Source organism: Lepisma saccharinum, chromosome 15 (genome assembly GCF_977018435.1).
Source record: "Lepisma saccharinum chromosome 15, izLepSacc3.1, whole genome shotgun sequence".
Taxonomy (NCBI): domain Eukaryota; kingdom Metazoa; phylum Arthropoda; class Insecta; order Zygentoma; family Lepismatidae; genus Lepisma; species Lepisma saccharinum.
This window is the reverse complement of record NC_139243.1, coordinates 67,874,850-67,946,938: the sequence shown is the minus strand read 5'-3', so window position 1 is coordinate 67,946,938 and position 72,089 is coordinate 67,874,850. Positions and strand designations below refer to the sequence as shown.

Here is a 72,089-nt window from a genome sequence, read left to right as displayed (position 1 = left end):
ATCTGCGTTCCAGTTCATCCCATAGATGTTCGATAGGGTTGAGGTCAGGGCTCTGAGCAGGCCAATCTAGTCTGGCGACATTTTCTGCATATTACTCCATGGTAGCCCTGGAAACATAAGTCTCATTATCGTCCTGGAACACACATTCTTAGTTTCCATAGAAACGCCACAACATGGGGAGCATGGAGTTGTCGAGAATATCTCAGTAGGATGCAGACATCATTTGGTCATACACCGGTACCAGTGGACCCACGCCATGCCAGCTGAAACAACCCCAGAACATGATGCCGCCACTACCATATTTCACTGTGGGCACTACACAATCTGGTAACAGACGTTCTCCAGGTAATCGCCATACCCACAATCTCCTCTGATCGAAACAGTGTGAAGCGTGATTAATTGCTCCACCATCCTGTTTCTCCTCTTTACACCAGTGTAGTCTGCCGTTTATTGTTTTTTGTTATCTGGGGTTTTTGGGCAGCGGCTCGACCATGATAACTGAGCACATAGGCCTCCTTGCGAAGTGTCTTGGTCGAAACCGTCAAATTGGTCTCACTTTGAAACTCTTCTGCAATCTAATGCATCAGACAGGTCCTGTTTTTCCGAATCTCCCTCTTCAGCACTCTCCTGTCCCAGTCGTCCAATCTCTTGGGTGATTGCATCACTGCGTGATGCATTGCTGCAGTGTCACCTTTCCTTCCACTTCTTCATGACAAAGGCTACAGTCAGCAAATGATCCGAGCAGCCCCCTGATGCCGTATATATACCAGTCTGTACTCTCTTTTCCATGATTAGTTCGTTTCAGAGTTGAAACCGGGGAATCCAATGACTTTCTTCAACATAGTGTAAGATAAATCAATAATATAATATTTACCATTTAGTATAGTTTGCTTTAACATTTATTTATTTATTTATTTAGCAAAAGATTCTTAACAGAACCAATAGTTCCAATTACAAAGAATCATATTAAAAATATTTATAATAAAGATTAAATATACATTTTAAAAATTACAAAAATACAAAACTACAAAACAACAGAATTACAATATTACAAAATACAAAGCAAAAGATAAAAAGATAAAAATGGCAGTAGGTATGTTACACAAAGTAACAGAACAAAATACAAACACAATATAGTACAATCACAACAGAGTACTGCTAAATACTTTCAGATACAAACATATTATGCATCGCACAATAGACGATGAACACTAAGATTAATTATACAATTTGTACAAATATCAAATCCATATAATAGTAAATAAGGTATGACTTTAAATACATAGTATCAATAAAAATAATATAATACAAACACAGCTTCAATCAAATTTACTGTGAATTTAAATGATTAGGCAATGACAATATATGTCTTTTTATTATTGAGCTATATGTTATAAAAGGAAGCACGAAGTCTACTTTAATTCTCTTGTGAACAATGTTCTTATAATTTGTGCATAGTCTGATAACAACTGAAGATTTATGTATATTGTTTCTCGATTTATCAATAAAAAAAGGAAGCAAACACCTAAAATTTATTGGCTTAACATTAAGTTTAAAATATTGCAACACTTCAGGCGAATCTATTAAGTAATTCATAATCTTATAAAGTATAAAATATTGAGCTATTAATCTTCTAGATTTCAAAGGTGGCACCTGAAAATCTAGAAGTGAAATATTATAAGAAATTCTATTTAATACTGCTGAACGATTATACTTTTTAAAATACAAATATCGTAAAAATTTAAACTGAATTCGTTCAATATTATCTGAATGTACTTGATAAAATGGATCCCAAATTTCACTCAAGTATTCAAGCCTTGAACGAATGATTGCATTATATAGGTTCATTAAAACTTGCATATTCTTAAAATCTTTAGTTGACCTAATTATAAATCCAAGACGTTTATATGAATCCAAGCAGATGTAAGAATAATGATGTTTATGGTTTAAATTCTTATCCAATATTAATCCTAAATCATTGATTACATCTACGCGTGTAAGTACACTTCCATTAAAAATATAATTAGGAAGTACAACTTCTGTTTTATTTGTAAACGTTATTGTTGAGCATTTACTAATATTAAAATATAACTTATTCTGAACGCTCCATTGATAACAAGCATCTATATCTTTTTGTAATAAGATAGCATCTTCTGGAAGTATAATGCCTTTAAAAATCTTTTAATCATCTGCATACAATAAGCAGCGTGAAAACTTTATAACAGATGGAAGATCATTTATATATAACACAAAAAGAAGGGGACCAAGATTTGATCCCTCAGGGACACCTGAATATGCTGTATATACTGTCAATGTAGCATAGTTATAAACCACTTTGTATTTTCTGTTTTCCAAATAAGAGATAATTATTTTTAATAAAACATTAGATAAACCAAATGAAGAAAGTTTATTTAATAATAACGTATGATCAATCTTATCAAACGCTTTAATAAAATCAGTGTATATAACGTCTACCTGAATGTTTTCATTAAAAGAATCCGAAATATACTTACTTATCTCCTAATTATATAAATATTTATATGCTTTTAATATATTGCCTCATTTTTTTTCATTTATTCCTTCTCTCACACTACATCAAACATTCCATCTTGAACCTCGAACATAATGATAACAATAAATGCAGAGTATCCTAATTACTCATCTTATCATGAAATTTGTAGACAAATAGTCACAGATAAATCTGACTAAACAGATTCAGCTTCCAAATTCAAATTCATTTCATTGAAATTAATGCTTCCTCACCAATCTATTTATCTTTTCTTTTCCATATTATTCTTGTACCACCCAATTAATAATAAAAATATACAAATTACTATGAAAACCAAACCTGTCCTGGAAACTACAACAAACTTGGTGAAAATTATGTTCTACTATTATTGTATTACTATTGTAATTAAATTATTTTGAAACAAAGTTTACAAAAATAAAATATACAGGGGAAAAGTCTTTCAATGGAAATGACATCTTGGTTTATTTTAAAGGCACCAGGACATAAGCACCTGCCCCTGAAAGTAGGCAGGCTTCCTTTGGTGGTTCCCCCTTTATTTCCTCACCTCTATGTAAATATTAAACCCATAAATCATTTGTAATGCATAGAATTACTCCGTCCGCTAATGTGCCTTCGTGGCATGGTGCCCTTTGCATGGGGAACTTTACCTTTTTTTTTTTACATAAGAATGCATAAAAATGTATTGTTCTTTATCAATTCGATAAATACCTTTTGAGACAATCGACACACATTAAACATTATTGCAAGTGACTCCATATCTGTCTTGCATCTATCCAAAATGAAGACAAATCACATAGTGGTTTGGATCCCACTTTGAACTGTCCAGTCCCAATTAGCCTTACTGTGCATAAAGTGGATTTAAAACACTCAATCAATAGATTAAACATGAAATATCCATCTCAAGCTTATAACTAGCCTTATCAGTAATTAATCAAGGTTCCAATATTTTAGAATACCGGGTACTGAATTTCATGAATCAGACCACTGTTTAGCAATTATTCATCCTCATAGTCATGATTGGTCCAGTGTGAAAGAGCATGTGCAATAAAAAAATTGAGCCCCACGTGACCTTATATGTGTGTGTACACACGAATTTTCCCATAATTGCTCCTCCTACAACTCGTACACACAAAGGTAGTGCAATGTGTCACATTATGGCAATAAGGGTCCTTTATTTCCAGATGTGCATCCAGTAACTTTCTCACCACCTTAAGTATATGATCATTCCAGATATAAAAAATTTCTTAAATCTCACCCATTTTTAGCACATAGGAATACTGTACAATGTAAATTTTCACCATCAATGAGGAAGTAAAAAATATACGTGCAACACTACTCAAGTTATGTGAATGTGTGTACATAGATATATTTAAAAACCCACTGGAACTTGAAGATGACATTTGGGAACAACTATCCATTCTTGCAAACTGATTGTCTAGCTATAAATTCCATATCAAAAGTTGTACTTTATATTTAGATCTGGGCAGTCGAGAGATAAATGAAAGCTGTGAAATAAGATAAATGCAGTCAAGTAATGTATTTTCATTGATTTGCAAGACTTTGGGGAAAAAAGCCGAAAAAAGCTCAGCCAAAAAAGCCGCAGAATAAAACTAGTTTCTTCCAACCACCTCTAACTATTCGCGATTAAAATTACCACCTGAGCACTAGTGTCGCTTCCAATATGGCCACTCTAAGTAGGATGAATCTGTGTTTACATTAGTAGTAGTACGACATAGCAACATGTAGTCATGGCTGGTATGGAAGAAACGTTTAAATTATGTGGTTGTTTTAAATATTATGAATACAATGTGAATTCCAGGAACTTTAACGAAGGTGAAGCTGTGCTGAGAACGAATCATTTAATTATGATAGGCAAAAATAACATGAAAACGCAGATGAAAATAATGTATAAGCACTGGTGCTATGCTGTTTCATCTGCATCTCCGATTGTAACTAGGGCTCTCTGAAATGATTTGAAAATAAAGGAATTCATTCACCTGTATTTGCAAACCTTGGGCACGAGAAAAAAATAAACACACAGTTGCAGTTCTTCGCTCAAAGAGGCAAGCTGGTTTAATAATAACAATAATAAAATTCACAATTTCGTCGAGGCTATCTTCACTGAGAAAGGACTTACTGAATGAAACCGCAACATTAGCATGTCTATTTTCTTTTTCTGGTTACCTTTATGATTTCATTCATTGTTTTCTGCCTAATTGGCAGGTTTTTCACTGCAATCTCCAGCTTTCCCTGTTCTCTGCCTTACGCTTCGTAATAGCATACGACCCAGTTAATTTAATATCATCCATAAGCTGATATCTCTTTCTTCCACGGACTTTTCTTCCTTCAACCATTCCCTCCACGGCATCTCTTAGCAGCAGTTTCTTCTTAGACAGTGTCCGAACCAGTTTCTTTTCCTCTTCTTGATGGTCTCCAGTATAGATCTTTTTTCACCAACTCTTTTCAGTACGGCTTCGTTTCTTACCTTGTCCGTCCATTTTACACGCTCCATTTTTCGCCATGTCCACATTTCAAAAGCTTCGAGTCGTTTCTCTTCATTTCTTCTCAACGTCCAGGTTTCTGCACCATATAGTGCTACACTCCACACAAAACATTTCACTAATCTCTTCCTTAGACCTATGTCCATGGGTCCACAAAAAACATTTTTTCTTCTATTGAAAGCTTCTTTTGCTATTGCGATTCTCATTTTCACTTCTTGGTTGCAGCTCATGTCACTGCTTATAGTGCATCCGAGGTACTTGAAGCTATCCACTTGCTGGATTCTTTCACTGTTTGCTCTCACATTAATATTCCTTGGTTTCCGTCCTATAACCATTGCCTTTGTCTTCTTTACATTAATCTTCATCCCATACTGCTCACAGCTGCTGTTTAACTCTTCTAACATACTATTTATGGTTATTTCATCCTCAGCGAATAATGCCATGTCATCAGCAAATCTTATGCAGTTTATTCTTCTTCCTCCTAATTTGACACCTCCTGTGCCCTGGAAACAAGTTTTCACTATATCTTCTAAATAAATATTAAACAAAGTAGGCGATAGGCTGCATCCTTGTCGTACTCCTCTTCCAATTTCACAGCCTTCTGTCATTTCGTCTCCTGTTCTCACTTTAACTCGTTGATTCATGTATAAGTTGCTTAGAAGTCTTCTCTCTTTCCAATCTACACCAATTTTCTTCAGAATTTCTAAAAGTTTAACCCAATTCACTCTATCAAAGGCTTTCTCCAGGTCTACAAATACTACAAACACCTCCTTTCCTTTCTCTAAATATCTTTCCCCAATGGTCCTCAGTAAACCAATTGCATCCCTTGTACCTCTTCCTATCCTGAAACCAAACTGTTCTTCCTCTAACTCGCCACTGACCTTCGAGTATAGGCGTCTGTTCAGAATTCTTAGAAGAATTTTTGCCGAGTGAGATATCAAGCTGATTGTCCTGTACTCAGAACATTTTCTGGCATTGCTTTTCTTCTGCAGAGGTACCAAAACAGTCTCCGTGAAATCTTGTGGCCAATCCCATTTCCCATAGATTTCATTGCATAAGTGCAGTATTTCTCTTTTTCCATCTCCCAGGCATTTGATAAGTTCAACAGGAATTTCATCAGTGCCCGTTGCTTTCCCATTCCTCATTTCTTTGAGTGCTTGCTCAAATTCTTCATTCAGGATATAGTATCCTTTCTCATCGTCAGGCACGTCGTCTTCATTTTCTACATTCAGACTGTCTGGGCGATTCTCTTTCTGGTAGAGCTCTTCAACGTACTTTCCCCACACATTCGATATTCCTTTTTTGTCTGTGATTTCACATCCTTCCTCGTCTTCTATCATCCACATTGTTTTCCATTTCTTCTTTTGGAAGCCCGAGCAGTTTACTTCACGATACATCAAGTCATACCTTCCTCTTTTTTCCAGTTCTTCAATTTCTTCACATTTTTGTTTCATCCATTGTTCTTTTGCCCTGTCAGTTTCTCTTCTTAGCTGGTTATTCAGTATCTTGTAATTATGTCTTCCCTCTTCTGTATTTACATTCTTCCATTTTCTCCGTTCCTCCATTTTTTCCAGCATACTTTCAGTAATCCATGGTGTCTTTGCAATTTTCCTTTCCCTGTAGCCTATTGTTTCATCCACTGCCTTCTGTAAGCAGCTTTTTATTCCATCCCACATCTCATCCTTATTGTTACAACTAGCTTTAAACTTATTATAGTTTCCTTGGAAATGTTCTGCAAATTTTTGTCTTTCGTCTTCTTCCCTTAGCTTCTCTAAGTGGGGTTTCTTGCTCACCTGGTTTTGGGTTATCTTCTTCAATGTAAGATTGATTTCTCCTATTAGCAAGATGTGGTCTGAATTAATGTCAGCTCCTGGCAATGTCTTCGCATTTTTCAAACAATTTCGAAATCTTTCTTGTACCAGTATGTAATCTATCTGGTATCTTTTATGATTATAGACATTAATTAATTCTCAAACTATTTTCATCCTCGCACTTAATTGCCATGCACCTGTTCCAAATTTCATACGTAATAGATAATACCACCAACAAGGTCTGGGATAAAACATTGTTTTCGAAAAAAATATTCATAGAGAACAATTTAAAATTTTACTTTCATGGTAATACAATCGTCTTTCGGAAAATAAAGTTAACGGACTCTTGCATTCTTAGTAATTTTCTTACCACATTTCAATATTATCAATCCATGCCAATCTTCTGTCAAACAATTCTGTTCTTCCGGATTTATTTACAAATTTCATTTTGTTGATTCCATGGGGTGGAAACACATGTAAACTCTTCACTTGTTCTGATCCACAAAACGATTCGAAGCAAAAAGAACAGCAGACTGTACTCCTTCGAACACATTTCCCATCCTTTGAGATATCAACACAACACAACATCGTATCCTACATAGGGCAGTTCTGGAAAATGCCACCAGATGGTATATCGGATAATTTTAATCGTGAATTGGGAAGGCCAGGAATATTAGTCTTGTTTCTTATTTAACAATAGGTAATTATATTTTTCATGATTCTTATTGATAGACATGTTACTTGTGGAAATCTTGCAGTCGATAAATGATTGGTGCGATTTTTGTTCATTTTATCGCAACTGCTCCAGTGGGGCAACCAAAGGAGGCATTAACCCCCTCCCTCCCCCAAACCTTGGATGGAAACCAATTCTAGGGGGGGGGCAAACATTGAAGAAAATCAAGGCAAGCAGAGTCGAATTAGTTATATATGTACATACTTCTTGCATTTTTCTTCCAGATGGCAAAGAGCACCTACAGGGGGAACACACAGGGGCACCCATAGATTTCAAATTTTATGCATACAAAAATAAGTTCCGTAAAACTTTCTTGCTTTTTTCTAGTCTCAAGTTTATAGCTAGGGGGCGGTAGGAGTATTACCTGGGCACCAAATGATCTAAACGAAAAAAAGGGCCTCAAGTTCCTTTTGTTTTATTGCATTTTTTCATCATGCTACAAATTAATTTTTACATGATTCGATTTATGTCTGTTAACACATACTGCAGAGTTTTACGATTGCTTAACATTTTGTTCAATATATGCTTTCGTGGTTAGGTTAGGCAATTTGGGTTTGGTTCTCTTAGCATTAAAATAAGGCTGCGACTATATTTCACCATGTGGTGAGAATGGCATACAGGGCTATTTCACCATGTGGTGTGAATAGCATACAGGGCTATTTTCACCAGGTGCTGAGGAACAGCATATATGTGTATTTGCACCAGCAAAAGTAATTACCTAAATCATATCATGACATTGCATTTTATCTTATTACATTCATTGACAGTGTTGCTCAACTTACTCCTAAGAAGTTATTTTAAATTAAAAATGGGTGTGTCACCAGGTAGAGAGAATAGCATAAAGTGCTCAAGACCAGATTTTACTTGATCAGGTGTTGGTAAGTATTTACAGAAGCAATTTTAATGCTAATAGCCATAAACCTGACACCAGACACGAATTGCATTTTCGGCCCCTAAGACGAATCAAAGTTCCATTTCATGACTTTACAAATAAAGAATAAACATGAAGGAACACAACGAAAAAAAATTATACAGTGAGTGTCCACAAATAACGAAGATATAACCACCCCCAAAACGACTTATTTCTCGCCATATGCAACCGTTACTGTTCCAGCCACGAATTGCATTTTCGGCCCTTAAGACGTCTATAAATGCATTTTCATATGACTGTAAGATACAAAAAATGCTCGTACTTTAGTATTATATGGACTACCTCCAATCAGTATGCTGTACGTACCTAATCTAACCTTCATATCGAATTAGTTAGGTTACATTCTTATGGTCGTGATTACATATGAAGGTTAGGTTAGATACTTATAGCATACTAATTGGAGGTAATCCGTATAATACTAAAGTATCAAAATGCTCTTGTTGTTCAATTATCACAGAACATACATGCAGTTACCCAAAGAAAAGAAAATCACAAAAATTCACACAAAAAAATTCTGCAAAATGTCAAAATGAGGGTAAAAAGCTTATTGATCTTAACAATAGCAAGTGTAAATAACTTCATTATTATCCCTCTTTTCAGACACCATATCTGATAATTCACTTTTGCTTCCAACTTTTTTAAGTGTGGCAAGGATATTTTCACTATAAGATGGATTGTCAACTCGGATTCTGGCACAAGGTTCTATTTCTATGTTTTTTTCTGTAGTTGGGAAGAAAGCTATCAATCATGGAGTGAACATTTGTGAAGGTAGTAAGTATCTAGTTTCAATTGATGTGTTAAATATTCTGAGTTATAATGTATATATTGATATTGGTAAATAAATAACATGTACCACATTGTTTTACTTCTTGCGATGGAAATAAATACTACCTTAGTATGTCATGATTATGAAGAATTTAAAAAAATCGCCTGTGTAAAGAATTAATGGAGATTATGATTCTAATAAGCTGGTGCAAACATGAGAACTGCATGGTATATATACAGCTCCCACTTCAATTTTTAGTGCAAGGAAATGCATACTTTATCTTTATATTTGTACATATATGATGTAATATGAAGCTCTGTGCCATTATGAATGTAATTAATAATAGCGTAATGTAGACATATTTAATTATGCTATAACTACATAGGACAAGGTGAGTAGAATGTAGAACAGGCTTGGGGACTTCACATGCTCATGGAGACACGTGAGCTTTTCACATGGAGACTGCACCTCAAGGCCAGTAAGTGATCAACAGCAGTGGGAAGTTACTCACGAATACAAGAGATTTCACACTGCTCTCAATAATAACAACCCTGATCTTGTTGTAGAATGTGGCAATATTTCCTTGATCGGTCTATGAAAAATATTGCCAGATGGGCAATTTTTCTTTCATTTATGCTTTTCAGAAAGGCTTAATTGGTAGGTAATATGAAGAACACCCAGAGGATTATTTGTCGTAATATACATTCAGGTCAGTTTATACATTTTTGACTATGGGAGATTTTTTACAGAACAAATACTGTGAAAACATAAAACCATGGGAAACTTTGAAAACACTATTTTGAACTTGAAATATCTCTCAAGCAGAGAAATTCAGATCAACAAGATTTTGAATTGTGTAAGGGTTACGTGAAAATAGATTAAATTATATGCACATTACATATGCCCATTTACACAAACTCATATCATCTACAATTCTATGTGGTTACTGTTCCATTAATTTCTACCACAATACAATCATCCACCTTAGAACTGAGGGATTACTGTGATTAGAACAAAAGTTAAGAGTTCCAGATAACGCTATTGTATGTTACAGTTATTTTAAATTACTATCTCAAAACCCTTCACATAAACATCAGGCCTGCTGTAATTATGGAAGAGCACTCGTGTGTGTGTGTACATGTGGACTGCAGAGAAACAGCAATGTTGGACGGTTGTAAGAGACTAAATGGATGGAAAGGAGGGAGGGAATATGGCAGAAGGCTTTGTTCACAGTGTCTTAGGGTGTTTGCCAAGAACAGCTGAATGCCACCGGGCATGTAGAAGAGGTTTGCACAATTCTGCACTGACCTGGGTCATGTAACAACATTGCACTCAATAGGAAACTTGGCAAGTAGTAGTGGGATCTCATTTCAATGTGCTAAACTTAGCGTGTCCATTGGGAAACGACTAATTATCTTTCCATGCAATAGTGTCCCAACTCACTTGTTCACAGTGCCTTAGTAATGTCTCCACGTACATTGTACAGTTCCCTGACATGTTGAGGCATTGGTGGCATCCTAGGAAAGAAGATCCCATTCCATCTGGGCAGTGTGAAAGAGGCCCTGCAGTGTTTCTGGAAGCTGTGGACTACTACAAATGAGTTTTCATCATCTTACACACATGTTCAATTCAGTTCATATATAGTGATATAGGGGGCCAGTCCATGCGGTGAATATGAGCCATGCCCAGGAAGTTTGGTTCCAGTGCTCCACGATGTGTGCATGTATTATCATCCACCAACACAAATCTGTCACCATACTGGTCACGAAATGGTTGGATGAAGGGCTGAAGGACATCCTCTACATACCCTGGGGGCCGTTAACCTCCCTCCTACAGGTATCAGCAGTCTCCAATGTCAATGCTTGATGTCGGCCAAAAACAGGACTTCGCCACCGTCAAATGCATGACTTCTTGCACATGCTGGTTCTTCCCACCACTTTATTTTCATCATGAAACCCATTGAATTTTGTAACCCCCCAAATGAGAAACGTTCCTGTGCCACTGCAGGTAAGGATTTTAGATAAGGGGATATTTTCCCACATGCAATGTTGTCGTGTATCAGGGCACAGTGCTATCTGTGTTTCATCAGAAAACATAACATGACCCTATTCTTGCAAACCCCATCAGAGATGTTGGAGGGCCCATCTTAGTCTCTCTCTGCCCGATGGCGAGGCACACATCACACAATCCGGTAGAAACTTAATTGTACACTATGCAGCTGATTGTGAACTGTTTGGGTCAAGACATGGATGCCAGATGCATGCACCAGGTCAATTCATAATTCACCGTGAACCATCTGCATGACATTATGTGGATATACTAGTCTTGCCTTGGCATGTTTGGCTCTCTTGGGCGAACACTCCTGTCAGCCATACATGCTGTTGGTCTCCCTGTACTGTTTCCAAGTTTTGGAGACTGCCCTTTGCGTAACCCCAACTCCGCTTGTGTATGACCTCATTGCAGTAATGCCACTATTCTCGTTTGATCGAACTGCAAAATTGACATTGTGAACTGTTGTTTGTCATTCGACGTTGACACTGCTCCATAGACACCTCTCTCTACCCATTGAGTCAATGGCACAGCTTCAAGGATGGGAGAAACTGATGGCAGGCAGTAACATCTGTTGCCTTGAAATGCAACAACATATGGTATCTGTCTGTCTGCTGGACATTCTTAATTATAACACCATTAAGCCTTGTTTCCATGATTATGAAAAAATAAATATGCTGACCAAGGCAGTAATTTATTTTATTAAAAACATAATCTAAACGTAACGTTTCAACCTTCTAGCAAGGTCTTCTTCAGACTCTGTATCAAGTACAAAAGTAACAAGTTACAAAAACAGGGCATTATATATACACACACAAAACATTACTCCCTCCAGACTATTAGAAAGTTGTTCTGGAACCTAAAAGGCTTAGCCTTTAGGTGAAAGTACAGTTGACAAGTGAAAGCCACCTGCTAAAAAGTTCCAGAACAACTTTCTAATAGTCTGGAGGGAGTAATGTTTTGTGTATATATAATGCCCTGTTTTTGTATCTTGTTACTTTTGTACTTGATACAGAGTCTAAAGAAGACCTTGCTAGAAGGTTGAAACATTATGTTTAGTTTATGTTTTAAATAAAATAAATTACTGCTGTGGTCAGCATATTTATTTTTTCATGGACATTCTTGTGTTCTTGTCAACATACGCCACTCCACATACCTTGCCTATTATAACGATATTCAAAACTTTTTGTGAGGAATGTATTTAAAATGCAATATTTTATTGTTTTCTGTTGTCATTACTACACATGCCAATGACCAGACACCTTGCCTGTAATTGACAAACATTATTCTCAACAAACAAGTGCTGATATAGATTGTGTGTATTGAAGCATGTTCTTTTACTCAGAAGCTGTAAGATTTAAACCATCATAAAATGGTTTTGCTGTTATGGTCACAATTTATGGACGATGTATTTATCAATACTGTGCAGCAAACAGGAAATTACAGGATGTTCATAGAATATATTGGATGAATAAGAATATGTCAAATACACTCATTGACAAAAATAATGAAGCACCTAGGAGTGGTGGAAATGAAATGAAACTGCACCTGTTGACAGGTTATGTGACTGTATTGTAATGATTACAAAATCAGGTCAAACGGACAACAGTGTGGGCACTACGAGCATACTGCTGACCCCATGTCAGTAGGATGTTGCACCCCTTCGGGACTTGATACATGTGCCGATTCGATTTGAAATGGATACGTAGAGCCTTTGTATTCTCTCCCGGGGCAAGTCTGCCCACAGCCGATGTAACTGGCCCTCGATATCCTGCAAATTGGCACTGGGTCGGAGTTGACGTTCAAGCTGATCCCTTACATGTTCTATCAGGGACATATCAGTGGAACTTGCTGGCCACAGGAGTACCTCAACATGTTGCAGGCAGTCGATAGATACATGTACTGTGTGCGGACAATTGTTGTCGTGTTGAAAGACTGTATCATAATGCTGTCTCAATGGGGTAACATATGAGGATGTCCGTGACGAAGCGTTGTGCCATCAGAATCCCCAGAACCACTACAAGAGATGATCTGAAGTCATACCCAATGCCCCCCCCCCCACACCAAGATGGCAGGGGTAATGTCGGTGTGTCTCTCCACAATATTGGCAGGATGTGTGCTCTCCCCTCGGTGCTGCCATACTCACACACGGTGGTCATCCATGGTAATCAGAACAGAGATTAATCGTTGAACATGATGCAACACCACTCGTCACTGTTGTCAGCAGTCCATGTCTTCCGATTACGGCAACACTCCAAATGCAGCCATTTGTGTTCTGGTGTTAACGGCAGCCTCAACATAGGACAGGAACTCGTAGTCCGGCTGCTGCCAGTCTACGACAAATGGTGCAGAATGACACAGGGTGTCGTAGAGAGTCCTGTACGTGTGTCTGGATATCAGATGCAGATGTGATCGGATTGCAAAATGCTTGGTGCACAATACTGCGATCTTCCCTTGGTGTGGCCAGTCTTGGTCGACAGGGACCTTCACTATGTCTGTAGGTGCTCTCACGTATCCATTGGTGCCAACATCTGGCCACTGTGACATCTGAATACCCGAGATGCCTCGCAATTGCATGATTCGACCAATCGGCCTCATGCAGACTCCGAATATGGCCCTTTCGAACTCTGTCAAGTGCTGGTAACGTTGTCTGATGTGTCTACGAGGCATCCTCTGTGTTGATCACCTTCTCTCATGGTGTTGATCGACTGTCTGACGCTCCACTCACACACCTTATTAACACTATCATGCGGTGGCACAACTAATGCACTCTAGTGGACGTTCTAGACGTTACAAATCATTGCAACTCAAAAGCAAACACACACACACACTAGGCTTTGAAGAGAGAGAGAGAGAGCATAAGGAAGAGAGTGGGAAGCAAAGAAGATAAAAAAAGAAAGGTATAGAGTTCCTGAAAGAGAAGGGGAAAAGGGGGCAGAAGGGTATAAATGTTGCCTTCCCATTTGGGGTGCTCCTCTTTTTTTTCCTTTTCTTCTTCTCTCCTCTCCAGGACAGGGGTTACAGGCACATGGGGAAAGAAAGAGAAGAGGAGAGAGAGAGAAATAATCATTTACATACATATCGAATGTACACACGTGTACGGACTGACATTCAAATTGGACCTTTCCTTCTGGGTACTTAACTTTTTTTTGTCAATGACTGTATATCAGCATTAGAAACTAATTGACTATTGCCTAGCATGACCATTTCAGGTGGGAGTACCCAAGTCTAAATGAGGGCTAGGCCTTTTTTCGTTTAAATAGTTTACTTATGAGTAGAGTTACAAATGAATCTTTTTTTTTTTATATAAAAACCTAGCTTTTTTTAAAACAAAAACTGAAATTTGGCTTATTACCAATTACAGCTAACCTATTTCACTTGTACTGTCAGTTAAGGGTTTAATAGGTCTGTAATGTCATTGTTGTTGTTAACCAGCTAAATAATTATACATGATGTAGCAGCCAGAAGACACATATTGGGCATTTCTTCTACAGAGTGTTCGAAATGTCATGCAACCGAGACTTTGAACATATGCAACTTTTGTACAAAGAATTAAGGGAGACATGAACCTTGCATTGTGTATTAACTTTGTCAATGTGGATATTTTTAAAACATTGAAAAAGAAAATGATTCTCTGCATGGAGGAAAAGTTACTAAGGTTTAAAAAGGTCTTTCTACGAAGAAAAGAAAAATAAGGATAAAAGACAGATATGGAGGCCCTTGCAAAAATTTTCGATAAGTGTTGATAGTCTCTGTGGGTATTTCTAGAATTGGCAAAATAACAAATATATATATTCCTGGAAAGGGGTAATAATAGAGCACATTTGCAACAAATTTGACCCTATGCACCGGGGGTCGGAAATCAATGGGTTTAGAGTCATTGCAGTTTGTAAACTTTTGTGACATATTCCGACTTGCAACCAAAAAACTACTACACCCTGGACACTTAATCGACATGTTGCTAACAGCTGACAAATGAATGACTACTGGTAAAAAAATTCATGCCCAAAATTCCCATACCCACAAAAATAAACAGTCATTGGAGCACACGTCATGAAGAAATTTGGAAATTATCGTTTAAATCGAAGAGGATTACTCAAAAAAAAATGGTAACACACTTAGGGTAAAAATTACGGGAAAAAAACTTCCGTTTCATAAGCTCTCCAAAACTATACAAATGTTGTCAACTGTAACACTGGTTGGGGAAAAAATCTGAATAAAAAGTAGAGAAGGTGAGTGTAGACCCCCCATCATCTGACAAGAATTCTGTGGACGGACGAATCCAAATTTGACTGCGATGGTATTACGAATTTTCATAATGCTTTTTTTGGTCCCCTAAGGGTCATAACCCAAGAAAATCTAAAGAAAAGGCTCAACAGCGAAAATTCTCACTGAATGGGAATCTTCCACAATCATGTGATCGGGCCATTCTATCTGCCACAAAACCTAAGAACTAAGGGAAGAATTGATGACGCTGCTGGAGGATGTGCCGTCGCCACAAAAAGGGGTACCCACACGATGGCTGCCCAGCCCACTATTTCCGGGGTGTGCGACAGTGGCTGGACAACAATTATCCCATGCGATGGATTTATCGAGGCAGCCTGACCCCCTGGCTGGTGAGGAGTCCACATTTGATGCCATGCCACTTTTACAGTTGGGGTCACATGGAAGAGTTAGTCTACAATACACCAGCGGATTCCCAAGAAGAGTTGACAGAGAGAATTGTGACAGGTGCCCAATATATAAGAGACTGAGTGTCAACAGTAGTAACTGTGTCTGAAGTACGCCGCAGGCTGCATGCTTGCATACGTAACCAGGGAGGCAATTTGAACAGGATTTGTAGTTTTCGTAACAGTTCATTCTGGCAACCTGGAAACATGAGAATGGTAAATAACATTACTATTTCACTCATTTTCGTTCCTGTATTTCTCACAACCGACAACTTCTTTTCACTTTACAAAGAGGTCTACAACGTGCCTTCTCTGCTTTTTATTCAGATTTTTCCCCTCAACCCGTGTGCCAGTTGACAACATTTGAATCTCTTTGGAGAGCTTATGAAACGTGGTAGTTTTTTCCATAATTTTTACCCTAAGTGTGTTACCATTTTTTTTAGTAATCCTCTTCGATTTAAACGATAATTTCCAAATTTCTTCATGACGTGTGCTCCAATGACTGTTTCTTTCTGTGGGCACATTTTTTTTTTACCAGTAGTCACTCATTTGTCAGCTGTTAGCAACATCTCGATTAAGTGCCCAGGGTGTAGTAGTTTTTTCACAATTAGTAGTTTTTTGGTTGCAAGTCGGAATATGTCACGAAAATCTACAAACTGCAATAACTCAAAACCCATTGATTTCCGACTCCCAGTGCATAGGGTCAAATCTGTTGCAAATGTGCTCTAGTATTACCACTTTTCAGGAATAGGTCGAATTACCAATCACCCTGTATCTATATATACTTGCATTCTATGCATTACAGACGATTTATGGGGTTGTTTATGGCATATTCACAAAAAAGTATGATTTTTCGAAATTACGAAGTGTACTGGTAATATTTGTCATGGCAGAGGATAGTGCCAGGTAGCCTGACACCTGGCTATGTTATGCCATCAATGACCAGATGAAAGAAAAGATTTGAAATTTATTATACAAAAACTAACCTACTTATATATATAAATCATTTATATATGAACAAACAATTAGACTTTTTTAATGATATATTAGTTTTGCTAGTTATATGGTAGAGTAGCCACAGGCCGAACTTCACCCACGGATAGAATTAACCTTTCATACCACGAGGACAAAAAACTGAATGCAATTTTTACGAACTTGTTTAAAAAAAATGTTGTTTTCTTAGTTGTTTCTATGTTTTATTTATTTATTATTTATTATTTGAAGTAGGGTTACACTTAAGCTTACAGTATTTTTACACGGATTATTTTACTATAGAAACAGCTTTTTGCCCTACATGGATTAATTTGTTAAGCTATACAATTCTGCTAAATGTTTATAGATGTATAAAATATGGAAAAATATAAGTGTGCCTATATAATTGAAACACACAAGGAATAAAAACACACAAGAAATAGAAATTAAGTAAGTATATGTGAAGGAGGCAATGAGCAAATGGGGCATGGTGTCAGTATTCTTAGATTAACATCTTAATTTGTTGTTTAAATTTGGCCAAATTTATCTCCTTTTTCCAAGCCACAGGCAGTTGATTCCATGCCTTACTTGCCAGCGATGATATGGATTTTGATCCGTATCTTGCCTTGTTACATTTTGGTACTCTGATACTATTGGTGTTATTCGATCGCAGATTGGGATAATGCATGTTACTACATATAATTACCTTGCCGCTTAGTTAGTGGTTGTGTGTGTGAATTGCCTGATGAATTTTGAGTAGGAACGCACATTTTCATCTGGATTCAAGCGTGGGTAGTTGCTGTTCTTCTCTGCTTGATCATGAAGTCGTGTGTGGTGTATTTCGTATACTATAAATTGCCCAATTTTGCATTTTTTGCATTTGTTGGTGTTATTTATGTTAATCCCATAGAGTACAGAGGAACAATATTCAAGTAACGGCCTAATAAATGCTTTGTAGAATGCTAATTTGTGAGCAAGGTGTACATATTTGCAGACATATTGAAATTGTTTGATTATAGGTGCTGCACGTGCACACATAATCTTCACATGTTGTGAAAAGGATAAATTCTTATCTAGGTACACACCAAGATATTTTAGACTCTCTCACTTGGTTTTATATTCGAATTTCCTATTTTAATATTGTCAACTTGCGTGATGTTATTGTTTTTCGTGGATAATATTAATACTTGCGTCTTAGACTTGTTCACTTTCAACATGTTAGCTTGATACCACTCAAGAACTTCGGGCATGCTTTTTTCAATATTTGCAATTACTTTTTCTAATTTGATAGATGCGCAGTACAGGACCAGTCGTCTGCATATGGATACAATTCAAAGCCAAATTTCTTGCTTGCGATATCATTTACAAACATGTTAAGAAGTTTTGGGCCCAGAATAGATAGATTCCTGAGATACACCGAGAGATACATTCAGACCGTACGAAACCGAGTTGCCAACTTTTGTATGGATACTCCTATTGTACACATAGCTTTCAATCCAGTTGCATGCAGTAGCAGAAAAATTGAATTGCTGATATAATTTCTGTATTAATAACTTTGGTTGAACACTGTCGAATGCTTTACTGATATCTAGTGAAATTATGCCGATGTATTGCTTTACTTTACAATCTAATATATGCCGCCAGTTATGTAACAGTTCATACAGGAGTAATTATGTTGAGTGATTTTTCCTAAAACGAATTGTCTGTTAGTAATTAGGTTGTTACAATGTAAGTATTGCTCTAATTGTTTATCTATTACCATTTCAAGAATCCGACTTAATGAGGAAGTTATTGATATAGGCCGATAATTATTTAATTGCGTTGGGGACCCCCCTTTAAATATAGGTGTGACCCTTGCGTGTTTCCAGCTGTTGGGAAAGATTTCGCTTTTTATGGATGAATTAATTATATCGGTGAGAGTTTCTGTAATCCATGGGGCGAGCAGATATAATATGCGATTACTTATTCCATCGAAATGTGGACCCTTTCTGACATTAAGTTTTTGAAGGATTTTCATTACGTCATCATGCGAGACGGGTGTAAAATTGAAGCTGGCTTCTCTAGATTGAATGGAGTTTTCAATTTGTTTGCTAGTTTCATTTTTATTGAGCGTTAAATCATTTGTGAATATATTTGATATTGACTTTCAGACATTAGCAAAGCAGTAATTCAGGATATTCCACACCCTCGGAGCTTCTGTAATTATTTCATTATTCTGTTCAATAGATGTGATGGATTGGTTTTTATTGTCATTTCCCCTTAACAAACTAAAAATCTTAATTTATTGTTGGCTGCATATTTACCAGAATAGACCTGTTGAAGGAGATAATTTCTTTTCGCCTCTTTTCCTGTTTTTGTTACGTAGTTCCTTAAGTTCTTATATTGTTCCCACGTGTAATTCTTATTATTTGAACTGCGTGCGTGCTTAAACATCCGGTTCTTGAGTGATATCAATCTAAGAAAGAAGACCAACAGTGATCCAGGGGCACTTGTTGGCCCTAACGCGAAACATTTTTATTGGCACATAAACATCAAGAGCTTCGGTTATTAATGACTGCAAATATGTTACCTTATCGTTTATATCCAGCATCGTTGATGTTTTGTGAAATGGTAGATATGAACAATGATCAACGAATTGCTGTTCAGGGAAATTTTTAAATGAACGCCTAGTTACTAGTATTCTAGGAGATCTTTGTGGCCTCAGATTAATTGTTGTGCATATCAGAAAATGATCGCTTAAATCATGCATTGCCACAGCGGATTTAATATGAATTTCTCTCTTGTTTGTAAAAATGTGGTCTATGAGACTTTCGCTTTTGTCAGTCACGCGTGTCGGCAGACGAACGAGCTGTTCGTACCCCGCTGATTCCATCGCATCGAAAAATGCATTATCCGCTGCAGTAGGTTTCATGACGTCATGATTTGTATCTCCAACGAGAATCGAAGCATGGCAAGCCGGAAGAGATTGCAAAATAGTTTCTAATTTTTAATTAAAAGTGACTGCAGCCTTGGGATGTCTATACACCCATCTGATAACTAAGGGTTTGTCGTTTTGTTTGAGTTTCAGACACCCACAATCCTTCAATGTCCACATCCGACACAGACATGGCCGTATTTAGAGGGGGGGTTTCTAGGGTTCAACCCCCCCCCCCACCGAAACATCTGACATGTTGGATTAATGGAAGTTCAGAAACCAAAATCTGTAACTCTTTTCAAAAATTTTTTGAAGCATTACAAAAATACAAGGAGACAATGTTGAAATGAGCGAGCTAGAATTTTCATACATTTGGAATTCTGAAAGTTGAGTGAAACAGGATTTATTCTCGGAATCGCAGCCTACCCGCGACCGCTCCATTTTCACTTCTGCTGTCCTCTTTCCAGTGTTGTTCCTGCGTCACAAGGAATATAGACTAAAAATTCCCTTATGATTGTCCCAATATTCCATTTCCAACTTTTAAATTCCTTGTCCGATAAAGTCGAAAATCCCCCTTCATAGGAGTTCAAACCTACGATCTTCAGTTTCGTAGCACATTACATTCACTATTGAGGTTACAATCCATGCACCAGACTAAGTTTTTAAAGAGAATAAATGGTTCCACGCTTTTCAAAATTCCAAAAATTAAGTTTTAAGTTCAAACAACAAAAACTTTATGACTAAAATTTCCATTTAAATTTTAGAGCTTTTTCTTGAAGGTATCTTAAAATGTAATAACAAAGTATAATAATTGGGCATTTCACACCGTATGAAACGTAAAAAAACAAAAAAAAAAAACCTTTATGCTGGATATTCACTCATAATTGTTATTATTATTATTATTATTATTATTTTGGAATAAAATTTTATATTATTATGAAATTTTAATTATTATTGTTATTATTTATATTATTCAAATTTCTGGCGACGCACATGGGAACAATTATGAATGAACCCCCCCCCCCCCCCGAAAATTTTTCCTGCCTACGGCCATGGACACAGAATAAATAAGTTCCGATAACACGTCGGTTTTTACGTAAACAATAATGCCGCCCCCTTGCTTAGAAGAGCCACGATCGAGCCTATACAGTTTGAACCCTTCAATTTCAATGTGCCGATCTGGAATAGAATCATCTAGCCAAGTCTCGGTCACATAGCTGTCCCCATGATAAATTGCACAGTGGTCAGTAAGAAATCTGGTACATTTGAGTTTGGTAGTTGGTCATATTGCATATTGTAGCATCACATGGCACGAAGAATTGGGTTTAAATTCTACTTTTGTCTTTTGCGTTGGAAGGCAGGGAGAGTCACATGAACCCAAGAACCAACCAGGGTGCTCTAATTGCTACGGAATACAAGGGAGCCTCTGGCACATGCTGTAGAGAGCCAAGGTTTTTGAAAATCGCACCTATCATGCATGTGCAGTAAAACATTTCTCACTATATGGCAGAGGTCCTGTATGCCAAGAGCTGTTATTGGAGCATTGTAGGCGGATCGAAAAAATAGCTATTATGAAGCCAGCTCGTTCGTCTGCCGACACGCGTCACCGACACAAGCGAAAGTCTCATAGACCACATTTTTACCAACAAGAAAGAATTGCATGATAAATCCACCGTAGTAATGCATGATTTAAGCGATCATTTTCTGATATACACCTCAATTAACCAAAGGCTACAAAGATCTCCAAGAATACTCGTAACTAAGCGTTCTTTTAAACATTTCCCTGAACAACAGTTCGTTGATCATTGTTCTTATCTACCCTTTCACAAAACAACAATGATGCCGGATATAAACGATAGGGTGACATATTTGCAGTCATTAATAACCGAAGCTCTGGATGTCTATGCGCCAATAAAAACGTTTCGTATTAGGGGCAACAAGCGTCCCTGGATCACTGGCGGTCTTCTTAGATTGATATCACTCAAGAACAGGATGTTGAAGCGCACACTTAGTTCAAAAACTAAATATGCTGACCAAGGCAGTAATTTATTTATTAAAAACATAAACTAAAACGTAACGTTTCAACCTACTAGCAAGGTCTTCATCAGACTCTGTATCAAGTACAAAAAAACTTGAAACGTTACGTTTTAGTTTATGTTTTTAATAAATAAATTACTGCCTTGGTCAGCATATTTAGTTTTTCATAATCATGGAAACAAGGCTTAATGGTGTTATACGTAGTTCAAATAATAATAATTACACGTGGGAACAATATAAGACCTTAATGAACTACGTAACAAAAACAGTAAAAGATGCAAAAATAAATTATATCCTTACACAGATCTATTCTGATAAATATTCAGGCAATAACAAATTCAAGATTTTCAGGTTCTTAACTGGAAATGATAGCAAAAGCCAATCCATCGCATCTATTGAACATAACAATGAAACAACTGCGGAAGATGCGAGGGTGTCGAACATCCTCAATGACCACTTTGCTAACGTCGGCTCGTCAATATCCAACACATTCACTAACGATTTAAGGGCGAAGAAAAATTAAAGTAACAAACAAAATGAAAACGACACTAAATATCAAGAAACCAGCTTCAGTTTTAAGCCCGTCTCAAGTGATGACGTTATGAAAATTCTTCAAAAATGTAACCTCAGAAAAGGTCCAGATTTCAATGAAATAAGTAATCGCATAATATATCTACTTGCCCCGTGGATTGTCGAACCTCTCACAGATATAATTAATTCATCCTTAAAAAGCGGAATCTTTCCTAACACTTGGAAACATGCAAGGGTCACACCTATATTTAAAGGGGGGTGACCGACGCAAGTTAACAATAATCGCCCCATATCAATAACTTCCTCATTAAGCAGGATTCTTGAAAAGATAATAGAAAAGCAATTAGAACAATACTTACATTCTAACAATCTACTGACAGACAGACAGTTTGTTTTTAGAAAAAATCGCTCGACAGAATTACACGTGCATGAACTGTTACATAACTGGCGAAATATATTAGATCGTAAAGGAAAGCAATACATTGGCACTATATCTCCAGACATCAGTAAAGCATTCGACAGTGCACCAAATTTATTAATACAGAAATTACATCAGCAATTTAATTTCTCTGCCCTCGCATGCAACTGGATCGAAAGTTATTTATGGAATAGGAGTATCGATACAAAAGTAGGCAACTCGATTTCAAACAGTTTAAATGTATCTCCCGGTGTACCACATGGATTTATTCTAGGTCCTAAACTGTTTAACATGTTTGTGAATGACATCGTAGACAGGGAATTTGGGTTTGAATTATACTTGTATGCAGATGACTGTCTCCTGTATTGCACGTCAAGCAAATTAGAAAAAGTAATTGCAAATATTGAGAAATATATGCCCGAAGTTCTTGATTGGTATCAATCTAACACGTTGAAAGTGAACGAGTCTAAGACGCAAGTATTAATACTATCCAGTGAAAACAATAACAATACGATTGTCTGCAAATATGTACACCTTGCCCACAAATTAGCATTCTACAAAGCTTTTATTAGGCCGCTTACTTGAATACTGTTCCTCTGTACTTTATGGTATTAATAGAAATAACACCACGAAACTAGAGAAAATGCAAAATTGGGCTATTCGTAGCATAAGAAATACAACACACATGACCTCACGTGCAAGCAGAGAAGAGCTCCAACTACCCACGCTGGCAATTAACTACAGGCAATTAACACGCACCATCACTTATTAAAGGACAAAGTAATGATATCTAGTAACATACATTATCCCAATCTGCGATCCAACAACACCAACAGTATCCGAGTACCAAAATGTAACAAGGCAAGATACGGATCAAAATCCCTGTCATCTCTGGCAAGTAAAGCGTGGAATCAACTGCCTGTAAATTGCAGAAAGGAGAGAAATTTGGCCAAATTTAAACAAGAGATTAGAACATTAATCTATGAATACTGACACGTGCCTCATTGCCCCCTTCATATAACGTAGCTGCAAAAAATGTTTATTTTATTCTATTTCTTTTATTTTTCAATTATATAAATTTATAATATTCCATTTTATGTATACTTATGAACAAATAGCATAACTGTATATTAATTCATGTAGGGCAAAAAGCTGTTTTTGTAGTTCAGAATCAATGTAAAGAAAATTGTAAGCTTAATTGTAACCCTACTTTAATAATAATAATAATAATAATATAGCTCAAACATATATAAATCAGGGAATGCAGGGCATTCTATAATGCTATGTCACTATTAATTGGTTCTATTCCTGGTGAAAACAGCTATGCAATCTACTAATGAAGGTATGTAAAAGCTTTTTTTCCTATGATAGGCATCCATTATTATAGTTCATTTTTGAGACGGAGCTCCTAGGTTTGATACTTTGGTAAAGCATGTCAGTTTACTCATGTATTTTATCAATTCAAGAATAATACTTTTTTCATACAATTGTAGAATCTAAAATAATGTATACAACAAGAATTCTAGTTACATTTGTTTCCCATAGAAGGTACTCCAATTGAAAAGTAATGAACCTCATGAAAGGGTATTAAGTTAGAATTTGTTAGTGGATATTTTGCCATGAGGGTACATAACAGAGCACACATGTTCAGAGCATCATGGACATAGAAATAAAAAGCATCTTCATTTTTAATATTTATTAAATTCAGTAAAGATAGTAATACAAACATTGAGCGCATTATATCTGTAAAAGAACTTAAAATTCACAAAAAGTTCAAAAATTCATTGACGTATAAAATATATTTTTGATTATATCAAAAGCCATTGATGAATATAAACTCGCAGGGCACACCTTTGTTCAAAAGGATCTCTTACTTGTTACTATATATATATATATATATAACACAATCGTTCATTAACACAGTACATGGAATTAAAATTACAATTTTTCAAAAATATATGTGGCATGCAAATCACAGAAAGCTAACATTGGCTATGTTCTAGTTTACCCTAAAAATTGCACTTTATTAATCATGAAATTCTTTTTGTTTCATATATTTATGCAACAATTGATATTTTCTGTGAAATTGCTTGCTACCCTTTACAATATTTTGAACAGTTACAAACTTTTACTTTGACAAAAACATGAAAACATGCAAGTAAACTTTTTGTTATGTCTAGCCTATAATGTCTGCTTAAGGAATCAACTTACAAAACTGTTGAATGAAAACCAACCAGATGTTATTCAAGTGAACAACTTGAAAAATATTCAACATCAGCAGAGCTCTTATTCTCATGTACTGTATATGAGCGTCATCAAGGGCCTCCCAGATGGCGCAGTGGTAGCATTGCCACCTTGTAATCAAGGGGTCCCGGGTTCGATACCTGGTGGATGCCCAAAGTGGTTCAGATTCCACTTTAAACTGTAGGTCCAGTCTCGATTAGCCTTACTGTGCACAAAGTGGACTTAAAACATCAACTCAACTCAAATGAGTGTCATCAAAGTATTATTCAAGCTTATAAACACAAGAACAAAATGCAACATAGCTTTATGATATTAATATTTTAGAAGAAAGAATATTTGACTCACAGGTACTGATTGATAATTTTGTATTGATGCAATATCTAACTAAAGTGCTAATAAATTCAAAATAAAAAGAAACCAAGAAATGAAGTTTTCTCAATGCAACATATCTCACAGAGTTTGAATGTGTAAATACTGTAAATAAATGCATATATAAAAATGAATTAATGATATTTTGTCTAGGTTTGAATAAATGCAGATTAATTGATCTTCTTACATTGCTTGCAAACTGACAAATTGCATACAAACTTGTTTCATTGTTTGGAAATTGCATAAATTACATAAGCCTTTTGAGTTATTTCTAGAGATGGACTAAATCGGAAATTTGATATTGCAATATAGCATCACAGACAATACAATATTTTTCCGTATCGTGATATTGGCGATATATCATCCCCACAATACATAGACAAAATATCGTGATGATATATCACAGGAACGATATACATATCGGCAAAATATCGTGATGATGTTTCGCCAAAATAATATGACAATATATCACCGACAATATATATTGCCAAAATATCGTGATGATATATCATATAGTTGATATCGCCTGGATGATATTCTTTCTTCAATATTGTGATGTATTGTCTTCTGGCATCGCGCAATACTAGTTATTTCCTTGTTTGGACAGTAGCGCATAAAGATATGTGTGTCCATATTGTCTATCACCAATGTGTTGTTATGGGATTGAAACTAAACCATAAATACAGGTGAACATATGCGTTTCAAGTGAGCTGAGCCAATATAAATGCCAATACTCTTAATGTTAATCACTAATACTGATACCTGAAAATTTAATATTTCAAAGCATTCAGAATATTTATAAATGTTAATATATACATTTTCCATGCAATCATACTGAATCGGTCTACAGTTTTACTTTAAAATATTCATAACTTCTCACGAGATGACAACTTAATCATAACACCCTTTATTTTTCATAATGTTTTTGTAAAAAGCAGTTAAAATTAAGCATTTTGCATAATTTCCAGGATATGCTGACTCCATGACATGACACTTTTGTTGTATCTGGAAAAGTAACAGTCGATAACAGTACATCAGTATTGACTCATCCCTATAATATAACAATTGCTTTCAATTTTTAAGTCTCCGCTGAAGCCAACAAAGCTGTTTTTGAAATTCTCCCTTGTTTCAAAAACCATAATGAATTTCCATAGGACTGAAAAATTACATCTGTTTAGAATTCCTTCTACAGCATAGTTTCTCAACCTATGGGGCGTGACCCAAGACTACTAGAAGGAAAGGCTGGGGTCAGACACTCCTCTTTTCGCGATTGGCGTGGGTGTGACGTCATCGGCGGAAGAAACCCAGATGAGCCTTTACCCCATATGGAAAGAAACGTGTAAAGGCTGATTGGTTTTTTTTCTTTTCGCTCCTTTTTTCTTGTATTTCTGTATTGTTGGATTGTTGCCGTTTATAATGCCTTCAGAGTGAGGCGTGAGACATATGATCTGTGACGAAAAAAGGAAACAGCGAGTGATAATATGTAACTGAACCGAACACACATAAGAAGACAGAAGTCTTGTTAGTGAATGCGATATCAGTAGCCTCATTACACATCAGGCTCCATACACTTCAATTAGGTTATAATTATTAGAATAAAAAAATGAATATTGTAATTTATAATAAAGATTCTCACGAGTATATAGAGAGTTCAGTTTTGGTTGGGACGGTGGTACGCAACAACAGAATATCTTAATAGTATCCCTGGTAAGATATTTAAAAGAGTACCCTTGGCACTTTTAGGAAAACAGCAATCAGTATACAAATTTTATACCACATCGCTAATTTTTCCCCCGCCAAAGTTTAATGTTCGACCCTGCTACTTTACAGAAGTCAATTGACCATGTAAGATCAGACCTGCATATCCCTCTTCCCCCAATTTAATATCCAATCCCCCACTAAAATTGCCATACCAATTTTAGGTTCAAAATTCCCTTACTAAAGTTGGGTCCCCAGTTTGATACCTGGTGGAGAAACATAGTGGTTCGGATACCAGTTAGTGGTAGTCCCGATTAGCCTTTCTGTGCATAAAGTGGACTTAAAACAACAATTCAATCAATCAAGTACTTACAAGTACTAAATGTTAGCAAGAATATGATTATAAACTGGATGCAAACCCCTACAAGTAATTCTGCCAGCGTGCATGCTTGTGGGTTGCATGAAGTGTAATATCAATCAAGGTGGGTACCGGACTGAAAAAAGTTGAGAACCACTGTTCTAGAGCATTCACATGAATCTTCATGTACTTTGTTTTTGCTGTTGTGTAAATATTTGCTATAGCGTAATGGACTCATGTACCCACAAAACTACCTAGACAACAGCGATAGCAAACCACATAAAGATTTACCTCAATGCTCTGGAAGGAATTCAAAGGAAATGTAATTATTCTGATTTTGGAAATTCATAGTTGTTTTGCAAAAGAAGAGGGAATTTCAAAAACAGCTTCGCTGGCATCAGCCAAGAAGGCAACAAGAAGAACTTTTACCATTGTCCATATTTCGATTTGATGAGTCTTTTGTGAAAGACGTTAAAATTTTACAGAAATATTACATTATTTCTATTACAATGATGATACTCTTGCATTCGATAACTGGAAGAGAATATTTGCTTCAGGATAACATTTTGAAAAACTTACAGCCGACGATGTAACGACAGGTCTATTACAATAAAAAGTGCAATCTCCTACTTGTTCCCACAGATATTTCAGAGTTCTGAAGCCCCTGCTTCATACACCCATGACTGCAGTTGTGTAAATATGTATTCCATAATGTTATTTCAATGCGCAGTAAATGTAGGGATGGTCAATATGAAATTTTTACCAATACTCGTCAAGTACCAGTATAATATACCATACTGATTTGTTACAACTTTGTACTTTGCAGCATGTGTTTTCTTTTCTCTTTCTTTTTTTATATTCTATTAGGGCTTGTTGTAAGAATGGCCTTCAAGGCCGGAACACCTTTGCTGAATAAAGGCAATTTTATTATTTGTATTTCTTATAAACTAAATTACGTGGCACAACAACAGTCTGATGGGAGGTGCATACTTGAATTTTGCCAGAACTTTTCTCGCTGTTGCAAAATATTCCATTATAAAGTGAAAAATCATTGAATATGGTCCTAAAACTATTGTTTTTTTTTAATATCATTGCTCAAAAAAAACGAACGTGGTAATTTGTATTTGTTGATATATATATGTGTTATACACAGTGAATACATGCTCGGTATCTCAAAACTGTTTACAATAGGTGCCTCCACGATAACTCAACATAGCAGCAAATGTTGACCTGCTACATCACACAGTTTTAGGGCTTTTCCTGGATGCAGAGTTGAGTAGCAAGAAGCATCAGCTGATAACAGTTGAGAATCATCTTGTGATCCATGCTTTTCACACTGCATGCCAAACTTTACTCAAGGCCCAGAAAAGTTAACAAAGATATCTATTTACATTTATTTATATCAATAACTACGGACAATGTTATATAATGTATTTAAAATTATGTAAGCATTGATGGCTTTAGTCAGAAGCCATCTGTTTGTGCAATATACCCTAAAAGCTATTCTGCATGTAGTCCCTGTCCGCCATCTTGCCACTAGCAGAATACTAAGTTGACCACAGGTAGCACATGAAATCCTTACGGACTGAAGTAGCGATTGCTATCTTGCAACACCCAGGTAGTAAGTGCCTCCAGAGACCTTGCTACCTGGGTTTGCTCCAATGTTGAACATTCCTGGAGGCACCTGATGATTTCCGGTGAATATTGAAAAAACCCACGTGAGTAATTTTTATTTACACCTCTTGATATATATTAGTTCATTCAAATGAAAAGGTCCATTTTATTTTTTCTGAAAAAGCGTTTTATACAAGACAGTAATTTCATGTGTTTTGTATACCCACAGGTATATGTGACGTTTTAGTAATGAGGCATCTGCGCATGCGCAAGTGTGTCCAGGTAGAACGTGTCCGTTATCTAATCACCTTCACTTTCTTCCCCCCAGGTGGAACGCTGTGCTGAACAATGGAGCTGCCATTAAGAGACGTGTCCAAGGAAGAACAGCGGGGTGTCATTCGGTTTCTTCATGCCGAAGGAGTACATCCAGCGGACATTCATAGGAGAATGAAAGTTGTGTATGAAAAATGTGTATCGGACAAAACAGTGAGAAAATGGTGTAGGCGTTTTCGTGGTGGACGGAAACACATCGAAGGACGATGCTCAGCCAGGACAGTTGAAAAATCACATTCCTGATTGGACAGTGGATGCTATTGACAACCTTATTCAAGAAGACAGACGAATATCCCTGGCAGCCATTGGCGAACAAGTGAACGTGTCATTGGGTAGTGTGCATGACATTGTGAGGCACAGACTGGGTTACAGGAAAGTGTGCGCACAATGGGTGCCAAAGTGTTTGTCAGAGGAACAAAAAATGTGCAGAATGGGAATGTCATTGGCTCATTTGATGCGATACAGGAATGAAGGTGAGGACTTTATCACCAAAATCATTACTGGAGATGAATCCATCTGCCCGTATTACCAGCCAGAATCAAAGAGGGACAGTATGGAATGGAAGCATACAGGATCACCAAAACCAAAGAAAAGCAAGTCACTACCTAAAGTCGGCAAACTTATGATGACAGTATTTTTCGATGACCAAGGGCCACTGCTAGTGGAGTTCCTTCCGGAGGGACACAGAATTAACTCAAACACGTACTGTGAAACACTGCATCGTCTACGGACATCAATCAAGAATAAGCATCGAGGAAAACTCAGCAAAGGCATCATTTTACTCCAGGACAATGCTCGTCCCCATACAGCCAGACAGACACAGGATATGTTGCAATCATTCCATTGGGAAGTGCTAGACCACCCTGCACACAGTCCCGACTTGAGTCTATGTGATTTTCACATTTTCGGACCTATGAAGAAACACCTCAGAGGACGACGCTTTGCCTCGAGTCCTGAGCTGCAGGAAGCTGTCAGGGAATGGTTTCATTCCCAGCACAAGGACTTCTTCTACCAAGGAATTCATAACCTTGTTTCAAAGTGGAACTAGTGTCTTACCTCACACGGTGAATATGTGTAGCCAACTACTGTAATAAAGTTTCTGCAAGGAAATGGACCTTTTCATTTGAATGCACCTAATATATATATATATGTTATACACAGTTTCCAGGAGTTTCTAGCATCTGTTTGTGACAGTTTCTGTAGTTGAAACAATTTTTAAGAAAGTTATTTTCCATTATTTCTCCCACGACAGACAAATACCGCTGTATGCCTCATGTTTGACAGGAGGTGCATGCTCAATTTCTATGATGGTGCTGCATTTCTCGATTGCTCAAAATATTCCGATATAAAGTGAAAGATCATGGGAAACAGCTATTTATAGGTTGTTTTTTTTTTCTAAATTACTATTACTAAAGGAATCCAACCTAGTAATTTGTATTTGTGATTGTTGATATTTACATGCTATACGCACTGACATAGTGAAAGCATGTGTCGTTTCATGTTGGCTGTCCGAATTATTCCATGAATAATATACACCATAGTGTTTTTAAGGGGGGAGCAAATGTTTTGGAAAAAAAAGTGTGCATTATACATGAGAAATTATGGTATGTCAACACATGTTAACTTGGATGAAAATTCACACGTATGTCATCGGATTCCCATTAATTTAGTTTGAATTCATCCATCAGTTCCCTCACAAAATTTTGTTACTTTTGTGTGCGATTGGTTAACTATTAATTCTTTTGTTCCAGCAAATTTTATATTGATGTTCTTTCAATATTTGTAAACATTTCATATTTGCACACACATCCCTGATTTGAGTGGCACTGTTGAACAGCAGTATTTCTGGATTGTCTCAAAAACCAAGACCGAATACAAAACCAGCAAGTTTTGCAGTCAAGAAAGCCACTGTACCTACTACAGTGACTGCAGTCGTAGTATCCACGGCATCCATGATGGTGAGATGACTCTTGCTTTTTCCGCCATTTCAGAACTGATGGTGAAACACAAAGCATGAAGCCAATGTTGGGAGTTCTTACCCACTGTGGAATATATCATACCATTGTGTTTATTGATCTGTACATAATTCCACAGTCTGTATGGAGACAATCGCACTTCTCCCAGCTTATTGTTAAAATTAAATCCCAATGGTCGCTGCTTATTATACTTGGGAACAATTCTTCCATGACAATCTTGCTTCCCTGTGCAAAGAAAAATGCAATTTATTTAAGTCACCTTCTCAAACAAGATTGCAGAAACAGAAACTTTTATCTTCTGATTTGGCACACACACACACACACACAGGATATGTACAAGGGGGTATCGTAAAGTTTTAATTATCATCTGCAAGTTATTGAACTATGTGAATGAAATTTCACCAGTGTAATTATTGATCCTTGTGTGCATGATGGTGTAAAACTGTTCATAGTATGTTGTTTACTTTTTTGACATATGCCGTAGATGTCAGTACCCTGCAAGATGTATAAGAGTCAGGCTCGCAGCGTGATTAAGTTCCTGCATTTGAAGGGTTTCAGCGCCAGGCGAATTCCTGATGAAATGAAGACTGTCTATGTCTATGGTGATGATTGTTCATAGGACACTGTTGTGAGGTGGAAGAGGAATTTCCAAAGTGGCCACATGTTCCACACAGACAAGCCAGGAAGTGGACGACCATCACTCACGGATGATAAGGCTACAGTGAAGAAAGCAGAGGATCTCTCCCAAAAGACTGACGAGGAACTCTCCACATGATCATGGCTTCAACTGGTCTTAATTATGGCAGTGTGTGGAAAATTATTCACGGCGAACTCCGCATGTCTAAGGTGTCAGAATACTGAACCCCGCAGTCGGTCTCCTTACCAACAATGCACCTGCTCACTCATCTCAAGCTGCTACTGTGGAAGCAAGCCGATACAGCTATGGAATCTTGCCGCATTTTCCCTATTCTACTTTCTAACTCCAAGTGACTTTTACTTGTGCCATGAAATGAAAAATCCACTCTGGGGTCGGCGATCCAACAACATAAATGATGTCATGCAAGAGGTGGAATGCTGGTTTTTGATGCAATCTGTGGACTTCTACAATGATGGCCTGCGGAAGGTCAAGAAACAGGAGAAATGTGTGCATCTGGATGGTGTCTATGTAGAGTAAGGATCACAATATAAAATAAAGTACCTGTTCCATTTAGTTCATGGCAATAATTAAAACTTTACGATACGAGGGTATTATGTAGAAACTTCCAACAACAAATGTAGGCTTGACCAGGACTTGAACCTGGAGATCTGGCATACTGTGACATTGCTATACATACTCAAGGTCTCAAGGTGGCTACAGATTAGGAAAAATGAAATTCCCTGACTTTTCCAGGTTTTCCAGGACAAAATTTAGATTTTTCCCTGACAATTATCAACAAAATTGATGTTTTTGCAAATGGAAATAAGAATGTCATACAGATCCAGGTATATTAAGTATCTACCGTGCGTTCATTTCGATCTTCAGCCGAGAGAGATCAGGAGAAGCATGGCGGGCGACGCTGACGGAGATGCCGACATTTGCGGCCTGTAATACCCGCTTATTTTTATGGACATATGCAGACATTTATATAAATATTATTGCAAAACGAGCACTAACCTGTGTTATAACATGCAAAGTTCTTCTGTAATTCATCCAAGTTCTGCCCTTATATACACAAATAAATACGCTTTAGAAACAATGTTAAGAGCCACAGATAATAAAACATTTTAATCATAGTTTTGACCAGTAACGTCCTGCTTAAGTTTATATCCTTGAAAGAGTTTTGTGTTGATGGGGATCGTTTGGAGGTTTCGAATGTGCAACACTGTATCAAGATTACGCTGCAGACGAAACCGTTAAAAGTCAAAGGTGTTTGTGAGCTTCCTTGCAATCCGAAATCTCCGAGCTCTAGTTTTTTGTTCGTGCGCGACTAGATGAAGACAGAGCTGTGAATATAGTGGCGAGCAGATGTAAACAAAGAGCATGTTAATTTCGTACTGTGCACAAGAGTGTTATTCTTGGTTACTTGCCGTTACTTGTTTGTGTTATTGCAGTGTGTATGTGTGTTGTGTATGTGTGTTGTGTCAGTGAGATGATTGGAATGACAGCCGCAAGGTTCACATTAGAACAAAGAATTTTTATGTATGACACTTACGTGAAAACAGACTCGTGTCGAGACGTGTGTAGGCAATTTGTACAGAAATTCCCAGGCGTTTCACCTCCACATAGAGATACGGTTAGACATCTTGTTCTTAAATTACGAGAAACTGGATCGTTAAATTTTAAAACACCAAAGCAAAGACGAGGGATTCTAACCGAAGCAAAACTCGATGAAATTGGTGCAGCGTTAGAACGTTCTCCAAACAAACCTCTACGCCGTGTTTCACAGGAGATGGGCATGTCAAAATCATCAGCACATACAGCCACTAAGCTACTAAAATTAAAACCGTACTCTTATAACACAGGTTAGTGCTCGTTTTGCAATATTTATATAAATGTCTGCATATGTCCATAAAAATAAGCGGGCATTACAGGCCGCAAATGTTGGCATCTCTGCCAGCGCCGCCCGCCACGCTTCTCCCGATCTCTCTCTCGGCTGAAGATCGAAATGAACGCACGGTATATTTGCTTCCACGAAATTGACTTTATTTCTCTATAATTTGCATTCAAACTGCATAAAAAAAATAGCGAATTTGGAAAATTATTACTATTCACAAACTAGAGAGGAACTATGGGATTTCTTCATATACAGCCAGTTTTTCAATAAAATATTTGATTTTTTTTTTTTAAAGTTACGACTAAATTAGATTAGAGTGAAGTGACTGATGCAAAAACGAATTATGTAATTTTCAATCTCTTTAGCCTTTATCATTATTTGATTTGATTTGATTTTGTTTTATTTTACTTTACGTTTTGTGCCTCTTGGCTAATCTGCGAAGATGGGGATGAGTGATGAAATGATGAAATTGATGAATGGACATTCACAAACAACCAAGCCCGTCCAGGATTCGAACCCGGGACCCTTTGCATCGCAGCGCGATGTGCTAACCACTCGGCCACAGAGTCGGGCTTTATCGTTATTATATGTCGATATTAGCACTGAGTTTTGGAACCCTCTGCTTGCAAGAACCATTCGTGCAGAATCATTTTTCAATGCAGAAACCTACTTCTCTTTTCTATGTAAAGCAAGCAACTTAACCCTTGTGTATATCCAAGTGAAATACTGTGAAACTGCCAACATACAGTTATACCATTATTACTGGCGAAAAGGATGTGTATATATATATTAAAAATTAAATGCAAGTCATTTATGAAAGGGGAATCTACTGCATTGTAAAGGTGCCTGATTTGGCTAATCAAATATTAAAACAAGAACATGCTGATGATAACATGCTTCCGAAAGTTTATGTATGAGGGGCATCCAGAAAAAAGTTCCAATTGTACCTGTACGTGGTGCTAGTGGTCGGAGCGCAACATGCATATGCAGGCAGGAAGAAGTGCCATGTGGCTGTAATCTGGTGCAGTAAAACACAGCCGTTTTATGTGTTTTAGGACAGTTCTAGGTTAAAGATGGCAGCTCTCACACAGTCTCCCACCAACTGCGAGGTATGTGTGGTAATCAGATTTTTGCATGCTCAGAATCCGGCATAGAGCCACCAGCAACCGTGTGAGGTGTACAGACCGAGACCAGACATCATGAGCGATAGTACAGATCAGACGATGAAGGTCAATCCAATGTGTACGACCCCATACAGCTGAGTACATGCAAGTTATTTTACATGATTATGCTGAAAATTAGATTAGGAGTCACTGTAACTAATGCTTTTAATTTCTACTGATATTCTTGTTTTACTTATGCCTAATCGGTAAGGACCTTCATCTTTTGTTATTTTTCTTCCAAATTGGTGTTATTCTTTTTTTAATTTATTTTTACTACTCAGTGTTATTTTTCCCAAAAATTACATTTTCATTTTAGCACATTTTGTGGCAAATATACCTAAAATTATACCTTCATGGTGTTTTTAAACTACTGTTTTAAATTGTAGGTCATGTGGTGCATGCATTTTCATGACAGTTTGATATGTTCAACCGATTTTTGATGAAGTTATTTTTCATTATTTCTCGCTTGACAAATGCCGATGTTACGACTCCCCTGTGGTGGTAGGTGAGCACTCCATCTCCACCAAAATCGCACTACTTAGCTCGGTGATTCAAACACTTCTTGCGCGACAAATACTGATGATGTGGCTTCTGTGTGTACCCCGCCGCTTTGGCCTGTAGTGCAAATTGTTCTGATAGAAGTTGAGAAAATCCTGGGAAATATTTGATTGAATGTGGCTGTCAAAATTATTTCAAGTACCTACAACATGCATTATCGTTTTCTCTTGGATAAAATGTTGGAAAACTTGTGTGTTCTAGATACACAAATATGGCACATTTTGTTTCTTTAAGCCTAAAAAAGACAAAGTTGGATTTAGAGCCATTTTTTGTTGTTTATGTACATTTTTAAAATTTGCGAAAACTGCCAACAATTCACATTTTATGTCAAATTCTCTTTATTTCACTATTTCGAATGGGTGAAAAGTGTGTCCACACATCACTGCACATTCATAAACACTACTTCGCACATTTTTCATTATTATCACATTTGTGAAAAATCAAGGTCCCTACTAATTGGAACTTACTTTCTGAACACCCCTTGTATAAATCAGTAGATGAAAAGTGAAAATTTAGCTGGTCTGACAGAGAGCCGTCAATTACTGAAGAAAGGCATATGCTTTATTATTGAATGATTCCAATAATTATATTAAATATTTTTGTATTTATTATTATAATTTTATTTCACAAGATTGGACATTCCATGATTTTAAACAGACAGGACCGAAGGGGGTGGGGGGTGGCGTAAATTGCAATACGAGTGTTGCAGAAAATTTGAGGTTGGGAGCATCATGTACTTGTCAAATTTATATGACGTTGACCAATGCAGATTTCTGTTTTCCTTTTTCGTGACATTATTCAACATATATATCCCGATTTGTTGTATTCTTCTTGTCATGGAATTATAGTTCCATGTCATTGTAAACTAATGTTAACCTGTGCAAAACCAGTATTACGCCTGGATGATGAAAGAAAACCTTCGTACACTTTTCTACATTGAATAAGATTAAGTGAGCCAGAAGAGTAATAAAATTCGAGAAGCATATTTGCAGTGGTTTAGCAGACTAAGGCTCTATTTCTGTTGGATGTTGCATCTGACAAACGTCGTAAATGACAAAAAATGTCATACTGGAACATCCAAGAAACGTCGGATTCATGACAGCACAATGCGTGTTTTTTTTGTCGGATGTCGCAGAATGACACGTATAGAACTGCTATGTTCGACAAAAATTGCATGCATATAAGGAGCCAAAAAGTTTGTTCAATGAAATGTTGTACCACACAAGACAAACTCGGATGTACAAGGCTCTGTTAATGGATGGAATATTTGTCAGATGTTGCAGTTCGAAGACATCCAATAAAAATTAATTTCATAAGAATGGCATGCATGCACTTTTTGTCGCACGTTGTAGAACATTCTGTCAAAGTTCAACATTAGTCTGACGGCGATATCTGAAAAAAATCGTATGCATCAATGGAGCATATATGTTCATCTGACATGTACCATGACAATCAACAAATTACAAGGTTGCATAGCACCCTTTTTGTTTCCATGTTCCTTCAGAATGTCCGACAAAATGCCATTGTACGACGTCCAACAACTATTGGACAGTGCCACAGTGATAATGCCCATCCCCACCCCCTCCATCTGTTGACTGTTCTGCCTCCTTACTACTTCCATACAGATAACAAAAATAACAATAATTGAATGCATTTTCCACATGATATTTAGAGGCTTATGAAATTTGTCTGCCCCTCCGGAAATTTCTCTCTCTCTCCCTCCCCTCCCCCCATCACTGGTTTCTGTTCTGGTGCTGTGGTTGTGTTGAGCATAAAAGGGACCTAAAAGTTGAGGCCGAGATTTAGCAACAAGATTTCGTTCCCATACAGCGCTACATAATGACATCTTTCAAAGCAAATGCCTCAAAAAGTCAATAGAGGCAAAATTCCCTGACTTTTTTTGACCTCTCAAATTCCCTGACTTTTCCCGGTTTTCCAGGTCTGTCGCCACCCTGTGAACTGCAATTCCACGAAGGTAAGACAGCAGCAGCACAAAAATCTGGCAAAACTAGGTTGGCTCAGTAGCTGAATAAGTAGAGCAATGGGCAATATGTCAGGGACCCAGGTTGAAGTTCTGGTTGAACCTGCATTTTTTTTCCACTGGAATTTCTACCTAGAAAATTTTATATAAATCAAGGTACAAGCAAGACATGCTTTATGCAGGTAATAACTTTAAACTTAATCTGAAACAAAAATGTTATTACTATGAGGTGTCAGCATTCAAAAAGTAACTTGTACAGGGTGATCCAAAAAAAATGTTAATACTATATGGGAAATAGAAAAAGTACTACTTACCGTCTACATTTACTTCTTTTATTAAACAAGACTGCATATATTAGCCTGTCACACACTAAACGTACTGTATAACACCCTAAACACAAATAAAAACATATCATTGCAGATTGCAGCAAAGTTTGCTCCTTTAAGCTAATTTTCTACTTCCCATATAGTGTTATTTTTTTTTATTACCCTGTATTTTCACCTGTCCGACTTCCTGACTGTTTTGTAAGTTTACCATTAAAAGAAATCTATAATATAACCAATGCAATAAAATTAGATGCTTTGTTATTCATAACTTGTACACCAAAGATGTGAAGAGCTAACTTCATTCCTGATCATATATCCAAATTTAACAGTTTTTTGATCTGTTGTTGATATGATTTTTAGTCTAAATTATGTGCTGTTAAATGTACTTTGTAGGTGTAATTTCAATTTTGTTCATTTCCAAAGGCCAGTAATGTTGGATTGGTATGAATTTGTCTGTCTACTGAGAGGTACACCACCACACCGAAAAGAAAGAAAGGAAAAAAAAATAATTTGTAAATATTTCAAAAGGTGTAGGCATGATCTGGTGTTTCTAGGAAAGGGGTAGGCAGCTAAGGGTAATAAAATTATGTACCAAAATCACTTTAATTCAAGGAGTAGAAACTTAAAAAGTGTGTTTTTCTGGAAAAAGAGACACACACAGACAGAAAAATATTGTACAAAATTTGTAATCATTTGTGCGATTATTTTAACTAATAATATCTGTTGCACGTTTGGAAAACTTGAATTCAGTGTTATTTACTCTTTCTTCTATTTTCTTATCTTGAAATTAGGCCTCATGAAATACTGGCGGATCCAGTGGTTACAGTTGAGAGGGTACCTCACCTCCCTGAAAATCAGAATATGTTATACTATAAACAGAAACCAAGTTGACTTTGATGTTCTAGAGATTATAGTATAATTCTGCAAAAGAAAGGGGTCCAGGACTGGAATAGATGGTTATTATTGCATGTCGTTCAATTCCTCCCATTGCCACAATAAACTGAAGCAAAGTGAAGAAGCGGTCTTAGGCTCAATCTCCTTTTTGGGCATATTGCACAGTAGTGGATCCAAATTTAAATTGTAGGTCCAGTTTTGATTAGCCTATCATGACCATAAAGTGGACTGAATAAAACTTTAAAAAATATTCTTGGGTCTGTTAAACTTGGTGAAAAAGGGTAGAACATTTGAGTCTTCAAAAAGTTGGCATAATAATATATCCAAACCTGCATGCATACTTACATACTCAAAACTTACACTCTAGATGTCATGGCCACGGTGCATGACTATTATTTTTATTGCAGTATTATTATTTAAAGAAAGCTGGATCACAGGACCCCTAACATTGAATATGTAGAGACTGCTTTGTGCTTTGGAAATTGAATTTAATGGAATTTTTGGTTTAGGACCACTTTATGCACAGATAGGCTAATCCAGACTGGACCTACAATTTACAGTGAGATCCACTGGGTATCAAACCACACCCCTTAATTACACTTAATTACCACTATGCCATTGGAGATGCCCTGTGTGAGTGTGTATTGGATGTGGTTGCAACAAATGGTTTCATACACTAAACTGAAAATGTACACCAAACTTCCCCTACATTTTATGCATTATTTTGACATTCTTGGCATATACAAGGGGTTTTCCTCATTCATTGATGTCCAGGAAGGAGGCAGAAAATACTTAATTTTTTACCCACTTTTTTCTCTTGAGTTTGTTGTTAGGCAGCTAGATTTAACAACTCTGTGTAAAAAATATTCGACGAGGAAGTTGCATGCAAATAGGTTAGACCTTCTCACTAAAAAACATTGCTTCTCGTTATATACAATGAGACAGTAATTCAAGGTAACAGTGCATGATTAAATGACACCATAATTATCATAAAAACTCAAAATTTCAGTCTTTATGTGAAAAACGTACTGTTTTGGAGTACATGCTAATTTCCGTAAGTCCATAAATACATGTTCTGGTGCTTCAACTTCTGATGTTTTGTCTTCAAGACAGTAAATATTTATGTGGGATTCTTTCCCGATAATTCAAGGGGGAAGGACGGTGTGTATATTATTATTATTGCTTTGGGGAGGGGAGGATATTATCAATATAGTGTACCCACTGAAACTAACCTTCTGCTGTTCTCCAGTCATCACCTTCAAACTTGACAACTAAAGCCCACTGTTCCGAATGTGAGCTTCGAACAGGCCGCTTAAACAGATACACAGTTGCCATCCTCTCTGTAACGTCAGTTTCATCTGGAAGACCCCAGTATTCCATAACTACAAGTAGTAACCTGTGAAAAATAATTGTTCGTTATTATTTAATAATGTGTCAACAAAAATGTTATTTTATATAATTTTCCAAAATTTTGAAGCACCATAAAAATCAAAGAAGATAATTTTTTGTTCCACTAACAGGGCATTGCTACTAACCAGTTGTTGCGAGTCATAAATATCAAGTGTATATATATATATACACCGGGTGGGGCATGTAAAAGTACCACCGCAAATATTTCGTAAACAACAATAAATATTGAAAAACTACTTTCCCAGATATATGGGTATGAGAGGGGCTCATGAAATTAATGGACACAGTACGTTCAACTATGTAAGGAAATATTGCTTTCAACACAAACTGTTAACAAATATTTGTACATTGAAAAGTATAAAGTTTAAACATTCCGCCATGAGTTACATTCATGAAGGTTAGTCCATTAACATCTTTCTAATTTTTTATTGGTGTTCATTCATTTGCAGCATAATTTTTAGTACATCGGAACAATCAAGTCTTCACATTTGGTTATGACAAATCTTTATTTTCAACTTTTATACTCTGCACCTTATACATTTTTCTTTCTTTCTTTTGAATTGATTTAACAAATTTTATCAAATAAAGCAAAGACCTAACAAAGTACACTGATTAACCAGACGTTTGTACAGTCACGGACTGCCGGCTTGTAATGAGTACACTGACTTTCAATGTAATCGTAACAAGCCGGCAGTGTCCGTGACTGTACTACGTCAAAACTGTTGCTAAGAAAACAGTATTTTCAAACTCTGAAAAGGCCAAGATGATACTTATCTATGGCGAGTGTAGGAAAAATGCAGCACAAGCATGCAGGCTGTATGCACAACACCATTTGCGCTTGGCTCTGCTAACAGGCATAGGATGCACCTTCTGCGCTCAACTTCACATTGCAATTACTTGAGAACCACTTGACATATTACAATGTAACAAACGCCATTCTTAATGATTTTTTCCGTACTTTCAAATGAGCTGGAAATAAGTGAGTTTTCCATTAAAAAACTAAGTTTGTGTGTATCCTTATATAGTTTAATGTATTGTGTTCATTAATTTCATGAGCCCCTCTCATACATATATATATATATATATATATATATATATATATATATATATATATATATATATATATGCAAAAGCAGTTTTTCAATATTTATTCTTGTTTACAAAATACTTTTAGGTGCCCCACCCGGTATATATTTGCTTTGAATTTATAATGTATTACCATTACAAGAACAAAATAAGAAAATGTATTGTGCATGTTTCATTGTATTTAGATCTTTCACTTTACTTCTTCACCTTTGTAGTTTAATCACAACAGTGAGAATAGATGTGAATTGATGAGATGAATGAAGAAAGGACAGCAAAGAAATGGTCATGCAGTGTGCATATTATTATTATTTGTGGGGTCTGTGCTAAAGGAATATGTGGGAAACAACAAATTCTATTTCACATTTATTGCAAAACACATGCAAAGATATGTTTGAAGTTCAACTCCAGCTATTTTAAATAAATTCAATTCCGGTCCAGGAGAGAAAATCAGCAAGCGTAAATGGTATCTGGACCAGTATTTCAATTCGGTCCAGGAACCTTTTTTCCCGATGAATTTAAATATGGCTCCAGAAACCTTTTTTACCGGATGAATTTAAATATGGTCCAGGAACTTTTTTTCCAGCTGAATTTAAATATGGTCCAGGAACCTTTTTTCCAGATGAATTTAAATATGGTCCAGGAACCTTTTTTCCAGATGAATTTAAACACAGTCCAGGAACCTTTTTTCAGGATCAAATTAAATTCGGTCCAGGAACCATTTTTTCTGGATCAGTTTTTCATGTGTAAAGTATTTCAATTTGGTCCAGGAACCTTTTTTCCAGATGAATTTTAATACAGTCCAGGAACCTTTTTTACAGAATCAATTTAAATATGGTACAGGAACCTTTTTTCAATGAAACAATCCGCAACGTAGACTGAATTTAAATTATGCAAGATAAAAGGTTCCAGTCCTGCAGCAGAACCCAATAGAGATGCGATGGTACAAATTAGCATCCTTAGATGCAATGGTCTCTTCCATTGCATCGGCGAACAGTGGTAAATGCGGGTGATGCACGGATATTAGGGTGTTGCTACCTTCAGGATTAAGAGCTTATCCTTCGGTCGATACAACCAAATATCAATGACACAATATATATAGTATAACACATAAGTCGTGTATATAGTATATACGTACATGCTTATACTCCAACATTTTTACAATTTCTATCTCTTATCGGTTTCAACATATATATATGGATCGAGGGGCTGTTTAAGGAAGTCTAATGCATCGTTTTGAAGTGTCTATCTCAGACTGCTCTGTGGAGATGATTGGATTTAAGGAGTCGAAGGATTACATTCATCATCTTTTTTCCCTCCCAAGAACTGGTCCAAATGTGATGTTTCGGATAATACTTCTTTATATGCTTGTTTCCGGCATCTTGAGCAGCCGAAATAATCGCAGGACAAGTATTTTCTGTGGAAACTGGCACGTTGATAGAGTGAGAAGTAAAGCTCAATTTTCTGCTTGGTTCCCATCTCAAATATCATGACGTCTAGGCCCAGCCCATAAGATAGTGCCCATAGGATATGCCTATGCACATATAACACTTTTCTGTGAGAGCCATGGTTTCCTTTTATAATTGAAGTCTGATCGGCCAGCAAAATTTGTTGTTGAAAGTCAAAGAGTTTGTTAAATAGCAACTTTTCCTAGTTTCTTACATTCATAGTGTATCTTAAGCTGAACAAGGGATGTGACGAAAATGTCTTGTCTTGAAATCCCTCTTCCCTGGCCCTCTGCTTACATTGAAAATACCCAGATGTCCATCCCAACCCAACTTAAGAAGAGTGAAGATCTTGCGTATCCAAGTGCATTTTATGACTTTTTTATAAAAGGGGCAAGAACAGGCAAAAACTACTTTTGGATCCTGAAACTCTAGAAAAATTATTCTAACATAAGATGGTTGAATCTTAACTTGAGCTTGTTTGAGTTGTTTTGTAATTGAACGGAGAAGTATTGAAAAATAAGAAATCTGTGGATAACTTGAGTTTCAGCACATGAACAAATTAATACTTGATTAAACCAGATGACAGCATATCCTCATAATTAAAGCTTAAAACTAACAAAAAATAAGATTCAAACCGCAATTGGCATCCGATAAATGTTTATAAAGACGCAAAACTAACTACGTGGAAAAGTCCTTTCTGCAACAAACAAACATCATAGCTGCACTTCAAGGCTCGCTACCCAACTGAAGGCGACACTTATTGTGTAACATCAGGTAGTTTTCAATAGAATGGACCTTTTACTCTAGAATTATAAGGGTAACAAATCTACTTTCGCAATTTCAATTTTGGGATTTTGGCCAGGATTTGCAGTCACTTGGACCACTGTGCACAAGAACAGAAAACACTACCCTCTTCCGAACATTCCAAGGATCAAGAACCATGTTACACCAAGCCACAGTACACAACCCAACCTGCCTGTCACCACCCTGCAATGCTGTCAGACGAGGGAAAAATAAACAGCTGCCAGCTGAAAGCACTGTAGACGATGCAAACCAAGAAACATGCACAAACACTGGCAATCGGATAAAATGGAACTGCTGCTGCCCAGGAAGAAACAAAGCAGCGATGCAGTGTCTGGGCGATGCACTGCCCCAGACACTGCATCCCGAGTTAATGAAGACAGTGAGTGGGCCTTCGAAATTAATTTGAAATCATCCAAATTAGCAACATGAAAACACCAAACTTCACGTATGAAATACTAAAACCTCATCCACAATGAACAGATTGTATGTTTCAGACCTTGAATAAAATTCTTGACCTTCAGCTGTGAACCAATTTTATTTGGTCTCCATTATTTCCCACAGATTTTAACTATGAGACATTTATTAAATACCTAGATTGGGTCTTGCAAGAAATTTTAATGAAGTTATTTTAGTAGGTGATTTTAATGTAGGTGGTATTGGCTGGAGCACTGCCAACATTCTTTGTACTGATTTTTATGTTAAAAAGAAAGCAGAAAAGGTTGTAGCTACCTGCCCTAGCAAATGTCAATGAGTTCAATGTATATGATCCACCTGTTCTATACCACGTCCTGGACTGTGCCTGTGAATCCTACTCGACAAGCAGTGATTTCAGTTATACAAAGGTGATTATAATCATGTTCATTTTGATTTTTTTTTAAATATTTCAAAAAGTTTTTAATTACTAGTGATGAGGATGAACTTATTAAGAATTATAATGGTGCTGTCCAATAAATTTTAGAAAATAATATGCCTCTAAAAGTTGGATGTGCTTCTGCGAGTTTGGCTTAGATGACAAGCAACTTAAAAAGTAATGATGAATAAAAGAAAGAAGATATTATGACAAATATAAACAAACTGGTAAATTTGAATATAATGTAACTTATTCCAATCTAAGAAGAGATGTCAAAAATGAATGCATAACAAAAAAAAAAGAATACTTGCTTTTTTTACAAGCACTTAAAAATAAAGATTTCTTCTGGTTATAATTTAACAAGAAAAAATAAAATGTTTGAATAAACAATGAATTGCTCCACAATAAAATATGCTTTTTAGAGATGTTTTTCATAAGATGAGATGTTTTCATTTTCAAGGAAATTGGAGATGTTAAAATTAATACATTTGTTTACTACAGTGATATGCCACTAACTCTAGAAGAAAGCATGTCTAAAGATTTTTGCATTTTTTTAAAAAAAAAAAAAAAAAAAAGATCTGCAATTATCCAGATAGAGTAGGAAATTTTGCCTGTGTCCAAAAGGTGCAAGGCTGTACTTGAAGTGAACATCCTTTGAGAATGGTTTCTCTTTTCAGTCTTGAAGCTTTTGACTAGTAATGAAAATCTATCGAATTGCACTTCGACTGCAGCGCCAAAGACAAATGAACACATTGATTTTCCCAATGTATAAACAATTGTTTTTCACCACAGAAATCACATAGCATTTTTAAAAAGTTTGTATACTTACATTATCACACATCAGAAGAAATTACAACCAACATCTGGCCGACCGACTTGCATGATTTTCAAGGAGTGAACAACAAGTGCATGAGTCTAGTAAACAAATCAGCAATGATGGATGATGTGGGCTTGATTGCTTGTTTAATTAGCACATTGAGACTGCACTAGGTGACGTCACTTCTGATAAGACTGTATTCAAGCCTGCTTTTTGGACCGTTTGTACACAGCCTGAATCTTCAAAGGTAATAAAGAGGTTCTGGTTCTGATTATCAGAGGCGAGGCATCCGGTCATCGGGAGATGCGGCGATGACCAAGCAAAATAATAAAAATATTGCATTTTATATATTTTAGAGAAGCAGTAAAAATAATAAGTCAGAATACTCACATATTTGTGCGAAATAAGCCAAGCAACAGCAAGAAACAGCTCAAAATATGTAAGAGATTCGCTAATCTTAGCGCATCAACATAAGGCCCCAGTAATACCCCTCATGCTGAACCCTCCCGCCAAGTTTCCTATTGAAGGCAATGGTGTTCGTCGACCCAGCTCATCTTAGAATGGTGCGCATCTCTCTGGTCTCTGCTGGTGCCGAGAACAGCCGAACGCTTCTGAACAGGCAGACAAGTCCAGCGACCTGTACTTTCCCCCTCTCTTGAAGGTCTGGGTCTTAACAGGCCCTTTTTTCAGCCCCCATCCCCATGTTTACAACCACAGCAGGGTTTGTTTGGAGTCATCAAAATTCTTCCGAGTGTCCAGTGGCGTTCTCAAGGAGGGGTGGTGAGGATCATAATTCTGCTTAGGCTCTATATTCTTTGGGGGAAAAAAGATGAAAGAAAAGGCAGGAAAAAATGGCAAAATGAGGACTTCAGGAATCACTACTAAAAAGTACACGTAACCCCCCTCCCTCTTTGAAAATCCTGGGCACACCACACGAATGTGTGCTATTTCCACTTGTTAAGAGGAAAAGCACACATTGAACAATATGAATCTGCTTCTCATTATCAAAACAAAAATTGGTGGTGAACCATAAGGTCCTTCTTACCTTTAAATGCGACAATTGAGGTGTTTGCATTTCAGTTTCCATCATATTTAATAATTCTCGTCGTATGGGATACAATTATGTGTCTTTTGTAGTCGTAAGGTCTCTGGTATGAGCTTTTACATTGAATTGGCAATGACCTTGCCATTTGTCGCAGAGAAATATTGTACCCCCTCTCCGTTGAAAGATCGACCCTGATGTTTGGCAAATCTTGCGATAACTACGTAAAAATATCATGCTTCGCAACTGCTGATTATCGAATCTGAGAGTCAGCAAGCAGATGAAGACTTTCAAGAAATCATGGCAGAATCAGATGTTGCGAGTTTGCAACATTGCTTCACCACAGTGTGTTGCAGTACAACAAACAAAAGGTCAAAACACCATTTGACTCACTAGTCTAGTCAATATTATAAAATATCTTTGTATATTCCCTACTTGGATTCCAATATACTATATTTAAAGGAAAGAGTAATAATAATAATCAACAGCCCATTGAGGGCCCGGGCCTACATACATCCTGCGGGCCACACTCCCACCTGATTCTCCTCCCTCACTCAAGGTTGGAGATCATCCAGCCAGTTACGGGGTGACGTGTGGTCAGCATGATGAACCCCAGTCGTTGTAGGATTTCATGACTGTCTTATGCTACTCATTCATAGTTACGTACTTTCCTCAAGATGGTGGGTGGCCACCAGTTCAATACACAGGTTGAAATCTCAGAAGGAAAGCTGTTATGCTTCCCCAGGAGACCCGAACCTGTATGCATCCCGTAGCCGGAGCATAAACCATGACTTCTTAGGCTGCATGATCACAGTACAGGACTAAGGCCAGCCGCACAACGGATCTGATGAGTCATTTTTGTTGCAAACTGACTCGGGGAATATTTAACATGGGGCTCTGATGAGCCGCCACACAATGGATGGAACATTTGACTAAGTCACGTTGCGATTATTTGCGATAAACCAGTGAAGGTCCCTGGAATTTGGTCTCGCAGGATCACGATGTGACAAAATGCTCAGCGGATGTGCAAATCCTTTCTTCTCAGTGCACCACCTGCATGTGACTCGTCACTGTATCGTTTAACAGCAAATATATAAGTAAGTTTGACAGCGTGGTCAAGGTTAAGAATAGAGCTTGATCCAAAGCAGTTAATTGTTCTTGTGCAAGCGAGGCCTCCACTGTACGATTCATCAACTGAGCACCATAATAAAGACAAAATTGATGCACTATGGAATGAAGAGGCACAGGAGGTGAATTATATTACATTTACATGAAAAAAAATAGGCTTATTAGAAATTATCTTCTAATGTACAAAACATACTGTAAATTGTACAAGAAAAACAATCTTCAGGTGAGCTTTATATTTATTGCTCGAATAACTATGTGATTGCAGTATGCAAATTAAACTTTTTTGCTTTTTTGGAGGGGGCGCACTTAAAGTGAGCCGGAATGCACCGGAACTCCATTTTGGAAAAACTCTGTTCCTGCTGCGACATTGGACATCCATTTTATTGATTTAATGCACCATACAAAAGTTCATTCTTTGCTACATTAATCCTAGTGAAGAATAAACGAAAGGAAAAAAAGAAAGTTATTGTACTAAATGTGTCTCCTGTCAGTGGGCTGAACAGAAATGTAGAAACAACTAATATATTGCAGTGAGTGCTATTCATTTTAGATGTAAATGAGAACCTAATTTCCTGAAATGACAGATGTGATCTATCTTGTGTTTATACATTTACTTTGGAAGCAATAATAATAAAAATCAGTGCTTTTTTTCAGGTAGTACGCAACAGCACGCCATACAGGTAACTTCTTGTATGTGAGAATGACAATAAAATAATTTAAATTTAATAAAAGAACTATATGTGTGTGTGTGTACATGTATGCATCATTATTTATATACTACAGTATTTAGAGCAGTTCTTATGATAAACACAATAACAAATAATAACAGTAAACCAACTTGTAGAGTGCCGAAAACTTTCTTTCCAGAAAAAAGCAATGATAACAATAATAAATATTTGTTTCGTTTTGTAAGAAGCAAAGTGACTTGTCGTGTCGATTTGTATTCCATCGTGTTGCGTTGCATCGCATCATGACTCGTCGTGTCAGATCCTGTGTGTGCCTGGCCTAAAGGAAAGAGTGTCAGAAATAAATCATCATAATGCTTTTTTTCATTTTCATTTTGCATCTGAGAGAATCATGAAGGAATCAAGCTTGAATAATTATAATTATAAAATGGATCATTATTAGGGCTTGACATTTAATGAGCAAAAATACCTAAAAACATGCAAAATAGAAAATGCATTCATGACCTAAAAATCGTTTAAAAAAAAGATCCCAAAAATTTTAATAAGATTTTTAAAAACATATTTGTATTTTTAGTTTCTTAACAGAAAATGAGTTAATTTTAGGGAGCGATTTAATGGATTACAGTCCAATATGCTTAAATTTACTGCATCTTGTTTGGGATGGAGGATAATGCCCCTGAACACCTCTTGTAAGAAACAGTCTGATTATTATTGCAGAAATAGCAAATGTAGAACAATTTAATATCAATTTACAAAAAATAACTGTATTCTGTATGGTTACTGAAAACACAAATTGAAATAGTTTTTTGCAATAAATCTGAATTAAAATGAACAATTAACACTTGGCTGATATTTTCAAATAAAAATAATTGCCTATTGTTTGCTAGTAGTGACATTAACTTTGAGGAGCTTCTGTATACTTTCACTGATACAATTACAGCATGCTGAAAGCAAGCAATGTCTCCTGGATTTAATTCACTGTTGGCAAGAGAAAAGTTTTCACATGGCAAAATCAAATGTCTTGCCCTAATCATTAACAAAATCTACAACACTCCCCAACGTCTATTTCAGCAAACAGTAGTTAATATTATATAGGAGTTGTTACAATATGTGGAGAATTGGGGGTTGGGTGGGTATTATTTCATTTCCGCTACTACTTGCTGAAACGCAGTGTTGTCACTGTGCATTGACAAAATGTACAGAAAGACAAAGAACTATTCATTAGCAAAGTATAAATGTTTATGGAAAAAACCAAGGTGAATCCAGTTTCTATTTAAATATGGGATTCAAGACAGAACTTGACAACACCACCAAGGTACTTTCAATTTAATATCAATTTTGTGATTTGTAAAAACGTAAGTTTCTATGACTTGAGGGAAAGGTATGAAATCTTGCTCTGCCACCTGAGAAAAAATCCTGCAGGCACCCTTGGTAGAAGGCAAGGATTATATTGTGATCATACTGCTTTGAATTCACAGTACCAAAGAAGATTTATGGACATAATTTCCTTGCCAAAGCAATTATATATTCACTTATCGTCTTTTTAGTTATTAATGTAATAATACCAATACAGTTTTAATTTATTTATTATCTTAATTGACATTATTTAAATTTAATATAATTATTTTAATTTAAACATTATTACAGTAAACCCTCGTTAACACGAATCCTAAGGGACCTAAAAATCAAGAGTTAGTGTTAAAAAAAATTCAGGGACTCAAATTTTATTGTTGTAATACAGTTCATTCTACACATTAACTAACCATATACAATACATATTATGTATGTCATCATAGAAAACACTACTACAGTACTACAGTAATTAACTTTTTTGAAAAAAGTACTCAGATCATTTTCTGGTGAAAAATTCCTGCATAGTGCACTGTCGCAGATGGGAACGCAAATGCCTGGTAACTTCATGGCCAAGTGTACTCATAGCTTCCATAAAACTAGCAGTCAATTCGTACTGGCTACGTTTTAAAGAATAGAAAAGCACATCTGAACACACAACTGAATTTGTTGGTTAAATACCTATAAGCTCATTGTTGATGCGATGATCGCGATTGTCGAGCAATTGCACGCAAGTTTTAATCTTAATGTTACTCATACTGGCTATGTTTTAAAGAATAGAAAAACACACTTGAACACATCAACACATTGTTGATCTGAATCTGTTGGTTACAATACTGTATAAGTTGATTGTTGAGCAATTTCTTACATACCTAGCAGAGGAACGACAGAGGAACATCAGAAATGGTTATGAAAAGCTTTGAAAGTTCATGTTAAATGAGATCTAATGACGCAATGGACTAAGAAAACAGTTCGTAATTCGTGGTAACCGAAATTCGCGTTAACCGATAAAACTTTCTATAAGATATAATACATACCTGCTGGGACCAACATTTTGTTCATGTTAACCGAGTGTTCATCTTAAGCAATTTTGTGTTAACGAGGGTTTACTGTATTATGATTTCTGAGATACTTGGTTCGGACCCCCCACCCGCTCCCCAAATATATTTCTAGACCTATTGTTTACAAGGTTTCTAAATATCGGACTAGACACAATTCCCTTATTTCAGTAAATAACAACAATGGTGGTGCAATCCTAAAAAAAAAATAATGATGTGCTGGGAAATAACTAAAAATATTGGCTGTGGTGCTGTATCTGGTCATCACTGTGCTCAGCATTAAGCAACAGGGCTCCAATTATGAGACGCCACCGGTTCGAATCTCCTGGGGGAACTTTTCTCCTGAGATTTTGGCCTGTGCATGGGACTGGTGGCCACCCACCATCGTGAGGAAATTTGGAAGAGACGAATGGGTTGCATAATCCTGTCATGGAAACCTACGACTAGGTATTGGTCATGCTGACCACACAAAACCCCGTAAGTGGTTGGATGATCTCCCACCTCGACAGGTGCGAATGAGGCCAGGAGTCGGTAGGTAGGCCCTGCCCCTCACAGGCTGTTGCACCACGGGATATCTAGATTTATTTTATATAATTTGTTTATCGTGATTATCTTTGCAGCATTCAGGTTTAAATTTGAGATCAAGTCAGGAACGAGACTTTCTTTTTTTTTCAATGCAGATGGGGCACCAAGATACAATTTTACAACTTGATGTGAGACCATCAATGAGACCAACCTCCTTGCACATGAAAGAAGACAAGATTACCAAGTCTCACCTCATTGCAATATTGATACCATGTCTGTTCTTGCATTCAAAGTATGAAATGACACTTGCTTCATAAATAACTTTCTATCTGAAAATCTAACAGAAATACAAATCCTATTTGTTACAAACGTGATTATTATTGTTATGAGGGGTGGACACAATCAGCCCTGACAACAGAAATACTTGAGGCTAGCCTGGTCTCGACTGGCCTCCTGGGTAAGATTCTGGTGTGCCCTTTAATCATGGTACCCTGACTGCATTAGAGCACCTAGAATATTCATAACTACACATTCCTGCTTGATTTATTTCTCACACATGTAAAATTTTATATACCCCTTGCATCCATTAATTTGCTCTGGATTAATAAAAAAATTACATTGTAAACATATCAAAGTTGTATGCTTAAGTCATAGATGTCAGCCCATGATCATCAATTGCTTACAAAATTTGCATTTATGAATATTTTGACATTAATTTGCATGTAAACTTGATATTAATAGCAATTCACAGTTTAAATTTAACACCTCTAAAAATCAACTTGTTCTCCACAGATTAAAAACACAAGTGCTGAGGGAGTTGGGTTACCAGACGTCTGCTTTTTCCCCAGACATGTCCTACATTTTACCTTATGTCCGGCATCCGGGAGGAATTTGAAAAATTTCATAAACGTAATACATTTTGAGCATCACATAATATTAATTAGGAAAATATGTAACAAGAAAAAATCATGCAAGTTACAAGTCAATTACTGCACTTCCAAACTCGAATCTGATATTTATTTTGATTCAGTCATTCATCAGTTGTTGTATGTATATCTTGGTGTAGCCTGAAAAAGTTTTGGGAAACCAGGGTGAAACGTTGCAGATAAAATAAAATAAAAATCACTAAAAATAACTGTTAGATTATTTTGCATCTACAAAAAGTGGTTATATGTGAACCTTTAAGATTAACATAGATATTCAGTCATTGCCCAAAAAGAAAAATGTTTGTCCTGCTTGAAAACAAATGGGAAAACGGAAGCAAGTAATGAACAAACTTTTGGGATCTCTTACTACTGATGTCACTGTTTAATGCCTGAGTGAAATTTTTTGCCTTATTTATTCTTGTGGTCAAGAATTTTTGCTATCACAATGATTGATTGGGAGATGTACTATATTTTACTTCACTTTTCTGCCCCTTTGGCTAATTGCGAAGATGAGGATGAATGGTGTTAAGATAAGATGGATGAAGGGACAGTCGCAAACATATAGGGACAACAGACACAAGCCCCACATAAGATTATAGTGGCTGAGAGTCCAGATGCCAGAGCCTTGCTAGTCTGCCAAATGCAGTCCAGGATGCATTAATAGATAAAGCAGGTTTAATTCTCTTCTTAAATACAGCTTTAGTTTTCATCTTAACTGGCCCTTTGGTAGGGATTTTTCATTAAATAAATATTTATTTTCTTTATTACTAATTTCCAACTTTATCTAAGTCGGGGTCTATTAAATAAAAGCCAAGGAAAACGAAAAAAAAGGCCAAGAAGAGTCCAGAGAATTCTGGATTTGTTATTTTCTTAGAAACCCTGTAATTGAACTAAAAACTACTCAAGATGAAACTCTGGAAACATTTCAAATTATGGTAATTGCTGAATATTTATTTGCCATTACAAGTCATAATGCAAATGTATATTTTTCATAAAGTTTGTAAAATGTTGGTACTGGTCCCTATAATTTCAAAGAGTTTGACTGCCAACTCTAACATAAATATATTTTGACTAAACCTGATTTTTTTTAGAAAAATAGGCTGCTCTGAGAAGTACCACTTAAATCATGTAGTAAGAGTTGCATTGTTTAGTATGATTGCAAGTTTTGAAATTTTGCATTTAAAAATACATTAACAATTCATTCTTTTAAACTGAAAAGTGTCATTTTTAAATTGCTTTCTAACGTGATCTATAGAAATACATATTATTTATTGAGAATGTTTTATGTCCCATATTTTGGGACAGCATGCCCTTATAGCTAGCTATCTGGTAACCCTATCAGAGAGTAACTCTTCAGTCAGATGATTAGTCACATATTGTACTACACCAATTAATTGAAGAGTAGGAGAGGCTACAATTTGCTTCATTCTCTTTCAAGGAAATTGCCTTGTAATCATGACTTCTGGGATCGATCCCTAGTAGGACACATTGCACAGTGAATTGGATCCCACTTTCGACTGTAGTCCCAGCCTCAATTACCTTAACGGAGTATAAAGTGGACGTAAAACAAACATGTTTCAAGAGAATTGGAAGGTACCTAACCTGGGTTTGTCCAGAGTCAATGGGTATAATCACAAAATGAAGTATGTTATATGGTTCTTCCTTTCATGGTTCTATTTCTAGCTGGAATTAGTTTATGCCAGAGAAGCCTATAATGCCATACCCTTGCCAATTTAGCATTTATTGGCACAGGAGGGAGATATAGTATTCAAAACAACCTAACAATTTCTGCATTATTGGTGCACCCAATTCCATCCTGGAGTCTAATGGTCGTCCCCATTAATTTGTATCCTGAATCAATTTGAAACTCAGATGATATTTAATCTTGCAGCACAATGGGCAGATCAAGGGGACTACGGGCAAAAGTCCCTCTCCCCCTCGAGATCCAATATAATCACCAAATACAGAGTAAATGGTAATCACACCCTTCTAACATAAAATATAGCGACCACATGGTAGGCGTCCAAAAATGAACAATGCATCTGCTTTGGACATAATGCATGCAGTGCAGGTGTGAGGACCACTTCGCTCCTCGCCAGTGAAAAAATATATAAACTAGGTAAATAAGCATGCTTGTAGTGCAAATATCAATTTTTGTCTTTGTGTGCATAAAAAATAAAACTACAGTCTGAAAATATTTTTGCTTCCCCACTTATTTCTTTCATGGATCTTTCTCACTGCATAATTTGTCTTAGAATGGAATACTTTATTAATCATTAGACAACATGATTGCAATAGACTTCGTCATAATAAGAATATAAATGTCAATATAAAACATTAAAAAAGAAAGAAAATTTTAAAAAAAAACATATTAAAATATTACACATTCAACAATACGAAGTTTGCAAATTAAACTACATATTATTACAGCGAATGCAATTGAAAAATAGTACTCTATTTTGATTACAATACAAGCCATGTACAAAAACCCATTCTACAGCTCTGTGATGCATTATGAGTAGACATTTACATTTTACAGGCCCTGGCGGAAGTGTTCTTCAAATTCCATGACACTATATATACACAATATCGTACTAATATATTATTAATGTGTTTAGCAAACTGCTTATTTTCCAAATTAAGTATAGAAGCTGGTAGCGAATTGAATAATCTCATTCAATTATGTTTAAAATTTTGCTGAGTCTTGCATAGTCTAGCGTACAGCATTTCTATATTCAGATTGTGACTTGTATTATAGTCATGTACGCTAGATCGCAACCTAAAACTGGGGAGGTTTTCCTTATGTACATTAAACTATGATAAATATTTATAGACGGCACTGTCATAATACGGTATTCCTTAAAGAATTCCCTACATGACTCCATATCCTGTACTCCTTTAATACAACGTATAGCCTTCTTTTGCCATTTAAAGATTTCCTTTGCACCTGTAGAGTTCCCCCATAGTAAATTACCATACAGTAAGTGTTTCCTCACTTACAGACCTTTTTAATTTCCGCAATACATATAAGACACGTGCAAGTTTCTTACATAATTCCTGGGTATGAACTGACCAGTTTAATTTTGTATCTAAATATATGCCAAGCAATTTTACATAATCCTGATTATTTAAGGTGCACGGTGGGTTATTTAAGTAGAAAAAGTGAGTTTCTGTTTTTGTCGTATTTAAACACCAGGGTCATTCCATGTCAAGTGGTCTAGGGCTCCACGCTCGACCATCTCGGATTTGGCTGAAATTTTGTATGTTGAGTACCAAATGTCTCAAACGAAGTTTGGCCAAGTTTTAGATTTTCCAGTGGCATACTTATTGAGATAAAGCCAATTGTTTGACCCCATACCCTGACCACATAACGTACGGTACTGAGATTTCACCAACTTTGAGACCTAATATCTCTATTAATTTTCTTTTATAACAAATGAAACTTAGCTAGCCTGTACAACTTTTTGCGCTCTATTTCATGGTAAAAATAACTATTATTTCTGTGCATGCTGTAGCAAGATAAATTATGTCAAAGTTAGTCAAAAAAATTGACCTTTCAAAAAAACTGAAAGTTTAAAGTTACATAGCTCCTTAAATATTTATTTAATAGATGCCCAATTTGATACATAGTGGCTCTACAAGTTGTTCTTTGAAAGTTTGTAATTTCAGGACAGTAGCTCTTTCTGTTACTTTACAAAGTTAGTGTAAAGTTGACAATTTTTGTAAAATGGCTAAAAAGAGGGTATTTTCAATCCCATATTCCAAAAAAGTATCTTCTAGAAACGTTTTTAAACCACTTTCATGGGGAAGAGCATGTCTTAAACCTTCTAGAAAAGTAGATTTAATTGACTAACGCCAGCATACAATGCCCTAAAAAATGGGCCAAAGTGAGAAGCATTTCCTTATTACAGCTTTCATTTTAATATTCAAATTCTGCCCTTTTATAGGTTAAGACTTCTCTTAATGCTTTTTATAGAGAAATTATGAGTATTATATTGCGTTGGTCCATGGTGACATCGCCGTAGGGGCCACACCCGATAGCCGTGCAATACCAGCCACGGGTGGGTTTCTTAGTCAAGGTTCCCAAGCCTTTGATTTGGTTTCTTAATCGAGGTTCCAAAGCCTCAAGTGGGTGTCTGCCTGGATCCCAAGCCAATGATTGAGCAGCTTATCCTAGGTTCTCAAGCCTAAAGTGGGTATCTTATATGGTTCCTAAGCCGATGTCCACAGCTTGATTTCAATTGATAGCAATCTTCACATTCTGTTACATTTATAAGCCACTTCCTTCAGCACATTTTCTGGAAATTGATATTGTCGGCCTGACGATGTGACTGAAGGAGCAGGGAGCATGCAAATGAGATGTTGCTCTGGAATCCAACATATATCCTGCCTTTCTGGCCAATAAAACGAATGAGCAGGACCTGGCGGATGCATGAAATTTACCAATGCATCATTTTCTTCAATTGAAACCTCAACAACATTGCCAGTCCACCATTTGTTGTCATAAATACAGGCAACGTAACAACCAGGGGACAGCTCAGCCAATTTCAAGTGCAAAATAGTGGTATCAGAAATTCTGGCAACAAAATTTATCGTGTCATTGGAAACTTTGCTGACACTAATCGAGTTTAAGCCAACTGGTATGAATTGGTGATGCTCTCTAGTACCAGCTATTGTGCTGCTTTCTCGCCACCGTTCTTCTTGAAACTTTCTGCTCTCTTCAATTTCATCTTTTGTGACAAAAATATATTTAATTCCACTTATGTTTTGATCACAAAAGTCAAAGAGATCTTTTGGCGTCAATATTTGGTCAGATGAAGGTCTCTGGAGACTTGCCCGAGCAGCCAGCCGTTTAGTTGTGCCACCAACCCCATCACAGGGTGATTTTCCATGGCTTGTACCAAAGAAGTTCCATTCAGCCTCGATATTGAAATCATTTTTATGGTTGCATAAATTCACAAAGTTCTTGTAGTTTTTATATTAGGCAGCAGAACCATCACTGAAGTAGTATATTTTGGTAACTTCTGTCCACGTCACCAAAAATTCGATTAACTTTCGAATAAACACATGTACAGACACTGTATCATGTTGCAATTTATCAGAAATCATGCAACAATTAACAATTTGCAAGTTGCCCATATTGTCGACATAATATGCAACGAATGGATGCACGGTGGCCTGTGAATTTTCCCAGTGAAAGCCCTGGGCAGCATCTTGCACTACAAATGAGTAGTTCTCGGCAAAGTCCATCAGAACTATCAATTCTGTTGCTTTTAAGTTAGTCTTCAATGACTTCAAGTAATCACTTTGGTGCTTTGCAACAAAATGATGGCCTGTCAGCTTCCAAATCTTGCTTGAGAGTTTTTCAATAAAATTTTCCACTGTTAATACATTGGTTTCTAGTGTTTCACGGTCAGTATGAACCCACTGTTTGAATTCAATTGATTCCTCTGCATCCCAGTCATGGAATATTTCTTCTAAGTAAACCATAACTGCATCTTCACCTGGGCAGCTTTGACAACGGTGCAGCATACAGTCCTTGGCACTCAGATCACATACTGCCTTTTCTATTAGCATTTTGTAGTCATCTTTAATATTAGCACTTTGCATCATGAGCTTAACATTCTGATGTATGGTGCACACACAGATGGAATGCATGCCTGACGCACCAACAGTCACACATCACTTTGGCCTGAGGTCGCAAAATTTGGAGAAACTGATTTCAGCTCCATATTTATTACGGTATGCCACGTACAGCTCTTTAAGGTTGCACAATATCAACCGCTTCTGCTTTTGAACTTTAATACCACCAATCCGAACTGAAACATAATCTTTTTTGCCAGGACACATCCTGCTAAATTCGTCATCTTCATAGAAACGCCTGACTCTTTCAGCAACTTCCTTTGACAATGGTTTGCCAACCTTTGCATCAGGTAATGTACATATACCTTTTTCTGCCCTAATTTTCCGGGCTGTTTTGACCATGTGTTCAGAAACGCCAAACTTCCTTGCAGTTTCCTTTATTGACCAACTTCTTGGGGCCATAGTCAGCAGCTGAACTTTTCTTGATCTACTGGATATTTCGATTTTAGCTTTCATTTCTTTGATAAGGTCAGTGTAATCATTACACAAACTGCATTCAGCAGAGCAACTAAATTGTGCAATATCATCTGTCATTCCGGAGACGGACATGATTTTTTCTGATATCACATTTTGTGCACGTTAAATTTTGTGTTTCAAATAGCCAGCTTTGTTTTGGCTGCTAATCCTACGAATTTTCAATGGAGAAGTGCCTAAAGCAGTCAAGCTTTGATCAAGACTATCGGATGCATTTGAATCAAATTCGTCAGAAGAAGAAGTTGCTGTGACTTCAGTCTTAGAAACGTATTCAGCTTTGCACTTGATGCAAATTTTCTGACCTGGCTTTACATTCACTTTGGTCACTTTGTTCAGTTCCTCAGACATGGCTAAAGTGACCTTTAACAAGCCACCTTTGATCATGTGGTTCTGCTTTCCAAACGGATTGCAACACGATTTTTGGCTCATTTCGTATTTGAGGAGGTATTTTCCTTGGTGATGCAAACAGACCAATTCATTGTCCATAAGCTCAACTTCTGATCGTCGAGCAATAAGTAATCTTTCATTTGCTGACAAGCTGCTAACAGAAATTAGCCCGATTTTGTTGGAATAAAATGAACCATGGTGACATTTTGATGACAATTTTTGCCCAACAGTGCATTCGGTTATAGGAGAATCATAATCAATTGCTTCGCTGACGTCCATTTCGAATTAGATCAATTAGCAAATTATATCATACTAATGGGAATCTAAAAGTCTGTATAATAGGTTAAATGTGCTCGTTTATGAACGAAAACTTGTCTAATAATATCAACACATATGAGAAAATCAAGAAATCTAAATAACAGCATGATTGCATTTTGAATTATATTTGTCGCTATGGCAATGATTTTCAACTTTGGCCCTCTTTTTTTGGCACTAGATGCTGGCGTTAGTCAATCAAATCTACTTTTCTAGGTGCTTTAAGACATGCTCTTTCCAATGGAAGTGGTTTTCAAACGTTTCTAGAAGATACTTTTCTGCAAAATAGAATTTAAAATACCTCAGTTTTTTACTTTTTACACAAATTGTCAACTTTACACTAACTTTGTAAAGTAACAGAAAGAGCTACCACAATGAAATTATAAACCTTTAAAGGACAACTTGTACACATGCTATGCATCAAATTTGACATCTATTAAATAATTATTGAAGGAACTATGCAACTTTAAAATTTCAATTTTTTTTAAAAGTCCATTTTTTTGGCCGACTTTGATATAATTTATCTACCTACAGCGTGCACAGAAATAATAGTTATTATTACCATAAAATAGAGCGCAAAAAGTTGTACAAGCTAGCTAAGTTTCACTCATTTTAAAAGAATATAAAGAGAGATATTAGGTATCAAAGTTGGTGAAATCTCAGTGTCGTACGTTACGTGGTCAGGGTATGGGGTCAAACAAATGGCTATATCTCAATAAGTATTCTACTGTAGAATCTAAAACTTTACCGAAGTTCGTTTTAGACATGTGGTACTCTACATACAAAATTTAAGCTAAATCCAAGATGGTCGAGCGTGGCACTTTTCTGAAACTAGACCACTTGACATGGAATGACCCACCAAGCTATTTGTTATAAACCATATAGAGGAAGCATTTAACATTTCTTTATTTTTGATACTAAGGTTAAGAATACTATGATCATTTGTAATAAATGTAGTGTCATCAGCATAGATAGCTGTTTTATATGGCAGGCAATTAGGTAGGTCATTCACATAAACTAAAAACAAAAATCGACCTAATACTGATCCTTGGGGGACACCAGACAAAACGTCTAGCTCATCAGATTTCTTATTATCACATTTTACTATCTGTCGCCGATTAGTGAGATAAGACTTAAGAATGGATAGTTTGGTAACCTTTATTCCATAACTGTAGTTTTTTTAAATAAGATTTCATGCACAACTGTATCAAAGGCCTTACTTAAATCTATCAAAGTAGTACATGTATATGAGCCAGACTCGAAACCATTAATTATCTCATTAATAGTAGATAGCCCCGATCTGAATCCAAAGTGGGCTACATTAATAAGTTAATTCTGTTCAAAATAAGGGGCCAATTGCTTTTTTACACAGTACTCTATAATTTTAGAAAACACTGGAACAAGGGACATAGGCCGGTAGTTACCAGGGTTATCTCTATCACGCTTTTTGTGGATAGGGACTGTTATAGATATTTTTAGATTATCAGGAAAAATACCATCATTTAATGTCCTGTTAATAAGATATGTAATTGGAAGAGCTATTATGTCAATTATATACTTTATAATAAAGGTTGAGAGACCGAAAAAATCTTCACTAGAGGAGTTTTTCATTTTTGGAACAAAAATTAAAATTTCAGTAAAACTATCAAAGTAGGAATTCAATTTCTTCAAATTTACAGGAGAAAGTTCTTACGGAATTGAGTGTGTGTGTAATTTCGGAAGTTGGTAGAAGTGTTTTCTCGCATTTTTAAATGTATTTGGCCGCTAATTCAAGTATTTTTCTATAATAATGTCCGTCCAATGCACAAAAGCTGTTGCTTGCATTTCCATCCATGTACTTGAACCAGATGTTGTGAGCATCTAATGACGTAATCAACAGTAAGTGTTTCCAAACACAGTTTTTTCACTATATTGCCCAACCTAAAGCAACCTAACCTAACCTTACCCTGATGGTGCATGGGCTATCGTGAATGGTTTTTGGGGCTAGTCAAGATTTGCCTGCCATTTTGCATGTTCAGGAAGCGAGAAAAGAACGAACAATAATTACTCGATATGTCAACAATAGATACTAATTTCGTTAAAAAATCGGAGACACATTTGTTCAATTTTACACAAGAAACTACTTACGGAAATGAGTTTTTTCGAATTGTGCAAGTTATTCAACCTGTAAATAAGGTATTTTTTGACATTCATGTATCTCTGTTGCACGATAGCTCGTGCCACCATTACCGTCGACTACGTGAATCAAATGTTCCGTGCGTTCGATTACGTAACCCCCTGTTAGTGTAGCAACCACAAGGTAGTTATACAAGATGACATGTGAGCGGGATTTTTTTTTTTAATTTAATTTTCTATGTTTGCCTAACCTAACCTTCCGTGAGTGGTTTGTGGATTAAAAACAATCATTTTTCGGTTAATAAGTGTTAGTGTAACAACCACGCGGTAGTTTTACAAGATGACGTGTGAGCGGGTTTTTTTTTTCTCCAATTCAATTTTCTGTTTGCCTAACCTAACTGATAAAAAAAAGGTAAAGTATTCCCCTGTGCATAGCACCACGCCATGAAGGCGTATAGGGGGTGTGGGGGTAACGCCCCACACTTTCTTGATCCGGTCGTGAGTGGGGGTGATGTGATCAGCATCACGCCCCTGACCGCCTTTGCCCCCCAGGGTTCCTAACCTAACTGAACATAACTTAACCTTCCGTGAATGGTTTGTGGATCAATTTTCGCTTAAAAACCTTTTGTGAATAGTTTGTGCGGCATTTATCGGTTCATAAGTTTGGAAACAAGGTAACACTTTACTATACCAGAGACGGATTTCTTCAAATGTACAGGAGAAAGTACTTACGCAAATCAGTTTCTGTAGCATTGTTGATGTTCGGGAATGTAGTTTTGATCCATTTTAATGCGAATGCAAGTGGTTTTCTATGAAAATCTATGCAAGTGGTTTTCGACGAAAATCTATTTCCAACGCGCTATTGCTGCTGCTGCCATTTGCTTTCTGCATGAGAGCACAATACGCACTATTGCTGCTGCTACAAGTCGATTTTGTTCGTATGTGCAAAATTGAACGAAAGGAGTGCTAATGGAACCTAACCTAACAGGCCTAACCTAGTAGGCATACCTCGTCCCCGTGATGGTTTGTGGGGCTATCCTGAATTTTTGGGCTAACGTCAATGGTTTTTGGGGCTGACCGTGGATGGTTTGTGGGAAATAAGGAACAACTGTAAGTACTCGTTAATGAAAGAAATAGATATTATTTTCGTTAGAAATTCATTATTTCACCTAAAGAAATGTTCCGCAATGCAAAATAGTACGTTAGCAATGTAAAAAATTGTGAAATAAATCATTGATAGGTGTATCCGGTATACTAAAGTAGTACCTGAAATACTGCATATCAGTTGACGACACAGCATATCAGCTGACAATAGACAACGTGAGTCAAAATTTCGCCACCAATTAGCAACGACCAATAAAATACTTATAATGTTAAAAATAAAGCTTTTTTCATTGACAAAAAAGTAATCCCTAGTTGAAAAATGTTCCGCTATGCATAAGAGGTAAGTAGAAATTAATTTTATTTCAAAATAAATGAGTTAAATGTGTTTCTGGTATATCTAACAGGTATCTTCCCGGCTTTGGTAGTTTTAATTGTTTTATGATTAAATTGTGGGAAACTTTGCCTACCAAAATAGCCAGCCATTAAGGTCATTGTTGACATTGTCTTTATAGTTCACAGAAATTTTGTTTAAATGTTCTTGATTGTTTATAAAGAAACTATTAAACTCATTGGGTGTCATACTTGGCAACTTTGTTTCGTCCCTTATCCTAATTCCCTTTTTGATTATTGACCAGGCAGCTTTGCATTTATTACTTGCCTTAGCTATGTACTTCTCATTAGCTTTTAGCTTAGCTAATTTTATTTCCTTTCTATTTTTTTAAATCTCACTATAGTTCAATTTAGCAGTTTGATCGCCAGTTTTGGCATTTTCATGTAGTTTGAGCATAATAGCTCTAAGGTTCGCTAATTTAGGAGTGAACCATGTTAGATGTGTTCTCATTTTCTTCTTACCAATGCTGATAGTTCTATATTAGACAGCACTCATAAATCCGGATGAAGCAATTTTTTATAAGCATCCTCTAGTCTGATTGTTTTTCTTTCTTTTGTGTACCATTTATTATTCGTAATTCTTGTAGGTATGTTCAAATATTTCTATTAATTTAATATTATTTTTTTAGAAGTATGAATTTCATATTGGACAGCACAGTTTCCTAGCATATGAAGGGCCAGGGGGAAAAACGATGAATGTTCATTCGAGACGATTTGCCAGGAAATCAAAAACAAGTATTTCTCTTTCATAAATACGTCAATATATGTCAAAATAATAATGCGTTTTTCAGGCACTTCTCACCATTTCCCAACCAAGGCCGTTCTCATTCTTATAGTTCAGCTTTTGAGCTATCAGATGGCGCTGCGATCTCAAAATGGGCGAAAAAACGACATTCATCGTTTTTCCCCCTGGCCCTTCATATGGCAACGACCTATTTCAGCTTCAGTGCGAATAGCATTTTTACTTAAATTTGTACATTTTGTAGAAAAAAGTAGATTAAAATTTCGGTAACCACCAAACGTCTCTAATTCCCTTATTTTCGTATTTTTCACATTGATACTTACATATTCTGCATTCGTAAGGATTCTTCTATTTCGCGTTTCGTTTTTTGCAGGCAAATAATCTCAATTTTCGAAATATGGAGTATTTTTATTTTCTTCGCTTTTGCTTGCGTTACACGCGATATGGCGGAGAAATCTTGACTAGCGTAGTCCATGATCAGTGGTTATGCAGTGTTGCGACCTTCTTCATAGCAAAATATCTAGGTACTAGTATGGAGAATACGTAAGTATGAATGTGGAAAATACGAAAATAAGGGAATTAGAGACGTTTGGTGGTTACTGAAATTTTAATGATATGGATAACAACATAGGCCTTTAGCCTAAAAATAAACTTCAGTCTGCTGACGTCAGAACGCAAGGTAGCAAGAGTGTTGTGCGATAAGTGATTGAAATAAAACAAAGCAACTGAAACCATTGGCGCGTGGATAGGTTAGTAGGGCCACGCAAAGGTTTCAATAGTGAAAAAGATAGCCCCACGAACCATTGGCGCGTGGATAGGTTAGTAGGGCCACGCAAAGGTTTCAATAGTGAAAAAGATAGCCCCACGAACCATTGGCGCGTGGATAGGTTAGTAGGGCCACGCAAAGGTTTCAATAGTTAAAAATATAGCCCCACGAACCATTGGCGCGTGGATAGGTTAGTAGGGCCACGCAAAGGTTTCAATAGTTAAAAATATAGCCCCACGAACCATTGGCGCGTGGATAGGTTAGTAGGGCCACGCAAAGGTTTCAATAGTTAAAAATATAGCCCCACGAACCATTGGCGCTAGCCCCACGAACCATTGGCGCGTGGATAGGTTAGTAGGGCCACGCAAAGGTTTCAATAGTTAAAAATATAGCCCCACGAACCATTGGCGCGTGGATAGGTTAGTAGGGCCACGCAAAGGTTTCAATAGTGAAAAAAATAGCCCCACGAACCATTGGCGCTAGCCCCACGAACCATTGGCGCATGGATAGGTTAGTAGGGCCACGCAAAGGTTTCAATAGTTAAAAATATAGCCCCACGAACCATTGGCGCTAGCCCCACGAACCATTGGCGCTAGCCCCACAAACCACTGGCGCGTGGATAGGTTAGTAGGGCCACGCAAAGGTTTCAATAGTGAAAAAGATAGCCCCACGAACCATTGGCGCTAGCCCCACAAACCATTGGCGCTAGTCCCACGAACCATTGGCGCGTGGATAGGTTAGTAGGGCCACGCAAAGGTTTCAATAGTTAAAAATTGGTTTCGAAAAAAATATTCGTAGCCCCACACACCATTCTCGGATAGCCCCACGAACCATTGGCGCTAGCCCCACGAACGATTCACGAATAGCCCCACAAACCATTCACGGATAGCCCCACGAACCATTCACGGATAGCCCCACGAACCATTCATAAATAGCCCCACAAACCATTCACGGATAGCCCCACGAACCATTCATGGATAGCCCCACAAACCATTCACGGATAGCCCAATGAACCATTCACAGATAGCCCCACGAACCATTCACGGATAGCCCCACGAACCATACATAAATAGCCCACGAACCATTCATAAATAGCCTTAGAGATACTGGGCGAAAGGGGGGGTTATAGCCCCCATCAACCTCACATTGAGCACGCCACTGATCCTGTGCACGTCATGTTGTCGCAAGTTCGTAATCAGAAATGATGAACAGTAACTCACGTTTATTTACGTTCTAGAACTGTTACACAGTTACAAAACCGCGTATTTGGAAACACTGACCGGTTGTTACGTCATGAAACGCTCGCAAATATTTGGTTCACGTAGTAGACGGACATCAAGGGAACAGCTTTCGTGCATTGGAGTGACATTAATGTCGAAAATTACATGATTTACCGGCAAAAAAATTTCAACGAGGTGAAAACAAACTTCCAAGACCTTCCTAAAGTATAAATAAACCCATTTCGGCAAGTACTTTCTCCTGTAAAATTGAAGAAATACGTTTTGGGGATACGAAAATTTTACCAAAAGTAGACCTTTTTATATGTTCATCTGGTTATCTAAACTGAACATAAATTCCAGATAAAAGTCTTGAAACTATACATGCATTATTTGGTAGAATTTTGGATGCTACAGTAAATACATCTCTCTCTTGATTGTGAAACTCAAAGCAAAAAAAACTAACATTCCAGTCTTCAACAAAAGACCTTTTACATATTCTACATATGTGTTGCGTACTCTGCAATTTCAAGTACAGCGAAGAATATTGTCCCTTACCTTCCCACTGAGTAGAAAAAAATAATATTGAATTATCCGTTTTCACTTATTGTTTGGTCTTTCCGAAAACCTAAAAACTTCTTCGCTCCGTAGTGTGCGCGTCACAGGGGATGCTCGTTCGGCGCATATCGTATGCGCAGTTGTCCGTGGATGCATTACGTCATCGTCGAAACGCTCGGCACGGAAAAGGCTGGTTCCTTTTGCAAATATTGAGATATTTGACAACGAATATCTTCTAAAATATAGTAGCAGGAGAGAAGTTACAACTTTTACTGTTAAGATTCATCCTTTCTAATCAATTTATCACAAAGTTGATTCAAATGTGTAAAATAGTTTTCAAGAAATCGTCTTTTGTTTTCTCCATTCTTCCAATGTAGGGAGTTTTAACTTAAGCGCGTTGGATTTAATTTTGCTCTATGTTTTGAAATAAGATTATTTTGTTCTTGTCAACTGAAATCATGCCTAAATGCTATGGAAAGATGTGAAAACTATTATCAGAAAACTAACGGAAGAAATCTAAAATATCACAGCTTGATTGATATAAAAAATGCGGGATTGCCCATTTTTGTGAAAAAGGCATTGTGCGAGATCTAAAAGCAGAACATTTTAAAATTGTATGCAAATGTAAGGGTGTAATAAACGTGACTGCTTCCCGTAAAATACGTTTCTCTTCTGTTTTTTCTTTGGCGCCGTCAATAGCATCAACACGTTGTTTTTTATATATACGAGGTTTGGCTAGAAAAAAACCGGACTGATGCTATGAAATCTTTTATTCGGCATTTTGTACAACAGGAACTTTAGCTCCTTCAAAGTACTCCCCTGCACGATCTGTACACCGCTCCATACGAATTTTCCATTGCTGGAAGCAGTGTTGCCAGTCATTTTCGGAGATCATGTTCATTACATCCGTCGCTTTTCTTTGCACAGCTTCTACTGTCTCAAATCTGGTTCCTTTTAGGGCAGACTTCACTATGGGGAATAAAAAGAAGTCACAGGGAGCAAGGTCCGGCGAATACGGCGGATGTTCTAACACTGGGATGCCATATTTAGCCAAAAATGTCTTCACTGACAGGGCCGTATGGACAGGAACATTGTCTTGGTGCAGAATCCATGACTTCCGTTGCCACAAATCAGGTCGTCGTCTTCTCACTCGCTCACGAAGGGTTTTCAGCACATTAATGTAATGATGTTGGTTTACAGTTTGACCCTCGGGTACCCAATGAACGTACACAATGCCTCGAATGTCGAAAAAGACAATCATCATGGCTTTGAATTTGGACTTGCTCATGCGAGCTTTCTTGTGACGTGGCGAATTCGGGGTCTTCCAATGCATTGATTGGCGCTTTGTGGCAGGGTCGTACGTGAAAATCCACGATTCATCACAGGTTATCACTCTCTCTAAGAATGTAGGGTCTGTTTCAATGTTCTTCAAAGTGTCCGTACAAATGTTCTTTCGAGCTTCCTTCTGTTCCCATGTCAGGTTCCTTGGCACGAGTTTTGAACACACTTTACTCATGTTCAAATTCTCGTGTAAAATTTGTCGAACACTTTCTTTGTCTATTCCTGTGATTTCAGCAACTGCTCTAATGGTCAATCGACGATCTTTTCGAATCACATCACTCACTTTTTGAATGTTTGTTTCCGTTTTCGACGTGCATGGTTGTCCGGAACGTGGGTTGTCTTGGATCATTTCCTGTCCTTCTTTAAACCGTTTAAACCACTCAAACACTTGTGTGCGTGATAAACACTCATCCCAGTACACAGATTTTAACATGTCTTACGCTTCTGTTGCGGATTTCCCCAGTTTGTAAAGGAACTTCATATTGACACGCTGTTCCATTTTAATACTCAGCATTTTTCCGACGGAGCACAGACGCACGTTCCGCTTTGTCCAAGTGCCACAGCGAAACTGAGAGGCCTGCAACCAGGGCAATTAGTCATTCTGTAGGCAGGGTATGGTAGTATAGAATCATGCATTGCTCAACCTTCGCGCATTCGTTGTTTGCCAATAGCAACATCAATCCGGTTTTTTTCTACCCAAACCTCGTATATATATTTGTCAGATATTTGTTTTAATTAGTATTCTGCTCGTTCCGCCACATGAACGCAACAGCTGGGGCTCAAAGGGCAGTGCAGTTACACCGGAAGAAGGCTGGGAAATGGCAGGCTTCAGAAGTTAACTCATCCAAATTAAATTAAACAGGTAGTATGTGCTCTCTCTAAATTTAAATTATAGTTCACAAATAATTTGATTAAAAGTTTTAAAATTATCTGTTTTATTTAATAGCGTATTAATTTGTGCATTCTTCTCCAGCATAGCTATAGACAGTGACCACACTACAGGGAGGGAGCAGGATCGCCCCCCTATTCTCGTTCGACAATTTCTCTCTCTCTCTTATCTGCCCCCAGTAAAACGACAAAAATAAATAAATGAATGAATGCTCTTTTGGCCAAAATATGCATTTTTGTGTCGTATGAAACGGGATTTCATTTTCTTCATTTTCTTTAATGCTGCTTTTAATTCTTCTACTTTGATATCATTTATTTCCTCTTCTTCATCCTCCATTTCTGTATTTTCTGTTCTTTCGTTTCCTGTTTGAACCTCCGTCCTGTTAGTTTGTGTTTCATCCTTCAGCAATTCTTCGAAGTATTCCTTTTATCTTTGCATGATTTCTTCTGGTTTTGTTCTTAGTTTACCATCTTTTCCTTTTATGTATTTTAATGGGCTTTCTTTATCTTTTCTCATAGTCTTTAAAACTTTGTAGAATAGTTTTTGATTTTCTCGGCTGTTCTCTTCCATACTTTCCCCAAATTTTCTCCATGAGTTCTTTTTAGCCTCTAACACTTTCTTTTTGACTATATCCCTTTGCCTCCTATACTCTTCGAAGCTTTCTAAATCATTAACTGATAGGTACTTTTTCCACAGTATTTTCTTGTGCGTGACTTCTTCTTTCAGCTCATCTGTCCACCATGCCGTTCTTTTCATTTTGTTTCTGATGTATGTTGTCCCGCAGCATTCCTCTGCAGACTGTAGCAAAATCTTCTTAAATTCATCCCACAATATATCTACGTCTCTTTCTTCCTTTTCATGTTTCTCTTGTATCTTTGCTTCTATTAGTTGCTGATATTTTTCTTTAACTTTTGTATCTTTTAATTTATATGCCTTTATTCTTATTTTATTTTGTTTTTCCTGTCTTTTTCCTTTAGTTTTTAGCACTCTACTTTTTTGTACTACTCTTTCCATTATTAATAGTTTATGGTCACTCCCAATTTCCGCCCCTCTTTTGACTCTGGCATCTCTTATCTTTCTCATCGTATTTCTCTCTACTATGAAATAGTCAATTATAGATTTTTCCCTTCTTGTTGGTTCTTCCCTAGTGTATTTATGGATTTCTTTATGTGGGAAGTTAGTATTTACCACTACCATGTCATTTGTTACACATAGTTCTAAGATTCGTGTACCATTATCATTTAATGTCCCTTCTCCATGTTGTCCTATTACCTGTCTCCATTCTTCCGTATTATTTCCTAGTCTTCCATTTAGATCTCCTACTATCAATACTTCTTCCTTTCTTTCATCTATGATTTTCTGTAGTGAATCATAGAACATGTTTTTATTTTCTACTGTATCATCTTCATTTGGACCATAAACTATTATCATTGCTATATTTTCTTCTTCTTCTTTAATGTTAACAATCATTATTCTCTCACTTATGAATTCCCAATCTATTATATTGTTTTTCTTTTCTTCGTGGATCAGAAGTGCCACCCCTCCTCTAGCTCTTTCCATTCTCGATACTCCACTATATATCAGTACATATCCGTCATCTAACTCAATTTCTCCATTTCCTTTTTTCTTGGTTTCAGTTAGGGCTAAATATTTTACTTTGGTGTTCTTCATTTCTTTTACTATTTCAACTTCTTTTCCATTAAGGCCTCTGATGTTCCAAGTTCCAAAAGTCGTATACCTTAGTCCTCGCCAATTATCTTTCCTATAGATCCGTCCGGCCAACTCTCTGTCTTTTCTTTTAATCATCTTTATTTAAGAAGTGTAGGTGATTGGCCTGCAGCTTCCTAGCATAGTGAAGGGGCTGCCTTCTTGTTGCTGCTATGCCAGCAATGGGGTTTGGATGTTTCTCCCCTTTTTCTTTTGTGGGCTCTATGCTCCAACCTCCACTTCCTTGGAGGACCTGGGATTTTCTGATAGGGGTTTACTCCCCTTAGAAGGATCGGCTTCTCTATGCCTAAGAGTTCCTTCCACCCTTTGGTTTTCTGTTGGGGTGACCTTCCCCTAGCCTTTGGAGATCCCTCTCCTCCCTGCAAGGCAGCAGGGGCAGTGCTTATTTAATGGCGGCACTTTCTCGCCATGTCGTAGTGCTGTTATGGGGCTTTTCTGGGATTTTATGAGGATGATCTTGCCATAATCCTTCCTCCCCAGACCTCAACAGCACTAGAAAATGAAGTTAGGTAAGGCTAGTGGACATGATGGTTTAACACCAGAAATGCTTAAGTACATGGGAAATGCTGGAGAGCAACTGTTTTTGAACCTATTGAATGCTATATGGGAAAAGAAAACTGTACCGAAGGAATGGGAGATATCAGTAATAATCCCAATCTTCAAGAAAGGGGATAATAGAGAATGCAGAAACCATCGGGGAATCTCATTGCTCAGTGTGCCAGGGAAGATATATTCAAGAATCCTGGAGAACAGACTCAGAAAATATGTCGAAGAGCAATTGGAAGAAAGTCAAGCAGGCTTTAGACCAGCAAGAAGTGTACAAGACCATATTTTCACCCTCAAACAAATAACAGACAAGACAATAGAATACAATAAAAAGGCGCATGTATGTTTTATAGATCTACAAAAGGCTTTTGATAGAGTTCCTTGGAATGAGATATGGAAATCTTTAGAGAAGAAAGGAGTGGATAAAAACCTAATAAAAGCAATCCAAAGTTGGTACAAAGGATGCAGATGCTACGTGAGGACGAGAAACCACCAGTCAGAGGAATTTGAAATAACAACAGGAGTTAAACAGGGAGATATACTATCACCATATCTATTTATAATCCTATTAGATGAAGTAATAAAGGAATGCCATATAAAAATGAAACAATTTCATGTAGGATACTGGAATATGAAATCAATTAAATTAACAGAGCTCATATACGCTGATGATATTATACTAATAGCTAATACACAGGCTAGTTTACAATATAACCTAAATATTCTTAATGAAGAATTAAAGAAAAAGAATATAGAAATAAATACGGAGAAAACTAAAACAATGATAATTAGCAGAGAAAAGACAAACCATAAGTTAAAACTGAATAACAAACCTTTAGAACAAGTGACAAATTTCAAGTATCTTGGAGTAATTATAAACAGTCAAGGAAAAGAAGAGGAAGAAATAAGAGATAGAATCATGAAGACAGGAAAGCTATATCAAATGATAAACCGAGGATTTATAGGCAAAAAAGAAATATCTACCCAAACAAAATTCACTGTATATAAAACAATTTATATACCAACACTTACATATAGCAGTGAAAATTGGACAATGACTGGAAAACACCTGCAAAATGTACAAACAATGGAAATGAGGTACCTTCGAAGAATAAGTGGGAAAACCAGGAAAGATCGGATAAGGAATCAAACCATCCGGCAATCTTTAAATGCTCAGACACTACAAGAAACAGTTGAACGTAATCAACTCAGATGGTTCGGCCATTTGAGCAGAATGAGTGAGACGAGACTGCCAAAACAGATATGGGAAGCACGTCCACAAGGAACAAGACCAAAAGGAAGACCAAGAAAGACATGGAATATGAGTGTCAAAGAGATTTTGGAGAAACGAAGCATAAGATGGAAAGAGGCACAGGAAAAGGCGATGGACAGAAACGTCTGGAGAACTCTCTGTAACCCCTCGACACCGGCAGGTAGAAGAGGACGCGACTAAGTAAGTAAGTAATGAAACGGGATAACAAACATGATTGCCTAAGGAAAATATGATATACCCCCTCAATCTTTACTATTGCGCCATTAGCTACAATATATTTTGATTTCTATTGTTCCCACATATTTATTTTAATTTTAGTATTGTGAATCATATTCAACTGTGTTACTTCACTTACCCCCCCCCCCCCCCCACACACACGCGTACGATTTCAGTTGTAAGTTTTAGACTAAGCTTGTCAAATGTCCACTTCTGTCTTTGTATTATTGAGTCATTTAAAAAAAAAAAAGTCGCCCATTTCTTCTGGACTATTTCCATTTCATAGCAATGTTTTCCCACTGGAAGCCCCTTTGCAGATCGAGATCCGGGGCTATAGCCTTCCCAAG

General features: G+C 36.8%; 1 protein-coding gene across 1 annotated transcript; it reads right to left on the bottom strand.

Annotated features, from left to right (window-relative positions):
- Positions 1 to 30,972: 30,972 nt before the first annotated feature.
- LOC145999505 (uncharacterized) lies at positions 30,973 to 65,835 on the bottom strand. Its single transcript, XM_083136468.1, has 3 exons — positions 65,750 to 65,835; positions 40,144 to 40,307; positions 30,973 to 31,680 (listed from the first exon to the last, which is right to left on the bottom strand). Exons 2-3 carry the CDS (start codon positions 40,289 to 40,291, stop codon positions 31,397 to 31,399), a joined length of 432 nt encoding a protein of 143 aa, XP_082992594.1. The 5' UTR covers positions 40,292 to 40,307; positions 65,750 to 65,835; the 3' UTR covers positions 30,973 to 31,396.
- Between the last annotated feature and the right edge of the window lie 6,254 nt (positions 65,836 to 72,089).

Bases quoted from the DNA above. Each gene is read 5' to 3' on its own strand.
- LOC145999505 (XM_083136468.1), bottom strand. From the start codon at position 40,291: ATGGAATACTGGGGTCTTCCAGATGAAACTGACGTTACAGAGAGGATG. The intron at 31,681-40,143 runs GTTAGTTTCAGT...TTCTTTGCACAG, and splicing joins TGACTGGAGAACAGCAGAAG to GGAAGCAAGATTGTCATGGA.